At 46.4% G+C, this 71785-nt stretch overlaps 3 protein-coding genes across 3 annotated transcripts; 2 read left to right on the forward strand and 1 right to left on the reverse strand.

Moving 5' to 3' along the window:
- Positions 1–390: 390 nt before the first annotated feature.
- Positions 391–18051, forward strand: LOC149334192 (uncharacterized). The gene is made up of 6 exons (XM_089555064.1): positions 391–589; positions 2445–2580; positions 10177–10310; positions 13021–13132; positions 14173–14301; positions 17471–18051. Exons 1-6 carry the CDS (start codon positions 499–501, stop codon positions 17574–17576), a joined length of 708 nt encoding a protein of 235 aa, XP_089411190.1. The 5' UTR covers positions 391–498; the 3' UTR covers positions 17577–18051.
- Positions 18052–19681: 1630 nt separating this feature from the next.
- On the reverse strand, positions 19682–39218 carry LOC149334193 (uncharacterized). The gene is made up of 5 exons (XM_089555065.1): positions 39186–39218; positions 34482–34544; positions 32520–32594; positions 32086–32139; positions 19682–19759 (listed from the first exon to the last, which is right to left on the reverse strand). The coding sequence occupies exons 1-5, from the start codon at positions 39216–39218 to the stop codon at positions 19682–19684; spliced, it is 303 nt and encodes a 100-aa protein (XP_089411191.1).
- Positions 39219–51866: 12648 nt separating this feature from the next.
- Positions 51867–53576, forward strand: LOC149334194 (uncharacterized). The gene is made up of 2 exons (XM_089557884.1): positions 51867–52432; positions 53561–53576. The coding sequence occupies exons 1-2, from the start codon at positions 51867–51869 to the stop codon at positions 53574–53576; spliced, it is 582 nt and encodes a 193-aa protein (XP_089414010.1).
- The last annotated feature ends 18209 nt before the right edge of the window (positions 53577–71785 follow it).

The raw sequence follows: 71785 nt of genomic DNA on the forward strand, positions 1-71785 counted from the left end.
GGCCGAGATGGTAGCGTGTCTTGCATGTTAGCTGCTTGCATAGTAAGGCCACCTCTCGTTGTTTGCAGCTCATAGCAGTGTCTTCAACTATCTTTTACAACTTAATTTACGCCTTCCTTACAGTTGCTTGCATTCCTTCGCTCTTACTCTCGAACGCGAAATGTCCTTGAAAGCTCGGCAGGAAACGATTTTTTTTTTATTTCTAGCCAGTTCACTCCGTATCTGGGGATATGTTTTTGTGCCAACAATTTCCTTGATGGGCTCGTTTTAGGCCTACGGAGCAACGCACGTCCGCCCGGGTATAATTAGGAATTTCCTCCGGCGGATGGGGGCGGCAACCGGTATCAATCTGAAGCTCCGATTGAGACCTTTACCTTGGGCGCATACGGGCAGCTCGCCCAGACCACGTACATTTTCAGGCATTGTGCTGACTGGTTACATAGCTGCAGCTGCTGCTGAAAGAGGATAGCGCAGTGTTATTTCGCTCTGCAAGGCGACATGCCCGCACCAAGTGTTGTGAATCTGCGGGCAACATTTTGCGCTGCTGCATTCGTGCTAAGCTTCCATGCCATCGTCACTGCCGGGGAAGGTGAGTGCCTTGAAGAGACGCGCTAGGCGACTGTTTTTTTCTGGTATATTTTGTTACCTGAACAGGAGAAAACGTTCACAACAACTGACAGTTCATGTGGCGAGAAAACGCACAAATATGAGCACATAAGCAACTTGCGCAGAATAGATCTCTGCCAAGAAAGGCTAGCACAAATAGGGGAAAAGAAGATATTTGGTGCTTCTGCCACCCTAGCTCAGAGATCCTTTCATGCGCAAAGCATAGCACCTGCAAGAATAAGATCCAGAGTTTTGTTTACACAAAACCGCGCTTTGAAATACCAAACATGGATATTACTATTTGTTGCCTGTAAGAGCTTGTTTTCATGTAAAACTATGGATTTCCGTATAAAATCACCTGGTTCTAAGCTGAACGCTTCGGCCCTTCCGGCATAGATCTACTGAGGACCGACCTAAGCAGCGGTAAGAGAGGAATTGGATCTTGAGTAAATGAGATGCATTTACATTCAGTGCAGATGTTGTTGGAGGAGCTACTGGAAGTGAGACGCATCCTTTATCTATTGTTGAAATATATCGCGGCGGCGGTGCGAGCAGAAGTTGCCTACATAAAGATGTAAAAGTAACATTAAAAAAGAAGCTTAAAAAAACCAGCTGCACTAAAGACACAATCACCTTTCCTACAAAAGCAAACAAGAACAGACACACAGTGTTTTGGTGCTGTATGTTAAAACTGTAACCCTCATATGTTCAAAGTCAAAAATGAATGGTTGATCAAGCAAAAATTGGGAAACACTGAATGCTAAACTCCTGCGTCGCGAGAAATTTCAGTTAGCAGACAGGTATGCTGTTGCAATCAACGATCATCTTGAGGGGAAAAGGTCTTTCTGATGAGTGTTTTAAAAAGTGCGAGTTCAAAATATTACACTAGGTCTGAGTTACGATATATTAAGTACCAAGTGGACATATGTGCGGTCTGGGACCTCAGCTAATGTGAACTCCACTAATGGAGTTGCTTGTAGATCAACAGGTCCTCTGATTTTATTTTTGCGGCGCAATCATCGGCTACGAGTTGATTTTTTTTGACAGGTTTGTCCACAATAGCAAGAATTGTTAATACAAACACAAAAAAGCTGGAGCACGACCTCAGTACCATTCAGTACGCATGAATGGAGGGGGTCTCTTGGTGAGGGCGCCGAAAGTTATCATAAAAACCACATCTATTATATGATATAGTGAGTGGACGAACTGAGGGTGTGGAGGACTGGCAAATTCATGCATACCATGGGCTATACTCACAGTCAAGGGGAGAAAAACATATATAACTTCGCACAATATGCCGCTGTTATCGGAGGTAAAATTGCTTACAGTCCAAGGCACATTATTATTTCTTATCTTGAGCTATTATGAACTTCGGGCATTCTTTTTGTGTGCTGAAAAGAAGGTGTTCACATTGTACATAGTCGTTGCTTTCAAGCAACGATAATTTAGCCACATGCGCTGTGCTTCTGGTATCTAAAATTAGCACAGAGTAACGCCAGAATAAAATGGCACGCCTGTTGCAAGAATGAACAAAAGGAAATGGGGAATAAGGCTGCTCTTTTGCGGAAATTTCGGCACCATTCATATCACGTGAAGTTGCTCACATCAAGAAATAATTTAGTGTGCAGATGATTGGTTGCAACTTTTTTTTGTGCGCCCACATCAGTGCCCATCATAATCTATTCCATTTCTCTCCATTTCTCTCTAAATCGATGTCTCCTACTCTGCGTAAAACGGGATCAGTTATCTTAAATGGGGCAGCGATCGACCTGTTCATTAATGTCCCCGCGTGGTTCGCTGCACACTGCGTGTACATCTCTGTGATTAACTTGTTTCAGCTCCGGAGTTGACGGAATGCACGAAAGAAGGAATTTCTGACTGCTACACACGGTACGACAATGTATTTCAAAGGTCTGAGCTTCAGAGGAATGACGAAGGCCAGTTCGACGAGGAAGCCCTCAGAAAGGCCTGCAGGTAATCATTTCTATTATTTTTTCCCTTCCTGCACCCGGTGCATAGTTTCGCTGCCTTACACAGCGCCACGCAGCCTTCCAGTCCGCCGCCTATCCTTTCCCGCCACCCCCACCGTGGCCCATCTGGCTTGCCTCCCCGGACCTGAACCTGCAACGCGCCCTGGTCACCTAGTCCCAGGACCTATTGAACGCGTAACATAAAGGCTGTTAATGAAAAGTGTCACACCACCACCACCCCTCTTCCTGCACTGCCTACACCTACCCTGAAAAACGTGTGAAATCTTCTGACCCCTTTCCTTCTGCTTGCTTACTGGCTCTAGTCTAAAAAAAAAAAACGTTTTCCTTGAAAGTTGCGATAACCTGACAAAAGGATATACAGATGATGAAAAGAATGTTTATACAACAAAGCGTCTATACAGAGGATTTCCTGGTCCCTCGTACGAGCACCTACAGGGTTACTTACAAAACAATGCAACTCTTGCAATGTAGCACACTCGAAAGACTACAACAGGGGCGCTATGCTGGAAGGCCCGAGTTTGCTGAAACTCGGAATCTTCCCGAGCTCTGGCGACGCCCTCAGATGAGTGAACTAATGGTAGCAGGACAAAATCCCACCCTCGTCACGCCTCAAACTTCATTGGGTTATCTGGATATATTCCGTGCTTTATCATCACATCGGCGCCACCTCATCGGCTTCTTGGGCGGTCTACAAAGAACGGATCACGTGAGTCAACCGCCGGTGCACTTTTCATTTGTGTGTCGTACCACCAAGTGCACTGCGTGTGCAATTAGACAAACGAGGTTTGTTGAATTTTATAATGCACTTAATACACCTTTATAAGCATTTTATAGTGTGCAAGATTTTGATTTAAAGCGCTTTGGAGTGATTTATGCATTATTAAATTTTGCTTTGTACCGCGAGGGAACGCTACCAACGCCCGTCATCAGCTGACCGCCAATGGCGACGAGGTACGTGTGCAACGCTGTGAAGTCTACGGAAATAGTCCGCAGAAAAAAATAAAGAGAGGTGTATCACTCCGCGCTGTTCTGTGGCCGTGTGGTCTAACGCGTCGCTCCGGAGAGTCGACAGGCAATGGGAGCGCGTGGGTTCAAATCCCGCATGGTGATTATCTCACATTTTTTTTCATCGCAAGTTGAATTTCGCGTGACTTGAATGAGAAAACTCGTTTTTTTCAGAATCGCTTGAATATTATGCCGTGTTCTGAAATGAACTGCATGCATCTGTTCATTTCATGCATACCGCGTTAATGTGAGCTGTCCGAAATTCGTTGTCAATGAGCTCGCACCGGCTTTTGGTCAGCAGTGGCGGTTATTTATTTATTTATTTATTTATTACATACTGTTGGCCTCTCTTTGAGGCCGTAACAGGATTGGGTGCACATATGCATGAAAAAGTACACAATAAAAGACTGCAGAGAAGGAACTTTTCACTCTCATAGAAAGAAACATGGTAAATGACACATGGCGACAATGTTAACCGTTTTGAAAGTGGTTTGCTACCTTCGACACGAATGCTTCAGGAGTGAGCTGGCTTACAATTTCAGAAGGCAACATATTCCACTCCCGGATTACATGCGGGAAGTATGAAAATTTGAATGCATCACTGTGGTATCTATATTCAGATAGATGTTTTTCATGTTTTGTTCTTGTGACACGTGTATTAGGCGTAAGCAGGTATCTAGTTTTATCAAGTTTTGTGTCGTTATTCAAGAGGAGGAACAAGAACTTAAGCCGCAACAGTCTAGCTCGTGTGTGAATTGTAGATAGGCCGGCTTTTTGTAAAAGCAGTGAGGGAGAGTCATGGCGACTGTATTTGTTATAAATGAAGCGGACAGCTTTTCGCTGAACACTTTCTAATCTATCAATATATTGTTTAGTGTAGGGCAACCAGGCAATAATACTGTATTCTATAACTGAGCGGACAAGTGAAATGTAGGCTAACAGTTTTGTTTCAGGTGAAGCAAGTCGAAGGGAACGTCTTACGGTATAAAGCGCGGAATGTGCCTTTGTGGCAATGTGTGTCACGTGCTTGTTCAACGTAGATCGGAGCTAATAATCACACCAAGATACTTGAATTGCTCTACTTTTGTAAGGGACTTCTGTTCAATTCCATAAGTGAAGTTTAATGGTTGTTTCTTTCTTGTGACGGTCATGCAGACGGTTTTCTCCAGGTTGAGGGCCATCTGCCAGTTGTCGCACCATTCCGATATGTACAGCAGGGATTTGTTAAGCAGTATTTGGTCGGCAGAGCTATTGATTTCTTTGTACATCACACAATCATCCGCAAACATACGTACTGTTGCATCAATATTCTTGCACAGATCATTAATAAAGAGAAGGAAAAGAATTGGGGCGAGCACTGACCCTTGTGGTACGCCAGATAATACTGCTGCTAAATCCGACTGGCTGTTTTCAAAACAGACAAACTGTTGTCGATCAGTTAAGTAGGCTTTTATTCAATTAGTTATTGAGCCGCTTCCAAGAAAGTGAACTAGCTTGTAGTGAAGTTTAGAATGAGATACCCGGTCGAATGCTTTTGAGAAATCAAGGAATACCATATCTATTTGCCCCCCTTTGTCTATTGTCATATCTTCCCGATTCTGCAGCATTGTTACTAAACTTTTTAGATGCAAGTGAGAGGTTTGTGCGAAAGATGACATTCATTCGTCGGATTTAATTAATTAGCACAGTGGTGAGTGCTCTGCAGTGGCCCGATTAACAAGTGGCCATCTGCAACTTCCGATTTCGCCGTTGCCGAGGAGCCCACTTTTATGAGTTGCATATTGCAATCACTCAGTTCAGCCCTTGGGCGCGGCCGGCAGCCACCAAACCACGTGACGTGACGTCACGACAGCCGGAGGAAAATCTGGGCCCCAATTCGCGCGGTCGCGCGCGGCCGTAGCCACCACCTGACTCCCGCTCCTCCCGCTAGGGGCGCTGCGCAGGCGCGTGACGTCTTGCCAAGAAAATCGAGTGCCGCCAAGCAATACCTCGCCCTCAAAAAAAAAAAAAAACCTCGCAATATGCAACGCATTCTTGGCTTAACCAAGCTAAGCCTGGGCATCTTTTCTTTTTTTTTGTGGGCCTCTCTTAAGGTACCTGGCATGTTATGAATTGTTCTGTGGAACCGGTTAGCGGCTGATCCAGTCTTCGCCAAAAGAGTCTGGGACCGACTTTGGCACTGTGCTGTAGAGTAGCCCAAAGGGCTTGGCGAGAACAATTATTTTTTACTGATTGCAATGTTCAATGCATAATGTGCCTTCCTCGTGAAATAGTTGGCCTTCACCATGTCAGGGCTGGACTTCGAAGGGGCCTTTGCGCCAATGTAGGTCCCGTGGACGCATCCCACGACGTCTGTGATGCCGCCGCGCAGAAGGAAACGCTCCTCAACATACGCACGCTCGGCCGCAGTCGTGGGCAAAGCGAGCCACCGCTTCTGCACAGCCGCGTCGATAAGCGCGTCGGAGACGCCCCTCACACAGCGGCTCACAGTGCTTTACTGGCGTCCAATAAAGCGGTCTGCGCCGACGCTACCCTGGAAGCTCCCGGTCGCGAAGAACCGGAGGGCGCAGAGGACTTGCTCTTCGACCGAAAGCGAATGAAGCCCGGTACGCACTCTCCGCAGGCGTGGGTCGTCGCCTATTTACACAACCATCGTACCGATTTTTTGGAGAGGCGAAAATGTCACTGGAATTCGTCGTCGGCCAAGGCAGTAAACGGGTCCAGCCGGCCGTACTGACATCTGCCGTCAGAGGAAGCGATTACCCAGGTTGCTGCTGCTGCCGCCATGACAGTCCCGAGATGAATTCGGGGCACTTCACCGTTCACGAGTTTAGCTCCGAGTTCAACTGTCAATCAAAACCATTGGTCACGCCCCCGGCGTGCCGTACATAAATTATAGGCGTACGCGCTATGGATGGGCCACTCCCAACATCCCTGCCGGCTAGAGGTATATATGCTGCACGGCTGTGCTGATTGCTGACAGACATCGACGATGTTGACCATCGAAATATAACAGGCAAAACGGACGTCATCGCTGATAAATCTAAGCACCTCTGCGAAGGACACGCAACGTGGCGACCGCCGCCGATTTTTTCGCTCGTATACCAAGATTGCACAACACTATAGCCTGTTGCAACCACGTAAGACACAGCACAACGCTGAAGGCGCGTCACACCTGCTTGCAAGGCGTCAAAGACGGAGCACGACGACGAACCGGTGCTTGGAGCACGTCCTACTCCAACAACATCGCATCACAGGTGTTTGGCTTGGCCGTCCTATCATCTGTGATAAAGCTCAGCATCAATGTGTCAAACACATCTGGGATAGACAAACGATCGCTGCTCCAGACCCAGTGCAATAAAGTGTTTGTAATTTCCAGCACGCAAGCACTGCGTACTTCACAACCGTAACACCTTTCTCTGTTATAAGTCCGATTCCATTACTACAAACAGGATCCCTCACCTGCCCGAATGATATTAATGCGATGTCCCTGCGGTATACAACGGCGATCGACGTCAGTGACCAAACCAGTCCGCAAAACCTTGAAGTGCGCGACGTTAACAAATACTACGCAGATACGCGCGCCACCCCCTTCACAGCTTTTAGTCAGCGTCTGATGACAGGATGAGTTGTTTCGCTGGGTACACGCTCTTCGCATCCGCAGTGTACTAAAGAGGCGTCACAGCAACAGGCATACGTAATGAATCATTGAATACAGCCAAACAGCAATTTTTTTTCTCACACCGCATCACAGCCGCTCGCACGGCCAATTTCTACCGCTGAGATTTGCCAACAGCGTACTAAAAGCAATGGTTGGCCATAGCGGGGTGCGGCAGCGGCCGTAGCAGCGGAGAGCTCCACCTGAGGTCACTGCAGAGAGCAGCAGTGACCTCACGGGTGGTGGCAATTGCCACCACCCCGTTTCAAAGGGGGCGCTCCTATGCATCCATCCATCCATCCATCGTGACGCGGGGGTGCAGTGAAGTTCAGTTTTTTGCTTTTGTTTATTAAGCAAACAAGAAGATGCATGGCTGTTATATTTTGATATACGCCACAATAAGATATATTATCGCAATGGCCGAAAAATAAGACATATTCAGCGTGTAGTAGTTGCCCAGTCTTTCCAGTCGAAGGCAGCGCTACCGGCGGCGTGTCAGCGCAGGAGCTCTCACGTTTTCGGCACGGTCGGCTGCCGCTCTAGTTCGTATGCAAGCTACGTTGCAAGCTATGGCCTCACTATCGCAACTAGCGGCAGAATGTGTCAAATTTTTGTTAATTCCCTAAAGCTATGCTCTTCAAGAACGCTTCATTCGATTCACGTTTTAAAATACATTTGGAAATGAACAAAATGTTCATAATATCTTCTGTTGCTTTTTAACGTATTCGAAAGAAGAGAAAGGGTTGATACAAGAGTGCACCTAGTGCGCACTGTTCGTCTTCGGAAATGGAGAGACAGATAGAGCATGAAAAAGAAGACACGCCTTTGATGCGCCCGAAAAGGCGTGTCAAACAGCTAGCGGCGAGTGTGCAGGTAGATAGCAGAGAAGTCACGATTTCGCGATTGCTGATATGGTGCTGCTAACTTCAGGTAGCGCTGCGGCCTGGTATTGTGCAGTGTATTGTGTTTTAAGTGTGAAACAGGCGCGTAGGGTGCGCTTGTATCGCGTTTATGTGGCTTTATCTCTACATTTTATTGTCCGCTGCCTGCGCACGTTCCGCGCTATCTTCGTTCACTGACAGCCGTCATCGCAAACTCGGATGAAACTCGGGCGAGCGCCAAACTCGGGCCTTCCGGCATAGCGCCCCAGAACAGAAATATTGCGCCTACGGCGCAATAACACGACAGAGAAGCAAACAAAACAAAATTTGTTCACCGAGCACTGCGACAGTCCGACGACAGGAGAATGACAATCGTCCCGCATGCTGGCGCACGCTGCCTCGTTGGTCCGTGGCTGGGGCGAGTGGTGTTGTCCCTAGAGTCGAGCGGGCGCGCTTCTCTGAAGCTTAGAGGGCAGATTGGACTAGCTGACAGCGGTCAGCGCCCTTCATATATAGGCGTCCGTTCCTTCTTCGTGCCTAGGCAGGTCCGCTCATACACACAGTATTAACTGTACAATTTCCTTCTCATTGTCGTGCCGCGTGCGCGTCCCAATTAGTCAGGCATGGAGACCGGATTCCAGAAAATTCGAATTCTCTGCCGCCGCCGGAACGCGAGCGAAGTAGAGAGGGCAACACACAGCACCCTCAATTCTATCCCCTCTCCGTTAGCAATTAGTACAACGTACTCCAATCTTCTCGGTTCTCCGTCCGACGGAGAGCGCATGCATGTTTCCTTTGGCGTCGCGACGACGAGCGAGCTGTAGAGGGCAGCAACACCAACAACAACAGCAACACACAAAAGGTTAGGCGCTCTCTGGGGTTTCTTCTGCACTGTTCTAAAGGCGCGCGCAGGAGAGATTGTTTCCCCGCTCCGCGCCGGTTCTTGGAATATGCGGTGAATTTTATGGCACCTTATAAAAGTTGTCTAATAAATTTTAATTACAAATTTCTGGATCCTAGGTACTAAATAATGACGCCTAAGGTGTCCCAGCGCCACATCGGAAAAATTTTTCATGTGTATCTGGTAAGCAGCGAATTCTCGGGACTGGGAATTATGCGGAGATAAATTTTCCAATCACTTATCTTCGTAGGTTTCTGACTACAAAATCAAAGAGGACGTTATACCTTCAAAATTTTGCTTCTACTTGTCAGGTTCTCAAGTGAGAAGCTTCTCCGCGCCATTTCTATAGACTTCACGTTTGAGCAATGTGCGCATCGTCAGCCCCTAGACGCTATTTTTCTCACTGAAAAAATCTGAGCTTAATTTACTAACTACTGCTACGCACAAGCAATGAGAAAATTTGGTGACAGCAATTATTGCATCAGTTTGCTTCGCAGAAAATAGCCTTCGCAACTTTTTAGGTAATGCCTTCATACATAAGGCGCGGCTCACAGTGCTTACTAAAAAGCGTATATGTTCCACAGTAGGCTTAATTTGCGCGCTGAATTGATACTGTGCGCTGAAATAATAAATAATGCGCAGGAATGAAATAAAAATTATTGTGCGCTGAAATGATAAACAAAGGAAAAGAAGAGCGACGACCGGACGCATAAAAGATAATCTATCGACTAGCCGGTCAGAAAGTCGTAACTTAGCATGACAGAGTTAGCTAGTATATAGCAATACTTGAGAAACATTTTATATGAACCACCTTTATAATCACGGAAACGCAAGAAATACAATGGGAAAAATTCTGGCAAAAGTAATCTAGTCACTTTAAAATTTTCAGGGCCGCTCCTGTGCTTGTTATCAAGAAAACGGTAAAGCTCACGGCATATTCAAAATTATTTAGGGACCAAAAACTAGAAGGCACCTTTTCCTATTGCCTTGGGACGGTTACCAGTTTTTCAGCTGCATCCATGACGAAAAAAAACGTTAATTCGGTTGACATCACCTGAAGTAGTTCATTGTCTAGCATTGAATACTTTTCGTGAACAATGCGCGAAGCTTAAGCAATTTGTTATACTATTGCAGCGCCTTTAATGAGACGTCTTCCTGCTACGCCGGTTTCGCCCGCTGTCCCGAGTCGATGAGAAGCAACTTCACTCGAAGGGAGGAAGGTTACAGAGCGTTTCGCGCCTTTGTCTGTGATACTGAGGCCTTGAAAGGTAAGACACTGAGCTGAGATTGACGCTGCTGTTGATTGATTTGTGAGGTCTAGGCTGGGGCTCGTTGAAACCCGAACTATGAGTTGATATTTCTTAGTCCAGAACATCGATGATTAACTTAACTGATAATTCTTAGTCTGCGCAAAATTGGAGCTCTTGGTCGGGTACGCAAGTTGTAAAATTATTGAAATTCAAGCCGGTAAAAAATTTACATCAGCGAATTGGGTGCCAGAGGAGAAAGCCAAGCAGGAAATAAATTAGGAACACGGCTGAGCTTGAGTTGTGGCAACATATTGTTTCTTATGTTCCAGCGCTATAAGGTTTTGAAGTGCTAAATAAGAATAAGTTTCGTGCTCGTAGCGCTTCAAGTATTTAGTCTGTTTATGTGGAAAATGATAGATTTAAACGTAAGCGCATTCCACGGATGATGAAAACGCGGCTGCTTCATGTGCCGCCCCTAAAACAAAAAGCATACGCTTCTTTTCGAACACACCGAGGTAAGACAAACTCTCTTTATGCACTGCAGGCGTAGCCTGTGGGAGAGTTCATAGTTTCCTTTTGTTTGTGTGGTAGTGACAAGCAGTCAGGGAGCCTTAAGATGGTCACGTGATTTGACTGAACCTTCAGCAGGAACAGGATTATTAAATTTTTGAAGTTATTTTCAATTAGTGAAGTCGCTAATTATCTGCATTCGTACAGTGTTGCACAGACGGTGGCCAGATTTAAAAAAAAATTTCAACGCCTGATTACTGCTTTTTTTTCACATTGCCGCAATTTGAGCATCAAGGCAGGCAATGTGCCCGGATGGCAGTGCGGTATTCAGCAAAGCAATGGAATATGAAAGCCACCGGGAAAATAATTAATACCCTATATGAGCCGTCGTAATCGAATTGACTGTAAGACAATTAGATGATATTTGGTTGCTATTTATAGTGTCAATCTCCACTCAATATGGTTTACAGCCAAAATAATATTACATATTATTTGAGTAGACGTGGCTGAACCTCCTAGAGATCGTGATTTCAAGTTCAGAAGACTCGACCTTGGAGGCTACTTCTTTATTAGGCGTGTGAACTTGCAACCTAAATTTTACATCACGAGAAAGAGGGCACCGCACTAGACCAGGTTTTGCGATTTTTCAAGTATTATTATGAACCAAGAAGGACAAGTTACACGCCAAAGCAAACAAGAATATTCAACGCACTACGAAACGAAGGTTAGGACGGTAAAAGTTGCTGTCGTTTGCGTGCGAAAGAAAGCCCCCTCGCGGATTACACATTAAGGTGACGTTGCTGCTCACACCAATACCTTCTGATAGACATAACTGTGGTGCGCAGAGTAAAAACAAGTTATCCAGAGAGCACATGACTACTGAGACTATGCAGCGCTATGTTCTGAACAAGGCGGAAACTTGGGCTAGTTGGAAAGCATTTGGATTCATATTTGCTAGCGCTTAGTGAACACACGGGACAAGAACACAAATACACAAGACAGACGCTAGTCCTGTGTAGCGTCTGTCCTGTGTATTTGTGTTCTTGCCCCGTGTGTTCACTAAGCGCTAGCAAATATGAATTCTGAACAAGGGTTCCGCTGGTGTCTCGTGTCGTTGCCTTGTGTGTGTTGTTCCCTTGTCTAGAACCTAGCGCTCCCCAGTCTCAGTACGAACGACCAACCAACCGCCTACAGAGCACATGACAGGCAAAATATACCGGCACACTAGATGAAAGGCAGAAAGAGGCAGCATGCTTAAATTTTCCTAATTTTTTATCGTTCCTTTATACCTAGCGGGACTAAATTTATTGGTAAACAACTAAGTGTTCTCTGTTACTATTCAGCACTTCTACCAACTACCTTTTTAGCTTTTCAACCTTTCAAGATGTGAACGAAAAACTACTGCTGCCTTCAACCTCGCTTCTTTTACGCACAGCGATAATGACTGCATCATTACTGTGCAAATCCTGTCGTCCAGCCGCCGTTTTAGGGCAGAGAAGAGGCGAGATCAGTAATCTGCTCAATTCGGCATGCATGGCGCGTTGGGTAGCAGGCCAAAGCCATATTGATGAATCTGCACTAAGGCAGTGACGAATCGTCGCGCAATTCCAATAACAGCATTAACTAACTGCTCTGAGGAGAAGATTTCATGTGATTTGCCTCATTGAAATGACAACTGCCTACCTCTCATATGTCAAGGCAGCTACGGCACGTTGAAGGTTTCTTCTGTCAGTGTTTACACAACTGGGTTGTTAAAGCGTCATTGCTTCGCCTAGAATGTTTTCCTGGTTGGTACGCTTATAGCAACGACAAAGTCGAAAGATGCTGCAGAGATAGCTCTGACATACATGGAAATCAGTTTTTTTTTTCTCAAACACAAATCCTGCCCTGATCACGAAGCACTGCATTTTGGCTAAGCGACTTCCTCTCACCGGGTTTTGCGGGGTTTTTCACCTTGGAGGGGCCCGTTAATGGAGTCATTATTTTAAAATATGCGAACTGTAGTGTTAACACGTGCCCTTACGGTACCAAGTGCGCATGCTCGTGTTTGTACCTGTCCTTATATAAGCAGCCCCTTGTCTGATAATATACACACTTTGTTCCCGGGCTCGCGACTGATCACGTTAATGAGATTACCAGAGGTCGGCAGATCAGTCTAGACACGGAATGTTTTTAAAGTAAGTCAAAATAACATTAACTTCCGCAACTTCTGTCGCAGTTGCCATCTCAGCCAAGAATTGCACGAATCCGGATCAAATGCGGGCATGTATGGTGGAGCATCACGGCAACATAAGTCAAAGCCATGCTAGGTTCGAGGAAATATTGTGCAAGTGAGTATTGCAACAAAATGTTGTGCCAAGAGCGACATTTCAAGTGAAGTGCGTGCGTGCTCTTCACTTTATTCTGGCGTGCTTAGTGCAGCCTTCGGTTCCATCAGTCATACCGTGCCAGTGCAGATGATTTTGGCGGGCAAAGAAACAGCTTCATTTGGGACTGGATGCCATGCTTTCATGTACGAATCCCAAAGGAGACAGCAATCAGGTGTCGATGGATTGCTCATGGCGATCGGAGCCTTAATAAATCACCACCGAAAATATTAGAGATGCCTCTTCTAGGACGCTGCTCTACAAAACGGAATTTCACTGAAATGGAAGAGCTAGAGTTAAAACAGTAGCAAAGGATACAAGTCCACTGATAGGCTATAAGAGATGCTGCTGACTGTAGTTGACAGAAGGAATAGATTGGGGACTATTACTGACCAGCAATGGTCTCTGAAAAAAAAAGTGTGCAAACATAAATTAATGAGAACTGTATAAAACATTCTAGGAGAGCAGTGAAACGTTCTACATCTACTCTCTTTACCATGAAGCGCCAATAAAATATACAGCATGCCTGCCGGCGGTCGGTTGTTTTTACCTTTACGAAGACTCTCTAACCTAGGATAATGCACTGACATCGGCTTGGCACAGAAATAGTGTGCCGCCAATAAATAGAAAATGCACTCTATAGCACCAGGAGAGCGGCAGAAAAGTTTTAGAGCAATGTAAAATCTAATTTAAAAGATAATTTTTTCGTTTTGTCACAACTATTTTCCCTTCTTAATTTGAAAATTTCAGCAGCGAGCTCTAAATAATGAATTCATGCTGCATATATGTCATGGTTTTCACAATTCTCAACGGTGCCAGTCGTAACGGTTGAATTAATAAACTAAGTTCAATGTGCCAACTGTGACTATCCTTTCCCAGTACCATGATTGAGATCGGAGCGCACCTGTTTCATCAGTTTTTCTATACCTAAAGTACAAAGAAGACACTTTCTATTGTTTGTTCTCCTCATGCTACTTCAAGTGCCACGCTCTTCATTGCTTCAGGTGGATAAAGGCTGAGCGAGTTTGCTACGAAACCTCGTGGACTCCCGAGTGCCCTTGGTCTCTGGAATTTACCAAGAAATTCGTTACCAGGACTCTAGATTCTGCTGACTCGCTGCACGATTGCCAAAGGTATGCGCATTAGGCGTGGATTTTTTCACAGCTACCACAAGTTTTTACTATGGCCACCTCGCCTTGGATTGCAAGCTTGCTTGCTGAGAATCACTGAATATAACAAAAGAGGGCATGTATAAGCCTTAGCAAATAGTTTGTAAATTTCCTTGTTTTCTTGTGAAATGGGGAATGTGTGTAGAAGATTGATGCTAGCCTGTACGCCCAAGCTGTTTCTTATGAAATGTTATTAGCAGTTGCTCAAAGGAATGCTCTCATGCATATAAAATTTTAATTCAGTGCAGTTTTGGGAGTCAAAACATTGTGTACAAAAATGATACTTAACTCACAAAAACAACTTGAAGAGAGGGTAATATAGTACAATTCCTACGTATTTTCCGGCTGGTTTGTTGACTAGCCACAGATTGCATCGTTATTTGGCGCACTACTCACATTAAGGGCACTTGTGTCACTCATAGAGGCCGGGTATATAGAAAAGATTATTGCTAAGTATGTTTACCTACTGGTACTGCTACACTTCAGCCCTCAACCCTCTCCGTTCCCCCTCTCCGACAAAAGAGAAACATCCTAATGGGGAGCTCGGGAAAGTCAAAAATTTGGCTGAATAAATATTCTTTGTAACTAGTGAGGTGTGAATTAGAATGGGCCGCAAACTTTTCTATCTGCAATGGCAAAAAAAAGTCACGACTGGCGTTTCTTAGCTCGTAGCCCAGAGTAAGTGTGACAGTATCCAGAATATGTAGACTATGGCGTCCAAACTTCTAACGTTTTACTGCGCAACCTAAAGCAAGCGAGCATGTTGAAGTACCCGAAAGTATCCCAGTTTCAATTGCGGCCTAGAGCGGCTAAAGAGTGGTGCACCCAGAAGGTAAGGAAAGGCTGCGGCCACATGATAACGTATCAAGTAGCCAGGCGTAGGACAAACACTTTTGCAAGCCATCGCGGGAAACAATGTTATGCTCTTTGTAATTCAGCTATTTTTATTAGAGTGGCGCATCTCAATGCCAGCAAAGACATCGCAACCCCATACCTTGTTTCGGAATATGAGATACGACGCGCTTCATTTCGCATTCTGAGCAACCACTAGCAGCAGCCATGCTACTCGCTGAATGCGAAAATGGCAGTCTCACAAGGTGCCGTAACGTCAGTATTTTCTTCCTCGCTCATTCCTTGAAGCGGCTGTCGCTGTTTACATCTTTAAATGATGCTACGTAAATGGTCGCTGCAGGACCATTTGCCATGGTGGGTGTAGGGTTAAAAGACAGGAAGAGAGCAGATTTGATCTGGGAACAAACGGGAGTTAATTATATCCCATTTAGAATCTAGAAGAAATCGGCTTAACCAAGATATGTAATGCGAAGGCAAGATAACCGACGGTTGTTAAGGGTAGCGAAGTGGATTCTAACTGAAGGAAGGCTCTGCTGGGGGCGCTGAGAGACAGATTGGCAGATGACGTCAGGAAAAGCACGGAATTAAGGTGACTGATGCTGGCACACGACGATGTTAATTGGAGAGATATGGGAGAGGCATTTGTAAACAAAATTCGGCTGACGGTGATGATGCCGACATTACAATGACGAAGATATGACGGAGTTATGTCGCTGTTTTTATTGGTCGCAATTATTACCCAGGGAATGCTTAAGATGTGAAACAAAAACGCAGTATCAGGTAGTTTACAAGTGTTATTGAGTTGAGCAAACCAGTTGTTCATCATGTAAAATTTTACCGGAGGTCCACAAAGGTGAATAGTCTTATCAATTACCAGGAAGAAAGACTGCCACCGAGATCAAGTAGATATCAGCCGAAATGAAGCCAAAAAATAAAAGAGAAGGGCATACATTGCGCACAATTGTAAACAGGTTGTCTGTTAGAAGGACAGAAATCATACCAAGTTTTAAAGATAGAAGATGACATTTTGATGCCGAAAATGCGTTGAGAAATTTGCTGGTCAGAGTGTCCGCGCCTAGTTGAGGACAGCCGAACCAAAAAGGGCGCCTTCCACTCAAAATACCTTTTCTAAGTACAGCGCTGGAGGAAGGGCGCACAGCACTGGCAGCTTAAGTCTACCACGGCGATCGTCCGGCGCCGTAAGATTAGTCATGGCCCAGGCGTGGTGCTAAATAATTGGCTATTAAATCATTGCTGCTAAATAACGGTGAGTCTATTATGATGGGTCGGCAGACCTCTGTGCACGGCAATCTAAATTTGACACGACTGGATATCCTAAACATTTCTTCCGTGCTCTTATTGAGTTCACCCACTTAAAAAGCATATTCACCGGACACACGGACTTTTGCATGCCACCGAGAAAGTCTATCGCAGCTCGAAAACAGCCCAACTGCTTAAGCCAATTGTTTTCATTGTTGCTGCCAGTTCAGGCTTTATACCTCACCATCCTCAGGTTCACCTTCACATTAGGCCTCCAAGTTGTCATTCCTGTCTAATTCAGATGTGTCTTACGTTAACTTTGGTTGCCCTCGCTTCCAGGTGCACGTTTGTTTTAAACACGCTATAGTTCATGTGCGAATTGTAATTCTTTGTTTACTAGCCTAAACAGAGCAGATGTGCGAAAGCAGATTTTTTCAGAGCATTAACCAAAGCGTTGTTCTTTGATTTTTTCCCCCATTGTAACTAATGCAACGTATCCTCTATTGTGGCTTTGTTGGTATGTTGTCTGACTGCTGATTCCAAGGACAGTGTATCATATTCCGTCCGAAAATGCCCCTGCTTTATGCAAAGTTTGCGCATGGGAAAAAGACCCAGGTGGTCGAAATTAATCCCGATTCCTACACTGCGGCACCACTGTTAGCCCACGTGCAGCTTTGGAATTTTAAACACAACATAACCAAACTAATAGAAATGTTTCAAAGGAATGAGAAAAAAATTCAGGCAACTTGTGATCGCACACAGTGGATGCCAGAGTGCTACTGTAGCACAGAACTATGTGGGACGCCCACTCCTGCAATAGTCCAACAGGGCTGCAGTATGTATAAATAATAATAATAATAAATATTAAGGGCCGCAGCAGTTTTCCGACCGTCAATAATTCAAGCTACAATGAGCCCGCCCTTCAATTAAGCTTTTTGACCTTTAGTATGCGATCTAACAAAGATAAGAACCTGGGGAAATTGTATCACACTAAGCAGGTATTTACGATGGATTTCTGCAGCATGTACCCCCAGGACGCAGAGCCTAACAGCAGCGATGTCGCCACAGGAGGCAGAAGCGATGCACCAACCCATGGTGATATCAGTGGCAATGTTGCCGGGAAATAATGCTCCAGCAGGACATCCTCCCGACATCTCTTCTCACCAAGAATGTAAGCGTGTCGCAGCAGGGGAAGGATTACATGCTCAGCGAAACCGTCAAAATATTAAAGCAGCAATTGAAGTCGACTGAACAGCTTCTGGGAATTATGTACAGTGCAAAGAGGCTGTGCAAGCTCCGAACAGGAAGTCGCGTGGACATCCCAGAAGTGTCCATCATTGCGGGCGCCTGCCGGTATCTGCTCGTGTAGCCTAAGTCTATCGTAATCACAAAATGTTCTAGTATATAAATGGTATGAGGATAAATACGAGTGCGAAAGTGTTTGCCCTCATGCAACCCCACACAAACCCACTTGTGGTTTGGGCGCACCCGTTATTGCATTCTGCGATCACCAGTGCTGTTCAATAAAGAATTTCATGTAATAAAATATTGCTGGTTCAACATTATTAGAAACTTTTGCAACGGCTCTGAAGATTTAAAACAAATTAAAATTTATTTCACTGAAGAGACACTTTTTTCCGTTTTTTTTTCAGCGACTGTTTTGAAACTCGTGGTCGCTATAAACGCAGCACAGAATGCTACCAAGGTCTTCCTGCGCGGCAAGAAGACTTCACCGCCGCAACATGGGCAATACGTAGGCCAGAGTTGAGAATTGCCACATATTATCCGCAAGCTTGTGCGGCGGGTAGGGTTTAGCAAGACTTAGAAAACACAGCCGCGAAGCCCGATCATGGAGGTCTGGCTGGAAGCTCGTGCCAGTTTCATTTACCGAGCTGCGACCGTTGTTTATTCGCTGCCATTCTAAGTCCCCAATGATATTTTTTATGCGTCTATGACATCACCGCGTTGCAAACCTCAAAGCAATAAATCCATATCTTACTGCCCTATTCCCCCTTTTCGAACTCCCACTGCGAAGCTCGCCTTCATTTACAACGATCTTTGTTACATTAAGCGACCATCAATTTCTTAGTGCTACATTAACTGCCTGCCCGTGCTCCTTTATTTTTTTTTTAGAGAGCTCGTTGGCGCCCGTTCCTGCTTTTCGTGGCGTCGCCGTTGTCCCTCGTAACCAGCTCCGCAGCCGGGGCAGCGCGTTGCACTAGCTGAGCGAAGATAGCGCGAGGAGGAAAGCGGACGAGGAGGGTACGGTGGCAGCCTGAAGACGGAACCCGCGGCTGCGACCCGCCAAGAGATGGCGCCAGTGTACCGTGCACAAATCAACCCAGGTGTGAACAAATCAGCTTCGCTGGTCACTCTATTCGACCACCAGGAAATCACAGCAGCTTCACAACCCGTGTGTGAAGCTAGAGGTCTCTCGCATTGAGCTTTGCTTGTCGTCTTCTTCAACTTCCATCGGTGTGCAGGTCTGCCCGAAACCAAGAGCTCTTAGCTATCTGCGCGTGGAAGCCAAATTAGAACACGTGACTGATCTGCAAGGTAGTACATTAGTGAAGGGAAAATCAAGGCTCGGTGCCCCCAGCGTCAGTTGGCAGATGCTCCTGGTTGTCCTGTGCGTCAGGGAGCGCCAGTAACAGGCGTTTCGCAGTTGTATGAAAGCGTCCCCAGAGCAATAAATGTGGTGTGTACAGTATCAGCGACCTCAGCCGGTCCGCTCTCATCCCCTGGTTCAGCTTTGTGATCAAGGAGGATCGGCTGAGAGGCCAACGCCTGCGGGGCATTAGCAGCACAATTCCTGAAAGAACTGACACGTAGTACACATCATGACAACACCAGTGACGATTACATTACACTCTTAAGGTCCCTTAAGCGCCGCCATAGCTCTTCATAACGAGATAATGTCTGGAAAATGCATTTTCTTCTATTTTTATTCCTCTAAGTAATTGACTGCAAAGATACCAGCGCCTATACAGAAAATTGTTTTTCTTCTCTTAAGCACCGCTCCCTTTCTCCTTCGGGTCTTCGATGTAGGACTCAAACAAATGCTGAGTCATTGATTTGAAATATGAAAAGATCATACTGCTCATTTTGAGCGGAATCTTTGTGCATCACCCCCCCCCCCCCCCCCCCCCCCCGAGAAAAAAAAAGAATAAACAGTAAGGACGACCCAGCAAAAAGTGTGCAGGAAGATTTATTTAGAGTTGTGGTGCGCATCTCACCCGGTCATGAGGTCTCTGAAAAACTTGAGCCCGAAGAGTATGTACCTGACGTCCGGTGACCAACGGTAGCAGTTCTGCAGTGGGTGAGAAATGTAGTGTGCATCGAAAAAAAACACGGCGTCGTAACAAGAGAGATGATCTTAAAGAACCATAGCGATAGACATTTAACTTTATTGCGCATTTTCTTCTGTGAAACGATATGTTAGACATTAGAATACATGGATTACCGGGTGGTATCTGCCTAAAACCGCTAAATAATTCATAATTGAATTTCTTCTCTCAAGTTGCTTTGATTTCGGTTTCATCAACCGAACGATGACTGTGACGTCATGTTGATGTTTTGCTCACGTGATAAACTCGAAAAACTAATATATATAACCGCTAATATGCAGTTTGAATTCACTACGACATTTAATCGAGCCTCTTCCAAGGCCTGCAATGACAGAAAATTACCTTTCACCAATTATATAGCCGATTTTTTATGCCTTACGTGACCTAAACACCAGCTGCGCGTCACAACCATCGGTCGACTGCTGAAACCGAAACAGCTTCAAGAAGAAATTCAATTGTAAATTATTTAACGGTCGTACACGAATATCACAGTGTGCTCCATGTATACGAATGTCTAACGCGTCGTTTGAAAGAAGAAAACACGAAAAAAAAAATTGGCGTCTATAGACCTCTAAGAACCTATGTGCATTAATATGGCAGAGTATCTAAAGGGTGCAGTATGTTATGGTACGATTGCTCACTTCCGGAATCCTAATGACGAGTCTTGTTTCAGTCCTTTCAGTCGGCTTCTCAACGGTAAATTTTCTTTTCTTCAAATTTAAACAGCGCCAAATTTTCAGACGAATACACAGATAGACATGACAGGACGCGCACTGACTCCGACTATGTTAGGAGAAGGTAAGTGACGCCAACCAAGTAAAATACAGGAAAAACACGACGTTTCGGGACCGGCTCGGCCCCTTCTTCACGGTGTGACTACGGGCGAGCGCAGCTTGGCTTTTTAAGCCCCTGTGTGGAGGACCTGCGGGTCAATGGCCGCAGCCCATGGACGTAGGATGAGGGGAGAGTCCCCAGGGAACGATTAACATTCTCTCGTGTTTGCTGTATGTGCCACGACTCGAGTAGAAGCCTCCTGCGTGGGTTAGCTTCCGTTTCCAATACAATGGTGCTGTCGAAGTCAATTGGGTGGTCACACCCTTCACAGTGTTCGGCCACGGCGCTGCGTTGACGATTCATGTGACGGACGTCCGCTTTGTGTTGGTTCATCCTTTCCGCGAAGTTCTTCGTTTCCCCTATGTACGACGCCGGGCAGACGGAACACGGAATTTTGTACACGACGCCCTGGGCCTTTTCTCTGGGCTGCCGGTTTTTTGGGCGGGGGAGAAGGCGACCGATAGTGCTGGTCGGTTTGTGCGTTGTCAGCACCCCTTCTTTTCCGAGAATGCGACCGAGCGTCTCGCTCACGCCTCTCACGTAGGGGATGCAAACACGTTTCCGCTTCTGGCATGCGTCTGAGGAAATAATAGACCGGATTTTGTTTTGCCTTTCTCGTTTCCTGATAATGCGCCGGATGAATGAGCTTGGGTAGCCGTTCTTTTGGAGGTCATAAATGACTCGGTTCTTCTCCTTCCTTTTTTCTTCACTTGAGGAACATATGGAGTCGGCTCTCTTCAGTAATGACGTCACGACAGATGCTTTGTGCGGGATGGGATGGTTCGAATCGAAATGTAGGTACCGTCCTGTGTGGGTTGGCTTCCTGTGCACCGAGGACTGCAGGCCTTTGTCGTGCCTTGTAAGTAGGACATCCAGAAAAGGCAGGCTGCCCTGCTGTTCATGTTCAACAGTAAATTGTATGGCCGGTTCAACTGAATTTAGATGACTCTGGAGGTTTTCTATCTCTGAGGTTTTCACCACACAAAAGCAGTCGTCTACATAACGGAGGAATAACTTTGGCTTGGGATTAAAGGAGGAGAGGGCCCGGCTTTCGACATCTTCCATGGTTAGGTTAGCCACTGTGACTGAAATTGATGCCCCCATAGCAGTTCCGGTTGTTTGCTTGAAAAATTCTCCGTTGTAGGTGAAAAAGGTACTGCGCAGACAGAGGTCGAGAAGGCGACATACCTCATCGACGTTGAGTGGAGTTCTCTCGTGCAGCGTTTGGTCGTTTTCGAGTGCGCGGCGAGCAACGGACACAGCAAGGGGAACCGGTACGCAGGTAAATAGCGACACCACGTCAAATGAGACTAGGCTTTCGTCTTCCTCCACGGTAAGGTTCGAGACAAGTTGGACGAAATGCCGCGAATTCTGTACATACGTGGGTGTTCTGCCGGCGAGCGGCGCCAGTACCTTGTGCAGGTAGTCAGAGAGACGTCGCAGAGGAGACAGGGTGAAGTCTACAATTGGCCGAAGGGGGACGCCAGGTTTGTGAGTTTTAGGTAGCCCGTAAAAACCTGGAGCTGAGCCGTTTCTGGAGATGAGGCGGAGGTAAAGCCATTTGAAATCAGGATGCCGCTTGAACATCTCTGCCAGGGTTTTGTTGAGTGTTGCCTGAGTGTTTGAAGTCGGATCCTTGCGAACCTTCTCATACGCCCCACTGCTCAAAAGGGCTGACGCCTTCTCCTCGTAGTCGCGTCGGTCCATCACCACTGTAGAGTTGCCCTTGTCTGCTGGGAGTATGACGATGTCGGTGTCGTCCCTGAGACCGCGTAGGGCTTTTCGTTCCAGTTGAGACAGATTGCTCGGAAATTTGGGGGGTACCTTGGCGATGACACCAATCGCTTTCAGGCGGACCTCTTCCCTGACGTGCGGCTCCAGGTGCTGGATCGCATCTTCAACAGCCGCGACTAGTTTTGGGAGGGCGGGACCAGATGATATGTTGAATCCATGTCCTTTTGCGAGAACAGAGGATTCGGGCGGTGTTAAGCGACGGGATGAGAGGTTCTTTACAAAGCCAGAGTTATGGGGGTCAGGCTGTTTCTTCTGCCGCTGCTGTAGGGCAAACAACTTCTTGTTTTGACACTCACGATGTTTGTTGGCTGCAGTGGAGGCCGCTTCCATGGCAAAGGCGTCCACCCGCGGGAAGAGCTCAGGCATCCTGTGTTCTAGTTGGCGGCGCGCGAAGAACCGGTCCAGCTCCGACTATGTTTATTGGCACGCATTTTGGTTTAACATATAAGAAAGACAACCGTGAGCGCATGCGCATCTACGACTGACCACAGTAGGAAAGGTTAAGAAAACGGGAGTGCGCCCCCCCCCCCTCCCGTGGGGGGGGGGGGGGGGGCGGAAGAGTAAAGTGAGGTTGCTTTTTTTTTCCAATGCTGACAGCGAATAAAGCATAGTAGATAAAAGCGAGCACACTGCATTTCGTCTCCTATTTTTAAGCACCGTGAACTCGGTGGTATGCAAGGGAGACAGAGGTGGTGCTGACACACATGTGGCCTCTCGCCTTGATAAAAAAGGCTTCGGATATTTCCCTAGCTAATCTGTCCTTAGTCCTGGTCAGAATTTTGATCTTGTCAAGCCATGGCTCACAGTTCCGCTCGTTTAGATCCTTGCAGGAACGTCAATAGACGTGTAGATTCAAGCATTACTCTGATGCGTTTCCCAAGGTTCGTGCATGTTCCCTGGCACGTTCGTTAACACAACGCCCAGTCTGGCCAACGTACTCTTTGCCACAAGAAATGGGGATCTCAGAGACCACACCCGTGGCACACCGGACAAAGGGCTTAGCGTGTTTTTTTTTCCATAGCCGGATGTTGCAGGGCCACTGCTGCTGACCTAAGGGCACATCTTGGTCAGTTTACAAGGCGCAGAGAACTCCATTTGAACGCCGTACTTGTAGCCCACCCTTTTTAGGTTATGGGACACCTTGTGGATGTATGGCATAAGAACTGGTTTGGCATTTCCGGCTCTTTCTATTCTAAATGTCTCCTTTTGCCTTCTCTTGAATATCTGTATTAGTGCCTCGGTCACAGCTGTCAATACGTGGCCACGGAACCCTGCTTTTCGCAGTCTTGTTACCTAGCTGGAGTCAGCGCGCGTCCTGTCGTGTCTATCTGTGTATTCGACTGAAAATTTAGCGCTGTTTAAATCTGAAGAAAATAAAATGCTTCGCCAACTTGCCCTGCAACGTGTTTTACTTAACAATAAGTTTCGCATTAATTCGTGCTCATTTCTTGACCGTAGAAGTAAAAGCTTTTTTCCAGCAAAACCACTCCCTTAGAAAAACTCACCATTCTATGTTGCAAGTGCGCCACGGAAGGCACAGTTCCGGACAGAATAACATGGACCACGCTTCCGCGTTCCTGCGTTTCCGCTGTATTTCGTAATGAAAACTGAAATGTTTCCTGTCATTATATGCAAGGGCAAAGGTAAATATTACTGGCACATGCATCGAACATGCGCTGCTTTTCGCTAAGTAGCGCTTCAAAAGACTGATCGTCGAGGCGTGGTTCATATTCTTCTTTTCGCGTTCGTGCACATTGTTTTTAATGGTAAAAAGAAGTGTGCAGAGCTTTAGTCTGAATATCTGAAGACGGAAGTTGCATAAACGTTGTGGGGAAGCCGTTGAATGCATTGAACTCGAGAAATTGTCAACCGTTCCGTGGAATGATTTTGATATATCGTTGAATGTCATCACAGATAACTAAGGAACCTCTAGGCCTCAATATTGAAGAACATCTGCCTATGCCAAAGTTTAAGCCAACTGGGCGCGGAAATGTATGAAATCCTGCAACGAGCGACGACGGCTAGACAAGTTCAACTTGCAAACCACAGAGTAAGATAGAAATCAACGCCGACTCCGCTGATAAAAGGGGATCAGTTTTGCTACATCGGAGAAAACTTGGTGTGGCGTCTGGTAGCAGGCGCTCAGATCTGGCATTAGACCTAGCAAACAGTCCCACCACGCCGCTGCTCCGGGGTTCGAGGGGCCGGAAGCTTTCTTCCCTTCTTATGCAGGCGTGCGCATGCGCCGTAACATGCGTCCTGGTTGTCTGCTCCATGGCGTTGCACTCGCGCATCGCCTGCATCTGCTGCGTCACTGGTCGCGATAGATTCCGTTTCGCAGCCCTGTCAATGTCAGTTTACATAGGTCGCAAGGGCAGAGCTCCAGTGTGGTCCAGAACCAAGCGCCCGCGGCATCGGTTAGGCCTGCGGAACTGAAGCGCCAAAATTAAATGAGTGGGCATACAAATATTGCCGAAAACTAATTAGCTACATATCTGTAGTGAAAGCTTTTCTAGCTACTGGTGTTGAAAATGCATTTGTTGTGCACATTTGGTTCGGAAGTACATTTATTTTTAATAAAAACTTACTTGTTTTCGCTGTCATTTTCATCAACGGGTAGCCCTGTTATGCCCTCCACCTTGATTATTCTGCGTCTTGCTAACCGCTAACTGTCCGCTTGGCCGACGTATCTTGTTATCTCGTCACTTTGTTGCTTGGGGCTGCTCGTCTTTTATCGGCGTTAATTTCAAGTGCCCGGTTACTTTTGTCCTAATTCTACGTTCTAGTCGGATACATGTGCTCGCTTGCTTTTGTCATCGACCACAGTTCTAGTTGTACGGTTTTTAAGCTTCTGCCTTCAGAGGGATGATATGTAATTCGAGATAAAAAGCCTAGCTAAGGCGAAGAACTGTTACTCCCTACTAAGTGTTTATACGAGCATGAAAGGTATCTTATAACGTCGGTGTGGGAGGTGTCAGATGGGACTTTTGAATGATCGCTTGAAGTTGGTAAGAAAGCGCATGTTCCGTAATGAATTCTGTTCATTTTATGTCATATGCAGTAGGAGTAAATTACTGTTTATTGTGTTGAATGTACTGCCTGAAATAATACATGAGAGATATTTTTGTTCGTGATCCAGGAACACCATGATGAAAGGGCAGTTGCCAGTGATACTAAGCATAAGTATGCTTCTCATCGCTCTAAATGTTGGGCGCTGTTTTCACTATAGAGAAATCTATAGCCCTATCCCTTGCAAATACGAGGAGTATGCTGGCGTGACCGGTTGCGCTACTTAGGTCTTACTCAGTACCAAAACCAGCGAATACAAATTTTTTCCGACACATTGAGTTCTGTAGATGTTATGATGACGGGATACAAGATAATACAACACTCTTATTATTATAGATCAGAGAAGAGTATGATTTTCTATGCACAGCCTTCTTCCTTTGCAAAATCTCGCTAACTCAGATGCTTTTTCATTTGCTTGTTCGGTACAGAGCAGTCTTTATTAAGGTTAGTTCCATTATTGTAACCATCCTGGATGTTCCCCTGAATCAAGAGCTTGCTTGAATGTTTTCTACCACTGCAAGCTATCTATTCGTATTTGTTCCTTCTTCTGTATCTTCCCCTGCTTCTTCCTTCTCTGAGAGCGGGGATTGATGTCTCGCTTGCTCCGCGTAGATTTTAATTGTGTTGACGAAAATGTCTCCTCCATGTGTTCCAAAAAGCAACTCTGATTACAATGAGAAAATGCATCGCTGTTTCCAGCACTCTTAAGCCATTTATGCACAGCAGGCAACTAGCTCATTTTCTACCCCTGAAAATTTTAAACATATACCGTGGGTTATTTCAGCAAGGTTTTGTGGCACTATTCTGAGTCTTGTGTGCCGTGGGCTTCAATTAATAAATGAAAAAGGTACTATAAAATTTGCACTATCGTCTATTTTTATGCGAGCTAAAATCGATCGAGTGAATTGTAAGCCAATCGATTGCTCGAAAAGTCGGGTGCTCAAGAACATCTGCCAAAAAAAGGAAGCTATAACTGTGGCTATACAAGTTTCCCTCTCGGGGATTCAGGCAAATGATTTGCTCTGCAGGCATACTGACACCTTGAAATTCAATGCAACACAAGAGGCGAAGACAACGGAAGGAGACACGAGAGCTGACCATCTAAAAATTCTACCTGTAGTCTGCTATCGTCGCGCAGTCTGTGTTCGTCCTGGTCTTGTGCGTCGCGCTGAGCCTTGAAAGGCATGGGGATTTCTTTTTTCTGCCGGCAATCACGTGGACATGGCGTTACGTCTTTGCTTTTATTATGACGTCAATGTTTAGTTGCCCACTCATTTAGAAGAGGGCGCTAGCTGTGCTCCACAAGCAGCCATATTTTGAACGTACGGGCGTCTGTGCAAGCTACGCTGCCAGCCTATATCTACCTTGGCACTGTCAACAAGAGGTACCTCAATCAGGCTATCTCTGCGAGGATTGTGGCGAAAGAGAAAATCGTGCATTAAGCCCCGATGGCGAGCGAACTGTGGCATAGTGATAAAGTACAGCGCAAAGCAGACTGCCTGACGCGCAGTGGGCATTTATGTAGCAAATTCACGATTGCAAATTCCAATGCGGCGCACCAGAGCCCGCGATCCTTTCTATGTTACTCCGTGTGGTAGAAAAACGAAAGTGGTCATGCCACTTTTCTGCGACTAGCGGCTGTTGACGAAACGATGTAGCACTACTATAGTAACGAGGAAATAGCTCGCGCAGCCGCAGAAATAACTATCTCCATGAAGAAGGGAGTTCACAGCCCATAAGTATGAAAGATCATGGTCACGGCGTATTGCAGTTCGGAACCCGCAATAAACGCTGGCTGACCCAAAAATCAATCAATTATTTCAGGCTGTAACTGCGACTAGTGACCCTTACACAAACTCGTGAAACAAATTAAACACATAGCTGTGAAAAGGGCTCTTTACAAGTAAATTTATCTGCTTAGAGGGTGGGCAAGACAATCCGCATTCTGAAAAAATTCGAGTACAACGCCCCTACTCACCATATCTTGCGCGGCCTGAGCACTGCCTGCTTCAAAAACTTAAAAGACATTAAAGGGTTGCCTTGCGAGCACTCATAAGTTCCTGCCTAGCTCAAGCCCGCTATTCTGCACTAAGCAGAATTCTGTATTCTATTTCATACGCAGCAATTCTCGACAAAAGTATTTTTGAGCGGGAAACCGTTTATGACACGCAGTTTTTTTTATATAATGTAAGATTTCGCTATAACAATCAATATATTGCCGCGAATCTTTGTAGAGATATTTTTTTTTTCATTCTTCAAAGCTTCAGACCACCCGATGGCAGTCTTGTACTTTTTTTATTCCTGTTTTTGCTGTGGTCAAAAGCGTTCCCCATTGTTTTTCTATGGCTGTCTTAACTATCCGATGCGATCGGTGGAAGCACTATATAGAAAGGATTTTGCTACATATCAGAAGAATGGACCCTTACGTTCAATAGTTTCATAACAGTCTCTTAAATTCTCTAATTTTCAAAATTTATTTCAAGAGAATGCTGGTTATGAAAGGCGCACAACTTGCTACGTGGTGAGCCGATCTAGGAAGCTTCCGCGTAATTGTGTTGTTATGAATTCTCCAACGGCGGTAATTTATTTCGCCGCCAGAACCAGTGCTTTTTGCTACCCGTCAAATCTCTGCTTAACGTGATATTTTCATGACATGTGTCGCTGAGCGGGCACCACTGGCAGCTTGCTTTCACAGCCAGAATTTGTTGCAGTAAAGTTGAGTAGTTAGATGCCGTGGTTGCAGACTGCAACATGGGACGTAAGCAAGACATGGACAGACAGAGCGTGTTGCTGTCCTCATGTTGCTCCCTGTACCAACCGTAGCTTACAAATACATCTTGAAGTTAACAGCGCAAACTGAGACACACAGCGCTAATGGTCAACTGAATCATTTATTTCCGCGACATCAGTAACAAATACGCGGATGACGGGAAAGTCTCTCAGAGCGCCTATGTAAAGCAAAAATACAACAGCAACAAAAGCAAACGCTCAGGACAAATATTGAAATAGGTTTTTGGCGCAAAAAAACAGACAAGACACATAGGAAAGGTAACAGGACGAAGCGCCAACTTCCAACTGGCGCTTCGTCCTGTTACCTTTCATATGTGTCCTGTCTGTTTTTTGCGCCAAAAACCTATTTCAATATGAACCAAAACCAGCTAGCCCAGCAGCAAGTGCTCTTAGCTCAGGACAAAGCACCACACTCATTATGTTACCACAAAATTGACAGTTCCTTGTTCAGCGCTGTGATTGAAGGGGTGCTGCCAAACGAATTCCCCAGCCTTGTAATCTTTAGAGCCGCGATCATTTTTCGCGTCCATTTGTCACGATTTCTTGCAGTTGGTGCGGAATCACTGTACCATGGCACGCATGGTTCCTTTTTTTTTTCTTTGCTTCTTCACTATCTCAGAAGTGAATAGCGAGGTGACCAAATTTGGCTTGCCAAACTTGGTAACGTTGTTCCTTTAATCCTGCATTACGACACCGTACATTATATCCTACATATTGCGCACCACAGGACATACGTTATAAAGTTTACAAAACGAAATAAAAATGAAAGTGCCCTGCTTGCACCATCAGATGGCACAATTTGAATAAACAACATCCTGATTGCAAGCGACGAAGCGCTGCTGATGCTTCGTGGTGCACTTAGCTGGCTTCCCATTCCCGCTGTTTTTCGGCTCGGCACAAGTCTGCCAGACGATCAGGCACCGAGAAAACCGCATCGACGCCGACTCATCTCCGCCTTTAATCAGGCCATGAGCGACGCCATGCACATATAGAATCACCGAGGCACGTTTTGGACACGTGCCCGATTCCAGGCCTTCGAGTGTTCCTGTACCAGGTACGCTATTCCTTAGGGCAGACTCAGCCACAGAGAAGCTCAAGTGGACAACAAGTCCAAAGCAGCCCTTTTACGCATTCAGTGAAGCTGAAATGCTGACTATGAGTGTACGATTTAGATATGGAACTTTTGAAGCATGACAGTACGATGCCTCTTTTTACAAAATTTGAATGGCGTGATCAGTACGGGAGCAGCGGCTTACCACCGTGGGGATTGAAGGCCCAACAAACATGTGCACGGGTTATGTACAGGCCAAGGTTTAGAAGCCTGATGCGGTTATCAACAGGGATTTTGTGAGTGATTTCAAGTAGGGCGAGACAATCAGAAAAAGTTTAAAGAATAGGAAAAATTTAATCTCGAAGTTCGGTTCTAGCATGTTCAATAAAAACAAGGTAATCATCAAAAATCTAAATGTGTCCTCAACGACTGTCTTCAGGCAAAAAATGCTGTGAGAACATTTAAGCTTTATAAACAATTGGCTTGTTTTAATTGGATGTATAGAACGGAACTTCACCTGAAATTTCACTTAATTGGTCCATTTTTTTTCTGACTGCATCGGCACACTTGGAATCACTCACGAAATTTCTTTTGATAACCTCATCAAATTTCAACACCTTGGCCGGTACTTCGCCCTGCACATGTTTCTTGTGTCTTCCAACTCCATGGTAATAAGCCTCTGCTGCCGTACGGATCACGGAATTCAAAGCTTGTAAAAAGAGACATCATAGTGGCATGATTAAAAAGTTCCTTATCTAAATCCTGCTATCATAGACAGCATTTCAGCATCCGCCTCGCATTCGGGAGGTGCTGGGTTCGATCCCCAGTGCCGCCGGGTACCACCGGTACAAGATTTCCCCTGGCCTGGTGCTCGGCTCTTCTAGGGTGAGTGTGAGGAAGTAAGAGTGCAGGTCGAATTTACGCATTAAAATTCATGAGTTAAAGGAAAGAAATAAACGAGGCGGCATTTGCAGGAAAAGAAACTCTAATTTTAAGTATTGAAACGAAACGGGAAAAAGAAAACAAGAGACAAGAGAACAAGGAGGAAAAAGAAAAGGAAAACAAAACACTCGCGAGAAGAGAGTCAAAAAGGAGAGTCACACTTAAATTTCTTTGTATCCCAGTGATGAGCCTGGTGCGTCGAGCGAGGAGGCGTGGCTGGGCGTCGGGGCAGTCTTTAGGCACGTATCGGATTCCCTTCGTTGACACCCGGTTGGCGGCGTTCTCCACGGCGGCATCAACGCTGCCGTAGAAAATAATCAGCGTCTGTGTGCTCCGGCACGGCCCCCAGGTCAGGTAGCCCGGGTATGCAGCGGAGATGTCAGAGGCGGCCCGTGTCGAGAAGCTATCGGCTGGGCGGGGAGAGAGGCGCCTGGATCTGATGGCTGAGGCTCCTGACGACGGCTGTCCGGGTCTGGTCACCCGGACGTCTGCGGCTGAGGCCCAGGCCTGGGAACTCGGAGAGCCAGCAGAACACGACCGCGTCCGTCGCCGAACGCCCTCTTCCCCTCTTCTCTCCCCGCACGCTCTCTCTGCCACGTGTCCTAGCCTTTTCTTCTTCGTCCGCCTCCCGTGCTTCTTTTCTAGGCGCAGTGTGGCGCTGGCTACTTACAGTGAGATGCTTGGGAATAGGGTCTTAGACCAAACAGTTGTCTTCACTTCAGCTTCACTCAATAGGCAAAAAGGCTGACTTGGGCTAGTTACCCATTTCAGATTCTGATATCTGTGGCTGAGTCTTCCCTAAGGTAGAGCGTACCTAGTGCAAGGACACGTGAAGGCCTGCAATCGGGCACGTGTCACAAACGCGCCTCGGTGATTCTATATCAACTGGCATCTCTCACAGGCCGAAAAAAGTGGGGAAAAAAGTTGGCCTCGGTGTGGTGTTCTTGGTGCCTGATCGTCTGTCGTTTATTAAATTCCGCTGTCCTGCGGTGCGCAGTATGTAGGGCAGATTGGGCGGTGTCTCGGTGAAAGACTAGACGAACACCTCTAGAGAATTTCACAAGCTAAATCTGGTCACCTTGGCATTCACTGCCGAGAGTGGGAAGACGCGAAGATACAGGGAAAACAATGCGTGTCACCTTACAGTGATTTCGAAGTGGTGGCGAATGCACGGGAGTAACAATGGAAGCTCTAAAGATTAGAAGGCTGGGCAGTTCATCTGTCAGAATCTCTTCAATCTAACTTCTGGACACGAAAATGTCACTTCTAGGAGAAGGATAATCATTGGGTTGCTTTTGTCTGAGAATTTGGCTTTGTTGTATTTTCTCTCCTGACATAGGCGCTGTGAGTCATTTTCCCCTCATATGCGTATTTATGACTGTTGTCGCGGAAATAAATACTTCAGTTGACCATCAGCGCTATGTTCGTCCTCATTTTTCGTTCCGTGTGTGTGTCTCAGACTACGCTGTTAACTTCAAGACGCATCGTAACCATCTAGCCCACAAAAACATCTTTACAACTTTAGTTTATGTAGAGAAAAGAGCTAACCACATTTGCCCCTTCACGCAAGTCAACTTAATCCGGTTTTTCTAAAGTCGTTCTCTACAATGTTTAGCACATCACTAATACAGTCGCTACGTAGTTTTTCTCTCTTGTGTGTCAAATCAAAACTTCCATAAGGAACCTCCAGCGAGTCGTGGGCCAACTTGCCAAGTAAAATGTGTTTTGATTTCAGAAACATCCAAGCTCTTCAAGCTGTAAGTTGCATGTCGGCAAAACAAATATGACGAACAGGACAGAGTGACTTACGTTGAATCTGACCAATATGTCGCTGAATACAATGTTGTAGTGTTCCTTCCAGCGCTGAAAAAAAAAACCGTTTTGAATGAGGGCTCTGATATCTCGTATGAATGTCTGGATTTGAACATTCAGGCACTTTGGTGAGACAATACCTTGGCCTCATCTGAAAGTTATTTCATTCATGGAAAAAATATAGCGCACTCAGGACAACAGACAAAAAAGACAGAACAACACAGGCGCTTACTAACAACAGTTGCGAGTAAGCGCCTGTGTTGGTTTCGAGTAAGCGCCTGTGCTGTTCGCTCTTCCTTGTCATTTTTCCTGAGTGCGTTATATTTTTTCATGATGCTACACCAATTAGCTCAAATGTCTATTCTACTTCAGATATTTCAGTACCATTGTCGATTTATTAGTGAGTTGCTAAATATTTTGTCTTGACTCACCGTGCTCGAGGAGTCCGTGTACAAGCCGACCTTAAGCATACAGTCTCCCATTGCTCTATCAAAAGCAGTCCTGTTCTGTGGAGAGAACGAAATGCGAAATGAATATTACCCAGGAAGTGGAAATTGCTTCGTGCATAATAACACTATTCTGTCGATTTTGTAGCGACAATGCACAATACTGACTGCTACAAAAGGAGAACAAGAAAACACCACTTCCTAAGTATTCACTATCTGATTGCAGCCTACATGTACATCCACTGCGCGGGTAGAAGCAGGAGTAATTTCCGAAATGCCCCCGAAAAAGACCCATGTTTCACCAACAGACTTGATGTGCTTAAGACACAGCACGAATTTTTTCCTCTTTCCAAGATATTGTTAGATTCTGATGTTGACTTGAACTGGTAGAGGGCGGGCCTCGTGAGGAACCCTGCCGACGTACTTCGCTACTGGTGACTTCAGGTCGGTGTGCTGGTCTTTTGACGGTGAGACACTTGAAAAAATTTCCTTGAGTTATTTATTACAATATTTACAAAACTGCTATACATCTCATATCGGGAAAAAGCAGCGCACAAAAGACAGAGGACCAGACGACAGAAAGACACAGGATGAGCGCTGATTCACAACTAAGGCATTATTTTTAAAAGCAGGGGTATATAGCGGATGAAGGAAAAGCATAACATGGGATTTAATGTAAGACAAAAAGAAAACAAACTTGCCCGTGCCGCTCAAAAATAAAAAAAAATGAGAGCTCCTTGGTAGATAAAACAACACCAGGTTTACTAACGCAACCGTGTTGCACCGTTGCGATAAAATGTGCTTCTGCCACTTCCCGCCTGGTCTGGTCCCTGTGGGAGTGTAACACCTTAGCGCAACGTAACACTGCACAGCATTTCTTTTTTTACATTTCATCACTTCGTACCCTCGACAGTGTCCTACAAGACGCTCTGCTCCGTTACGTCACGCTCAGATGCTATACTCCCACAGGCGCCAGACCAAGCGGGAAGTGGCAGAAGCATATTTTGTCTCAACGAAACAACGCGGCTGATTTAGTAAACATAGTGTTTTATATAAAAAGGAGCTGCTATTTCTTGGCAATTCCGAACGGCGTGCGCACGTTTGTGTTATTTTCGGGGTCTGCCTTATTCACGTCTTAAGCCTTTCGGTTTGGTTTGGTTTGGTTTTATCGGGGCTTAACGTCCCAAAGCGACCCAGGCTATAAGAGATGCCGTAGTGGAGAACTCCGGAAATTTAAACCACCTGAGGTTGTTTAACGTGCACTCGCATCGCACACTACACTGGCCTGTAGAATTCCGGCGGCTTTGTTGTGCCTTTCCTTCATCCGTTATTTATAAAACCATAGTTGTGTGCCAACGCTCATCATGTGTCTTTTTTCGTCTGGCCCTCTGTCTTTCGTGCGCTGTTTTTTTTTTTTACAACATGAACTTCTACCACCTCGCTCAACTGAGCGCTTTAGACCTGCCGAAACATCTCGGACTCTTTGCTTGAACTCAAAAGACCTCAAACTTCTACGACTCCGGACCGGCGAAAATGCAGAAGTTTTGCTTCTGGAGCCTCGGATCGCTCGACCACGACCGCATATGTGTTCTCCACACAGAGCACTTTCTAACGAGTAAAAGGCTTTCGATGGCGTCGATCTTTATCTGTGTGTTCTGTGCGTTCGAATTATCGGCACCAGCAACCCAGCCACTCTGCTGCAAAATAGAAACTAAGCTGAGAGAGAGAAAGGCTAGACTGTGTAGCGATAGGCAGATTTGTTGTATTCTAGAAACACTGAGGTAAGAAAGCGGCCAAGGTGGCAGAAAGCGTCACTAACGCTGAAGCGCGTGCTACGGCTGAAGTGCGTCTAGAAGAGAATGTGTTAATTCAGAGTGGCCTGTCAGCTCGAAAGTGGGATGCGCCTAAGCGGAAAGGCATGTGTCCGTCTTCTGACACAGCACTCACCTTGCGGTTCGTATCGTTGTAAGCATGGCACACTCGTATGGCAGCGCATGTTCGCGATATCTCCTGTCGGAAGACAAACAGGGCAAATTATGGAAGGCGAAGATGGTGCTCTTAAAACTCCTCATAAATAGAATTCCCTTTCCGTGTCTACTTACCCGCCCTTGGTCGCTTATACATTCACGGCGATTAAGAGGCATTACCCCACATGACATGAGCGGGAGATCCCAACCGTAGTTGCCGAAAGAAAAGATAGCGTAAAATATTCTTTTTATCGGCCATATGGAAGCAGGGGCACTCAGTGCCCTGATAATTCAGTGGAGGTGAGCTAAACATAAATTTTGATACAATATATAGATCCAAAAAAACATGGGAAAAAATGCACTAAATTTTGACATGTTCTTAAGCGATTTCTTCCTGCTAGGAGCCCACCATAATGCCGGTAAAAAGAAAACTTCAAATAACGCCTAGCGCATTTTTTAGCTTACAAGTACTCCTTCTCAAACAGTTCGAAACTTCGTATCTGACATTTGCGAACATAGGTAGAGCCTTCGGGTTCTTGCGCACCTAATACTTTTTTTTTGAGGTAGTATATAGAGTAATTTTTAGCCATTTCCGATTTTTATTTTAAATCCTTTGAAAGGTGTCTCGGTGCGCTCGGTTGAGCTGTACTTGACAGCAAGGAGGGCATTGTATACCTGATATGGATTAATACTTAGACAATTGCTTAGCTGAAATTATGAAACATTTTATTTTTGATTCTTGTTGGCACGGTTATAATGCGAAATTCATGGCCGTCAGTATCGACGGTCAGCTGTGTTTCAAAATTTTTTTAACCGTAAATGTGCTTCAAAATATCCATCGTCAAATATACGCATTCGAAAACTTGTTGAGTTTGCTTTCCCGCATTCCATATTTACAAAATAGTGTCTCTAGCACTTTGCATGCATCAGATACAGGCGCAGATGGTGTATGGACGATATCGAAGTGTTTAACTTCATATCGGCAACTACCCTACGCGCAATGACTCCATTTTATAAATAGGTAATGCGAGAGAGGGACCTTGGAATGCATTCAAATCACTATTTTTTACGTTTTATATTTAGAGTTATAGTACCGATTAAATAGAAACAGCACAGTTTTTAGAGCTCGGCGAGCTTAAAGGGTTCCAATGTGCGAACCATGAAGGTGGAGCATGCGACGTCCTTTCGGGGTAGCGTTTGTAATGGTGATATAACCAGCAATTGAATCCAAGACGGTCATCAAACTCCTCCGCAGTGCATGGATCTATATGGGGGGTGCATCGTTATTTCATCGAAGGTACCAGTACAGTTCCGACGAATAAGCTCTTGCTTTCAAGGCAAAAAACCAACACCACCAAAGGATATGACCTCTGAGCGTTCTTTGGTAGCATCTAACTAGGCACGGCAAGGTGTGGTTGACGGCAGCGGGAACTTGACATCCTACCTTCCGTGACGTCACACCGAGCTTTTCTGCTCTCGTAAGATGGTGTGAGGCGAAGCCTAAAATTTAATTGCTGATTACGGTACCAGTTGAAATGATAGAACAAAATAATCGGCTTGTATTACCTGCAGCCTATATAGATTCACCTATACAGATTCTTTTCTTGGTCCCGTATACTGCGCTGTTTTTATTTTAAAAAAAGATTTGAATCCTTGAATAGTGCGGATTTCTTGAAAGGTGGTGCAGTTGCCCTTTGAGAAAATTTGAATACAGGGCACACTTTCGATGTACATTTAAACCATAAGCCCAGATACACTTATGTCAACACTACACGCCGCTCTCAAGAATCAAGCCATAAATACAAGAGCATACAAGGATCAGCCAACTCCTGTCATCCGCCTTCTGGAGTTATGGGCCCGTAGAAAACAAGCGTGGATACAGACTACTGAAGATAGCAGCCAACCGACTGACAGCTCGGGCATGCCGGCAGAAAAAGCAACTGGCCATAAGAGGTGGAAAGCCTAGTACAGCCGTTTGGGCACTACAAAGAACAACAGAGTCCTCCGGAGGACAGTCAGAGGCATGGAAAAGGGGCTGCAGATTAAAGATCATACTGAAACTATCTGGCTTGTCCTGCAGGTAACACCGCAGGGGTTTGCAGATCAGGCAGCAGCCTTTTCATTCCCAAATTAAGGGCAGTCTCCCATCCCACTGCCCAAGAAGGACTTGGTGGAGAATACGTGAATAACATCCCTGTTTAACACTTTGTAGCTCACGGCTCTCATTAAAGAAGCAAGCGAAAGAGCATCGCCGTAACATGACAAAATTCTGTACGATGTCTTCACGAACATAGATGTAAAAGCTATTGCGTGTGATAAGTGACGTCTGACAAAAAGCGGAAATTCGAAAAGTGTTAAAACATGCAGTCGTCGTCCCGATCCTCCCGTCGCGATCCGTCGTCCCGGAAACCTCCCGCCACCATACAATGTTCGCGCCCTAAACGATTAACGCACATAATTTGTAAAATTTGTGAGAAGACGGTAGCCACGAGCCTATCGTGGTGGCTTGAAGATGTGCAAAAATATCACCCGCGACAACTTGTCTTTTTTTTATACAGAAAATCCTGAAAACACATTGTCTTGGTATGGAGGGCAAAAAGCGAAAGTAGGATTCGCCTGACCGGGCCCTAATCACCACTCGAACATAGCCGCAAGAAGCACATCTAAATCCAAACCCACTTTATTTCTAACCTACAAGTTGGGGGTCCCGCAGGCAAAAAGCTGTCATAGACAGCGTGACTGGGCCCTGGGTGCCTACAGGCAGCATCATGCAGTCGACCTCACAGCACAATAAAAATTAATATGAACATGAAGCTTGTACCCAGATCAAATGCAGGGCTTACATTGCCTAAAGGATTACACACACAGCAGATATCAAAATGAATATGAACATGAAACTTATACAAACAGCAAATGTAGTGTTTACACTTCCTGAAGAGGTCCAAACACATAGAAAAAAAGAAAAAAACATTCCGATTACAGCAACCCGAATGTTCGCAGCGTTCAATTTTCACAATTAAACCTACGGCACGTTCTCATTATTGAGACATTGAGCGAGAGTTCACCGAAAAAAAAAGTACATTGCAACGAAACATACAAATCAAACCCATATACAGAACTAGTAATACATCGAATAAACAGAGGACCGACGTGTCGTACCAAATAAGCAGAGAGGTGTAGGTGTTACAGGCAACTGACAATATAATAAGTGCACTATTATGATACATTCCAGCGGCTAAAAAGACACGGACGAAGGTAGACGAGACAGGACGAACGCCGGACTTCAACTGAGGTTTATTTCACAAACAGCGATAATATACAAAAGGGGGCGCAAGGAAAAGTAATCCGTGACAAGATTAACCCATAATCAAAAAAGTGCAGAAGGCTCCTTTGCCATGCCACTCATGTTTTCCACATCGGCGCACCTGCTATCTATCGCCTACCTGGCTGAATCCACCCGTTTGCCTTCAGGTAATCTATTTCTTTTTTGTTTAGCGCCACAGAAGGGCTGCTGACGCAGTTTTCTTTGTCATTGAAAATACTGAACGCTTCAAAAATTTCTCGGCTCTTTTGAGTCTTAAATCTGCGCATCACACTTGTCCTTTCTAAAAACGCCTTACATGCTGGCTTGTGTGAGCAACGGCGAATGTGGTCGGCTAGGTGACCTCCGCCAGATAACGAATGGGCTGTCCGGCGATGCTCTAGCAAGCGTTCGTTGAGGCAAACGGGTGGATTCAGCCAGGTAGGCGATAGATAGCAGGTGCGCCGATGTGGAAAACATGAGTGGCATGGCAAAGGAGCCTTCTGCACTTTTTTGATTATGGGTTAATCTTGTCACGGATTACTTTTCCTTGCGCCCCCTTTTGTATATTATCGCTGTTTGTGAAATAAACCTCAGTTGAAGTCCGGCGTTCGTCCTGTCTCGTCTACCTTCGTCCGTGTCTTTTTAGCCGCTGGAATGTATCATAATAGTACTACCAACCAACTAGCCCAACTTTCTACGCTTAATAATAAGTGCATCAGGTTGTGGCTTCTCCAGAAAGTAAGCTTTCACAGACTTACGAAAAACAGAGAGGAAGATTTCTTCACTATGACAGAGATGACACTTCACAAGATTACGAATTTACCAATTCAGCGACTGCATACCATAGTTTGTCCTCTTTCTTGGTTTCTGCATTTACATGCACTTTACCCCTACCGTATTTCATTGCTCGTATAATTAGAAAACAAATGTTGCCAACCAAGAATGCAATATGCATCCATCCCTTATAATACAATGCTCGTAAAGGCAACATACAGTTCTTGCTGAAATAAGAGGATGTAAAGTCATATTTTGCCAAATTTTAAATAAACCAGGCAGACTTTCCTGCCAAGCAGTGGCAATGTTTGTCCGCAGGGAGTTTATTAATTTATTTAGAATACCCTCATGCCAAAAATGCGCCACGGGCTGACCATCCGGCAATGGCTGCGTTTAGCGGAGTATTATGGGCGTGCTGAAGTATAGCATTCCGCGGCTGCGCAAGCACTCGTCATGACATGGATGTTATATCTGGCGTTACACTCATTCGAATTACAAGGACATACACGTAGTTGCAGCTGTGTCCACTTTAAGGCTTTTGGGTTTGCCCCATTCTGCCCCTTGCACGATTCAGGCTAATCGACGGGAGAAATGTGTTCAACAAACCTTGATGAAGTCAGGACTAATATTCATGTCCATAATTGCCTTTTTACAGTGAAAGAATGTATCAGTGGCTTCCCTGCCAGCCTTGGCCACGTCTAAAGGATCTGCGAAAAAAACACACAGACGTTACAGACACAAGAAAGGAGAGGAGCGATACGGACGAAAGTCTGAATTGGGTCCGTATCGATATACTTGTCGCAACCTCACGCACAACACAAGAAAAACTATATGGTTTTGGTAAAGCCACCAGTCAGCAGTTCTCAGTTCGATAAAACAAGCTGTTCGTGAACCACAATTGCTTTAGCACTGATCTTCGACGGACAGTGTCTGTGAATGTGAGAATGATAATCGTAGTGATACGTCTACGCATGTAACAGCTGCCGAACGTGCATTCCTGAAAACGGCGCACCTTTCTCTTAGCTAACAAAATGAGCTCGTGATTCCGCAAGTTAAATTTGTTTTCTTTTTTCAAACATCCGAAGCCTAGTGAACAAACGTGGTGACCTGAGCTCCCTCATGGACGCTTCTAAAACCGATGTTTGCATACTAACTGAGTCGTGGCTCAACGCAAAGGTTTCTAAGAACGAACTTTTCAACTGCGAAAAGTCTTAACATATACCAATGCGATCGTGCTTATAGATACGGTGGAGGTCTCCTAATTGCCATTCCAGCCACATTCGCAGTTTCCATATTCCTCTTGTCTTCTCCTTATACATGGATGGTGTGTGCGTCTATACTCATTAACCACAGTTACGTGTTTTTCTGCACATGCTACCACCCCCCTACTGTCCCTTCATTTTGCACCAATCTTAATGATGTATTAAATATAGTCGTCAGATTCCCAAATTCACCTATTTTCCTGCTGGGTAATTTTAATTACCCTGAAATAAGTTGGTCCTTCCGTTCCGTTTGCCTCAGACTAGTATTCTGAAATCGCAGCATTTCTAAACGTGTGCGCTGATCTCAATTTCTCGCAAATCATAACGCAACCAACACGAGCCTCGCCTGCTAGTTCCAGTATCGGCCGCCGCGGTGGCTCCGTGGCTATGGTGCTCGGCTGCTGACCCAAAAGACGCGGGTTCGATCCCGGCCGCGGCGGCTGGAATTTCTTTGGAGGAGAAATTCTAGAGGCCCGTGTACTGTGCGATGTCGGTGCACGTTAAAGAACCCCAGGTGGTCGAAATTTCCGCAGCCCTCCACTACGGCGTCTCTCATAGCCTTAGTCGCTTTGGGACGTTAAACCCCATAAACGAACCAACCAGTTGCAGTATCCAAGATTTGATTTAACTACTTCCCCCGACGGTAATCGTTCACTCACTTTTTTACCAGATCCCAGTGACCATACCACAGTAGTAATCTATTCTTGTCAGCAAGAACCATCAGTCGCTCCGCTCCAGCGGCAAATTTCATAAGAAAGTACTAGAAGCCAGACTTGACTTTGTTTCGATAGATAGAGAACTCGGAAAAGTTTGGATGAATACCTACCAAATACTTCTGCACGTACTCTCGAAGAGAACTGGTCTTTATTAAAAAAAAAACCAATTCGCTAACAGATAGATACATACCCCTACGTGTCATATCGGGCAAGCAGCCATCCCCGTGGTTCAACATTTCCTTAAAACGGCGAATAAATAAAAAGAAAAGATTGTTTCGCAAGGCAAAGCTTACAGCATGCACAATGACTGGGTTGTCTACGTGATAGCTAACTCTCTATACAAAGGCGCATTGAAGAGCGCTAAATAAGAATTTTTTCAAAAGACCCTGTCTTCTTGCTGGTTACAGGTCCTAAAAAATTCAGCAACATTGTTAGTGGTTCAAAATCCAACATCATAAATTTATCCGGGGCCACGACGCTGCCACAATGTCTCGTCGTCATCACCAGGGACGATGAACCGTGCGTGAGCAAATGCCTTTCCCTGGACGAGCCGTGAATCTGCTGCGACTTATCTTCAAGTCTGCTGCTTCGCCCACCGCCGTTTCTGGACGCATTCAATTTGCTCGTCGGGCAACGTGGGACGATGCCACCTACTCCGCCTCTTCAAGAGCGCGCACATTTGGACGACACTCTGGGCCACGACGCTGCCACGATGTCTCGTCACTCGTCATCTGTATTTCTACAGGTTAGTTATCTTCAAACTCTGCGTTACCGAAGCAACGATGTTTGCCGTCTGGCAGTGTGGTGGCCGCCCAGCCCTTTCAAACGTGCTTGCGCTGCTCTTGTTTATGTTTTGCGCTTGTTGCTTCTCAGTGACGGCGTAGAAATAAACCCAGGGCCCATGAATAAGACGCAGAAAGAGAAATTAGACACACTGGCAGAGACCACAATTTGATTTGAAGCAAGCAACCCCACTCTTATTGAATCAGTAACAGAAGTGCTAAATATCCGCGCCGCACAAAAAACAGGCCTAGAAAATCTAACTAAACGTGTTGAAGAACTTGAAGCAAAGTTTGAATGGCTTCATCTGTAAGTACTTCGGCAAGTCTCGAAACTGGATTTTCTAACGTCGTTAATAAAATTGATAATCTAGAAAACCACTCGCGAGGTTCAAATGTTGTGTTCTATGGTATCGCCGATATTGACTCGTGTGAAAGTTGGGAAACCTCAGAGTAACTTGTCAACGACTTCTGCCGAGTTAAGCTCGGTGTCACTGTCACTTCAGTGGTTAGGGCCATCATGTGGGTCGTTCCTCTACCGAGAAGGCACGGCCAATTATAGCGAAGTTTATCAACGATAACGAAATTGAAGCCGTTCTAAGTAACGGCCGCAAGCTAAAGAAAACAGATTTTAGTATTGGACGTGATTATTCGCTTGGGGTCCGTAACTAACGCCGCCAGCTGCTTCAGTTCTCCACAACGATTAATAAAAAAGGTGACCGCGTGCGCTTGTCTTCCGACAATTTGCATATCAATAAGAATATTTATCTGTGGGATGTACGAGTGGCCGAGCGGTGCAAGTTAGACAATCCATGACCAACTTACTGGTTCCAATAGCCACCACATCCATTCCAGCGTCTTTGTCATCCGCGTTGAACACACGTCTTATTTCAGAGAAAAGTAATAATTTCCTTTTCACAAATACCCGAAGCCTCCTTTCAAAATCTGTTGCCCTTTCTTTACTCATCGATTCAACGTGCGCTTTTCTTCTTGTATTAACTGAAACTTGGTTGGATGATTCCATTCCGGATGTTAACATTCTTCTCAGTGGTTCCGAATTTTGCTTTTTTTTCGTTTTGATAGAAAAAACAGAAAACGAGGTGGGGTCCTTTTTACTTCAAAGAAACAAATATGTGCTGCTCCCATCACTTTCACTACTTTTCTTGAATGTGTTTGGATACGTTGCAAGGTCGGTGTTCCTGATGTTGTTATTGCTGCCTTCTACCGACCGCCAGATATGACTGCCACATTTTCTGGTGAATTTCAGAAATTACTTATATGTGCGTTTTTCAAACTTCATATTCCTTGTATTTGGTGATTTTAACTTCCCAAACATAGATTGGCCAAATCTTACGGTTAACCCCAGTGATCAGGAAGCCCACACGTTCCTTCATTCCTGCTTAGATTTTTCGCTTGTTCAACTTATCACTCATCCTACCCGGCGCTCCGCCACAACGGCAAATATTCTTGATCTCGTCCTAACAAATAACCCTGAGGTTTGTTCCGATATCTGGCATTGGCAAGGCCTATCCGATCATGACATCATCACCGGGTACATCACTCGTCCATTCATTAGAAAGAAAATTTCCATAAAGCGAATTCGTTGCTACAACCGCGCTAATTTCAATGGGATTAACTGTGGACTGCAATCATTTTCGAAGGACTTCCTAGCTCATTATACAACTTACTCAGTCAAAAGAAATTGGCAATCGCTTAAAGACATATTGGCTAATCTTGTCGACGAGTTTGTGCCAGTCATCACTATCAGATATCATAAAAATGCGCCGTGGTTCACAAATCGCCTTCATCGTCTTATTAATAAGAAAAAACGCTTGTACCGCCAAGCAGTGAAAACAGGTCTTCCATCGTCATGTCATTGCGACCACAAATATCAATCACTGCTTCAAACAACTCGTCATCATTTCGTGAGTCACGACCTGTCCACCATGCTAAATATAACTCTCATAGATTCTGGCTCGTCATCAACCCGAGTTCCCACCCCGAAATAGTACTAATTGAGTGGCGGTGAACCGGTCACTGAAACTTAGTGTGCGCAGCTTCTTAACGACGCTTTATTATCCGTGTTCCCCTACAAAGACACCACTTCCTCGCCCATGTTACAGACATCTTCCGTCACTTCCATGCCGGAAATCATCATTAGTAAATCAGACATTCTTGCCCTTTTCAATAACATCAACATTACTACTAGCTCGGATAACCTTGGTTTTAATAACAAAATACTAAAAAATGCCTCTATTAACCTCTATTAATTATTAACATCGCTTTTTTAACGATCATTATCATCTGGTACAATTCTTGACGACTGGCGTACAACCAAAGTAATACCCATTTTCAAATCCGGTGACCGCACTGTTGCACTTAACTGTCGCCCTATCTCATTAACCAGCAACATCTGCAAACTCCTCGAGCTCGTAATTCACACTGAAGTCATTAATTATGTAGATATCATTTTCAAATACCAGCACGGCTTTCGCAGAGGTCATTCATGCAGAACCGAGCTCGCTGGATTTACGACGACATATTTTCCACAGTAGAAGGAGGCTTGCGGGTTGACGCACTATTTTTAGACTTTTCTGAAGGTTTTGATCGCGTTCTCCACCACAGGCTCCTAACCAATTTTACAAATTTAGATCTTCACCCAAACGTTATTTCATGGCTAAAACAGTTCCTCTACCATAAAAACTAATGGATTTAACTCGTCTTCTGTCCCCGTAACATCTGGAGTCCCCCAGGGCAGTGTACTTGGTCCTCTGCTTTTTAAAATTTTTATTAACGATGTACCCAAGTGTGTATTTTTTCAAATTAGGTTATTCGCGGATAATTATGTTACATATCGTAATATTACTAATGAAACCGACCGCCATTCCATCTTGACGCTGTAACGGCTTGGTGTTCTCCCTGGCTAATGTCTCTAAATGCATCTAGAAACAAAGTTAATTTCGTTTAGCAACCGTTCCACTCGAATTCCTACAGCCTACTTCCTCAATAACGATAGCGTAGTACTTACAGGCACCCAGGAGTTCACTTTCAGTCTGACATTACGTGACATTACCATATTAACGCAATCTTAGCATCAACAAATAGTTCACTCGGCCTTCTGAGGCATAATCTGAAACACGCGCCTTCACACTTAAAAAAAGTTGCTTGTATCACGCTAACCCGCCCGAAAGTTGAGTACGCTTGTTCCAAGATGGGACCCTGAACAAGCTTACATCATACACAATGCAAGAGAGGGGGCTAGTTGGTGCTTCATACTGAACAATTCGCGCTAAAAGGCACAGACACACGAAAACACAAACGGACGAAGCGTCCGTTTGTGTTTTCGTGTGCCTGTGCCTTGTAGCGCGAATTGTTCAGTATCATACACAACATTGAATCCCTGCAAAACCGTGATGTCCGCTTCACCTTATTCACGCGTCACTAGTGTCACAGCTTTAAAACAACGTGCCGAGTTAGAACCACTATCATGTCGATGCCATTTCGCTCGCCTAACCTTACTTCACAAACGGTATCACCATCCCACCTTGCACGACGACTTTTTTTGCCATCCTGCAGTCTTTCCTCGCCATGACCACGATAACAAAATAAAATGCATAACATGCCGTTCATCGCTTTTCGCGAAACCGTTCATTCCTCGCACCATAATAGACTGGAATAACCTGGCATCACACATAGCTACTGAAGTTAACTTACAATCGTTTTAGCACTCGTTAAAGCAAATCATTGTCTAGCAGATTTTATATATTTGCTGAATTATGTGCATTTACTGAGTATTATATTCTGAGTTGTTTGTTGTCTTATTTGTGTACATTACTAGCTCTATTTCATACTTCGGTATTACATGTATTTTATTTCAACTGCCTATGCCGTATTTTCATGCTTCTATCGCCCCCCTCCCCCCCCCCCCCATGTAATACCCTCGCACAGGGGCCCCAAGTTGTATTCTAAATAAATAAATAAACACCTGCTGCTTTTATTCCTAGTGAAAAATGTTGTGATGCACTTGATGAAGTATTTTCAAATATCTTTTAACGACTGTAGTCTATGTACCTGCCTGTTATCGGTGCCATGAATTTTCTTCCTGTGAACACAGTACTTATTGACTCGGACGGTGTGCAGAACCTAATTAGGAATTTCAAACTCTCTTCGTACTCGGGCGTAGAGGGTATTGATTCGAAGTTTTTGACGACTGGCGATCTCTTCTCATTCATAATCCTTTCTACACTGTTTACCCAAGCTTTGCATTCTTCAGTGTTACCAAACGATTGGAAGATGGCCAACGTGGTGCCGTTATTCCAGTCCGGTGACTCCCTTTCACCCCTAACTACAGCCCAATTTCCTTAACTAGAGTTCCATGCAAAATCTCCGATCCTATAATCTATTCCAACCTGGTTAATTTTTTTGCAAATAACTTATTCTTTAGGCTACATCAGCATAGATTTCGCAAATCTTTTCCGTGTGAGTCACCGCTCATTTCTTTCACTGATGACCTTCTTGCTGCCATATACTCTCGATCCTACGTCGACTGCAGATTTCTAGGCTTCGCCAAAGTGTTTTATCTTTTTAACCATCAATTACTTTGTTTCAAGTTTAGCAGATTTAACAGTGATCCCAGCCTTTAAGCGTGGATTGAAAATTTTCTTCTCAACAGAGCACAGCTTGTATATGGTAATAACTCTTATTTTTCTCCCTCTCTACTTCACTTCAGTGTACCCCAGTATTCTGTGCTGGGACCATTACTTTCCCTCATCTACATTAATGACTTATCTGACCACATTAACTCTTCTATTAGATTGTTCGCCGATGACTGCGTAGTTTGCAGAACGATTTGTTCTATCTCTGACACCGCCCAACTTCAGTCTCGCATTAACAGCGCATCCGACTGGCATAACACCTGTAATATGCGCGTCAGCCGTAACAAGTGCAAAGCCATGGGAATTTCCCGGGACACAGCTCCTGTTTCCATTGACGTTTTTGAATGAAAGATCGAAGGTCTTTCCCAAGAACACGTGACATCTCACAAATACCTATGTTTGGTTTATTGGTTTATTAGGGTTTAAGGTCCCAAAAGCGACTCAGGCTGTAAGGGACGCCGTAGTGAAAGGCTCCGGAAACGGCTACCTGGGGTTCTTTAACGTGCAATGACATCGCAGAGTACAAGGGCCTCTAGAATTTCGCGTCCATCGAAATTCAGCCGCCGCGGCCGGGATCTAACCCGCCTCTTTCGGGCCAGCATCCGAGCGCCATAACCACTGAGCCACCGCGGCGGTGCACAAATACCTATGTGTTTACATGACCAACAATCTATCTTGGCAAACACATGTAAACTTCATTTGCAGCCATGCCAATCTCATGCTCGGATATTTCAGGGGAATTTACACTTAGGCACGGTCCTCCTTAAAACTTTTACTCTATAAATCACTGGTACGCCCAAAAGAGGAATATGCATCCTCGGTCCTGGTATGAAACCCTGGTCTTGAATATCACACTCAAACGTTGAAGTCTGTGCAAACATGCTGTGCAAGATTTGTACTTCACAACTACTCTCGTTTATCAAGTGTATCAAATATGAAAGCTACTTTTGAACCTTCCAATTGTCTTCTTACAAAGAAAGGTCCCTCGCTTATCTCTCTTTCACAAAATTTATCGTCGCAATCGCCATTTTAAAGAAGCGCTTCTATCTGAATCTGAATGCATTTCATCCCGTAGAGACCACCATCATAAAGTAGGCATCCCCTTTTGTCTCATGAGCACATATTTTCACTCATTTATTCCCAAGACAAGCAATGAATGGAACCACCTGGCCTCCACAAGTGCCACAATTAGCGATCCTGTTTTGTTCAGATCTGCTCGTGAAGAACATGTTTATCCATGTAACCTGCAGTTTGCCGCGTTATTGTTTTGTTCCTATTTTTTTCTTTCTTTTCTCTGAATTATTCTGTATTACAGGAATTCCTGCGTTATAATTATATATTTTTCTTCTTATGCATTCCATTACCTTATGTAATGCTCCCAGGGGCCCTGAGGGGCCCTGAAAATAAATAAACATTACATTGTAGCTGCATGGATCGCCTTCCTCACATCTGCACTTCTTGTCGGAAAAGATGCACTCGCAGGTTCAAAGCCATGCGTGGTAATCAATGTACAATCCGCAATCGTGCAATCTGCAGGCCGTATTTTCTTCCAACGTTGTAGACCTTCCTCGCTGGTCAAATACAGTCTTTGTCAAAAGTAACCAGGCTGCATGATTTCCTTCTAGATCGTACAGTGGAGCCCTTACAGCTTCGCTGAAGCTGAAATGGTCGTTAAAGGTAAGGACTGGGGGTCTTCTTACCTTCCAACACCTTTCGATTTTTAGAAAAGCCACAAGGGCTCCACTATACAAGCTAGAAGCAAACCATGCAGCCTGATTACCTTTGAGATAGACGGTACATCGCATTTGTGATAGAACTTGCCCCTCGTTATGCCTTCCGCAATATTCAAAGCGGTGAAAAGTTTATAGACCGCTACATTGCCAAAAAAAAATTATTTCGTCTTGTTGCCCTGCTTCTAAGCGAACATATTCGTAGCCGAATTTTTGTTGTGCAGACTCTACGCTGTGACATTAAATATTTGGAGATACGCATCACTTGCAAAGAAATTATATTGCGTCCTCAGAGTCACCGTCTGAAAATTTTGACGGCTGGCGTACATTATAGCTAGCCAAGCACCGAGTACTACATTTCCGCAGTTCATTGCAATTTTCATTTTTTGGCTTCGAGGGCAGGCGTGAAGTTCTCTATAGTGGGCCCATGTCGAATTCAATAATACCCCCCACCCCACATACATGTAGCACTGTCAAATCAGAACTATTTTGCCAGCCATTCCATATATTCTTTATGGACTGTCCAAGTGAACTATGGGGGACTTCAGGTGAACCTCGTATCTTGACAAGTACAGAGCTTCGTGTAGACATCCGGGTGTCAAAACAATCTGAGCTGTGTTGTGCAAACCAATGAATCACTTCGCTTTATGTATACTTTATTTTTACGAAATGGTGAACTCCATCGCTGCAGCTCTTTTGAGCGGCGCATTCTGACCCTATTCCGGCTGTCCAAAATGGGAACTTGTCAAGTAAAACTGCGTCGTCAACGTACTGTTCGCATACTGCTGCGCTGTACGGATCAGGTACCCTACGACACTCTCTTGAGGGGTCCTCAGCAGTTTCAGTTGAGCCCGCAGATAATTACAGCGAGTGCCTGTACTTGTTATTTCTCAGGTCACATGCAAACGGAGAAAGCCAACCAGACGGACCTCCGTCGAAGATGTTTTCGTTCAATGAATGGCCGTACCAAAAAAAGGACGTTTTCAAGAAATAGAAATCTCTTATTTGCAGAAAGAAGCCATTCATAGCGGGAGTCGCAGTAATCATCAAAGAGCAAATGGGGCGAGAACAGCACCACTTTCTGATATTCGGAAGTGGTGTGTATCCCATGTAAACATTAGTGCAGAAACGCAATATCTGGAAGACAAGAACAAATCAAATAATTTCCTAATTTATCGTCGAAAGTTAATCTTATATTATCTTTATCTTTGCTGAGATAATTTGAGAATTTTTGTATTCTTTTTCTCTGCCTCAAGGAGTAACCGCTAACCACTAGCCAGTCAATGTACCGCGACTATAGGTTGCCCGTAAAATGGATGAATCAGTTGATCTGCGGAAATTAGGATTTTTAATGCCTATCAGTATTGTTGCATTATTGTTTCATTTTTGTGATATTTTTGTGATATACGGTTATCATATATATTCAGTGGAATTAATTAATGTATATTGGTTCATAATTTCCACAGCCCTTTGTTTGACATGCAGTGGGGTTTCCAGTCTTTATTTACATTCTGTACTCAATTTGAGCGAACATGCTAACTACGGTACTGCCCAATTCGGCGCTGTAGTTATCTGAATAAATAAATAAATAAATAACCTTGCAAATGGTATTATCGAATTATGGGCATGCGTAACACCAATATTATAAAGAACTTGCGCATAATGGTGGAACAACGACTGCAGTCTTAGAAATTACAAAATCCTCACGCGTCGTGCTATATTTGCAGTGTTTTAAAATGTTCTTCATTTTCCATCGTATAGGATTAATTAATATAAATACAACGCCGTAATCCCCTTGCCAGCTTAGAACCGCTTGGCGCCAGAAAAATTATATTAGGAAATGTGTCCTAAAAAACGAATGATTCAATTAAGGATGCACTTCTGCAAGGATGAAATGAGAGTCCTTACTCATTTTATATGCACACGGATCCAAGACTGGAGCCGCCGCTGTCAGTGATACAATCAGTAGACGCAATCTTATCGACATTTCCATTATTGAAGAAAAAAACGGCATTGGTAGGCCTGGATGTATCCAGAGACTTTAGCTGCACACTTTTTGGGGAGCTCGCAAGAAACGCGCAGTTTGCGTCGCCTGAAAGGATTTCGCATTCCGATATTGCATGGCGACACCTGCCATCACTCTCCGGCTGCTGTTGTCGCAGGCTTATTTATTTTGCAGCAGGCCTTGTCACAGAGACATTCGATTACGGATGACTGTCACGTTCGCGTTTCGCGATCTCGACTGGGGAGTTTGCCATCTGTTTGTGAAAAAGAAAGAAATCTGTGATTGATCACGAAGCCTAGCGAGATCGATGACTTGAGGGGGCCTGCCCGAGCGTAGTTACGCAGTGCCTATGTATACTTTCGGGCTTGTGTATCGCGCGCAGGTTCGGGCATACAAAGTACGCACAAAGGTGACCACGAACTAAAATTTGTTTCCATAAATGCCCCGAAATAGTAGTATTTCGTAGACAGAAACACCGGTGTTTCGGGAATGTCTGTTGCGCCGTCAGTTGTGTTAGCTGGGCGCAGTCCATGTGCATTGGGGAGTGCGCTATTCGTGTAAAGGAAAAGGATGCGGCGATGCAGTAGTTGCCGCTATTTTATGCCTTGCAGGAAAAAAAAGTCCCGTAGTTGTTGAAAGCTTATGCACGACATAGTGAACATAGTGACATAGTGACATAGATGACATAGTGAACCTATTAGCCACTTCTTATTGAATATGCTACAATAAATCGTATACGCTCATATAGGAAAATGAGGATGCATTGAAAATTCGCTCACATCCATTCCCCCCCCCCCCCTTTCCCCGACGAGGTAAAACCCAGTGTTAATGTACTACTTCGGACTTAAACAAAAAGCTTCCAGCGCAACCACATGACTGGTGCTTGAAAAGATCAGGTTATCCGGTCCTTCCGGTTATCGGCACCTTCGTCGCAAAGGGGTTGAGAAAACAAGTTCTGGACCTCAAAAAGCTTGTTACGGGCTTCATCTGCATGTACATTCGATAAAAATGTGTACAAAGGCTGTATCTTCACGATTTAGGCTATCTGAAGACGCATGGACAAACAATGCACTCTGGCATCACCCACGTAGACGCCGTTAGTCTCTTTCAGAAAACTTACACTCTTTTTCACTCTGTTAAGACCAACTCAGTTTGCCCTGCGTCAAGATGCTGTAGAGGAAAGTATGTAGCCCGCATCTCTCATATTTCTGCTCCATTTCAACTAAAACGAGCCATACTTGCTGATAAATGCGTCGTCTTCGCAGCTAATACTAACAATGCTGAAGGAATAATTCAGCAGCGGAAATGATTTTGAACGTGGACTGAGCGTTCCATATATATACGTAGATTTTTGTTTATAGCAGTTTTAGTAAAACACGAGCCAGGCCTCGGAGACGCAGTTTTGCGGATCTACTGTGAGATCACCAGCATTTGTACATCTACTCAGAAGCTCCTCAACACAGCGCAAAATACATTTCTACATTTCGCCGCCGTGGTGGCTCAGTGGCTATGGTGCTCGGCTGCTGACCCGAAAGACGCGGGTTCGATCCCGGCTGCTGCGGTTGTATTTCTTTGGAGGAAAAATTCGAGGCCCGTTTACTGTGCGATGTCTGTGCACGTTAAAGAACCCCAGGTGGTCGAAATTTCCGGAGCCCTTCACTACGGCGTCTCTCATAGCTTCAGTCGCTTTGGGACGTTAAACCCCATAAACCAAACCAAACCATTTCTACATTTCCTTTCCAACAAGCTGATGGATTCTTTTTCTCAACACGAGATAGCAATGCCCACAATAATCAGTTTTCGAGACAGCTGCATTTCCTGATCATATTTTGGCATGTACAAGTGTTTCACATAGAAGCAGTTGGATTTTAGATTATTTTAACTTGATAAACAGGGAGCGAGGTGACCAACGCAGTTTTAGACTATAATGACGAGGATGGAATCCGTCGGGACTGGCCTGCCAAGCGTGTCTAGGCAAGATAGGACGACGCACATCGGAAGCCACTAACGCCGACTGCAAGTGGCTGGCGGCCAGGGGCAAGCAGCTGACAACGGATCCTACGCACCAAGCAAGACATCGGCACGATAAGTAACTGCACCGAAGCGTTGTTACGTTTACGTTTACATTGTTACAGAAGCGATGTCGCGTCTTGGCAGAATCGATGAGTACGACCCCAAGGTCCAGAACTTTGATTCCTACTTGAAACGGTTTGAACATTTCGTCAGCGCCAATGAGGTCTCGGAAGCAAAGAAACTGTCAGTTTTTCTAACAGTACTTGGCGCAGAGGCGTATGAAGTCCTCAAGAACCTGGTAGTTCCAGCGCTTCCCGGTGAAAAGACTTTCGCGGAAATCAAGATTCTGCTGAAGAATCACTACAGCCCGCAAACTTCAGTCATTGCTGAAAGGTGCAGGTTTAACCGCCGAGTTCAGCTGGAGCAAGAGAGCGTAGAAGATTTCGTTCTGGAGTTAAAACACCTTGCTCGGAAGTGCAATTTCGGAGACTTTCTGCAGGATGCCTTGCGAGACAGACTGGTAGCAGGCATTCGCAATGAGGAAACTCAAAGAGCTCTGTTCACCACGGAAGGCTTAACATTTCAAGGCGCATGCAAAATTGTGCTGGATAGGGAGTTGGCCCCACAGCAGGCCGCGCTATTGCAACAAAGAGGTCGCAGTGAGGCACTCAACGCGGTGGGAACGCACGAGAGGTGCGACCGAAAGACAAAAGACTCAACGCGAGGAAAATATCAAAAACAGAAGAGAAACAGAAGCAGAAAAACAGAAAAGAAAAAACAGAAATACAGAATCCCGTTCCGATCATATATTTAAAGTAGGTGTTCCATTTTCGAGAACAAAATTGTGTCATGATTCTTTTATTCCTAAAACCAGCGTTGACTGGAACGACCTTCCTCCCTCCATCGCTGCCATTACCGATGTTGAGAATTTCAAGAAAACTGTGTTTTCTGCCATCATATAACTTGTTTTGTATAACTATGCACTGTATTTTTTTTTGTTGTACCACTCCTTTCTGAAATGCCTTCGGGCCCCGAAAGTATGTGAAATAAATAAATAAAATAAATAGCCGCTGTGGCAAGGCGCATACTTCAGACAGCTGTTGGTACAAGAGGTACAAGTGCAGACGGTGCTCGAAAGTGGGTCATCTTAAAAATATATGCCAGGCAAGCCGTGAAGAACTAAAAGCGCATCTAGTATACGAGTCATCGGAAGACGAGCCCACGTTATACAGTTGCGACGCTACGCCTTCTAAGAAGAGCTATGTTGTATCTGTGAACGTTGAAGGCCACGACCTGCCAATGCAGGTTCAATTCAATTCAAATTCAATTCAATTCAATTTTATTCAACATCTTTAGGATGTTGGGTGCGCCGACAAAAAGCCAGAGAGAAGGCTTGACAGAGGTCGACGCACCCTACAATAACTTGAAAGCAGCATCAGAATGTTGTACAGTCCACGGCAAGTGAGCACACAGGAAAAAAAAATAATAAAGTACAAATCATGAGCAAAAAATCTCCGTGACACGAAGTGCTGACGGTACCTAGGGTTACAGCAATTTAGATGCCTTCGGTCAATGCAATGTGACTGCTCGCTAAGAAGGTTGACACCGGTGCTGCTGTGACTGTTGTGCCGGAAAGCGTGTACGTCGCTAAGTTGTCGCATGTCAAGTGTGAGCCAACAAAATTGGTGCTCAAAACTTATACAGGCGAAAAAATGCATGTGATCGGTCAATGCAATGTGACTGCTCGCTATGAAGGTCAGTGCGCTGTGTTACCTATTGTTGTTGTGCTTGAGGGTGAGCGCAATCTGCCTATACTTTTAGGCAGGAGCTGGCTTGAGAAGTTGCAGCTTATCTGGAAATCTCTTTTCGCCTTGAGCATTGACGACAGGGTGTTGAAGTTGCATTCCAAGTTCCCTCGTCTATTTTCTTCCACTTTGGGAGTGATTAGGAACTATGAGGCAAAATTGGTTCTGCAGCCAAAGTGCACTCCTGTGTTTTGTAAGTCCCGGCCAGTACCCTTTGCGTTGCGAGAAGCTGTAAAAAAAGAACTGTTTCACCTTGAAAAGAAGGGCGTAATCGAGCGAGTAACGCAGAGTGAGTGGGCAACTCCCCTCGTAGTGGTTCCAAAGAAGGAAGGTGACAAACTAAGGTTGTGTGGCGACTTCAAAATCACGCTCAATCCGGTCCTAAAAACGGATCACTATCCATTAAGATTTGTTCACAGCCGTTTGTGAGGGAAAAGTGTTTTGTGTACTTGACTTATCATCACCATACCAGCAGGTGATGCTAAGCCCGGAATCCAAAGCAATTGTTACAGTAAACACGCACCGGGGGCTCTATCGGTACAACAGACTCCCCTATGGTATAGCGAGTGCCCCGGCTTTGTTCCAATCCTTAATGGATAAAGTCTTGATGGGCATTAAGAATGTATGTTGCTACATTGATGATGTCATTGTAGCTGGCCAGGGCATAGATGACTGCGAAAAAACACTTGAGCTAGTTTTGCAACGATTAAACGAATACAACATTAATGTCAAGGCAGAGAAATGCAGGTTCTTTCTAAGCTCAGTGTGTTACCTCGGGCACAAGATAAGCTCTGAGGGGATACATCCCACCGAAGGCAAAGTGAAAGCAATCGCCCATGCTCCTGAGCCTGCGAATGTCACTGAGCTGAAAGCTTATCTAGGGCTACTGAACTACTATGGCAAATTTTTAAACAACCTAGCGTCTGTAGCAGAGCCATTGTACAAGCTACTTCGAAAGGGAGAGCGTTGGGTTTGGGCGAAGAAATGTAGCGATGCGTTTGAGGCCACGAAACAGCTCCTTATCAACAGCCGAGCGCTCACGTACTACGATGCGCGCAAACCGCTGGGGTTGCAATGTGATGCATCAGCGTATGGTGTTGGAGCGGTCATTTTTCATGTGTTTCCCAACGGCGAAGAGCGTCCAATTGCATTCACTTCGCGTACCTTGGCACCTGCAGAAAAGAACTATGCGCAGTGTGAAAGACAGGCTCTAGCTCTTATTTTTTGGTTTGCAGAAATTCCACAAGTTCTTGTATGGCAGGAAATTTGACTTGTACACGGACCATCAGCCACTATTGGGAATTTTGGGTGACAACAAAGCCACGCCAGCATTAGCAGCTGCCAGACTACAAAGGTGGCCTTTAATTATGTCTGCTTACGAGTTCACTCTGAAATACCGCCAGGGAACTGAAATTGAGGTGGCTGATGCTCTGTCAAGATTACCTACTTGTGGTTCTGCTAAAGCAGAAGCTGCGGAATGTCTGTCTGTTTTCAAATGCACCCCGCTCACAGCGCGAGACGTGTCAAAGGAGGCTGCACGAGACGGCACCCGTAGCAAAGTAATCGAGTATGTTCGGTCGGGTTGGCCAGCAAATGTCGTGGACGAATTGCAACCTTATTACGTCCGTCGCCTGGAACTCTACGTCGAACAAAATTGTCTCACATGGGGGACGAGAGTAGTTATACCTGAGAATCTGAGGCCCGCAGTCCTATCCTTGCTTCATGAAGACCACCCTGGCTCTAGTCGAATGAAAATGTTAGCAAGAAGTTTTGTGTGGTGGCCCAACATGGACAAGGCTATTGAGGAGTACATAAGGAAGTGCAGAGTGTGTCAACTCGTACTACCGGCAGCTCAGCCAGTACCTCTCCAGCTGTGGCCGTACCCATCAAGGTGTTGGCAAAGAGTACATGCTGACTATGCGCAACAAGGTAACCACAACTTTCTTGTCTTGGTGGACGCCTACTCCAAATGGGTTGAAGTTTGGCCTATGACATCAACTACCACCTCTCAGACTATTAGTAAGCATCGAAGCCTCTTCGCAGCGTATGGTTTTCCAGAGGAGATTGTCAGTGATAACGGCCCACAGTTTGTGTCGCAGGTGTTCGCAGCATTCTTGTCTTGTAACAGTATCAGACATACTAAGACTCCAACAAATCACGCAATCTCCAACGGAGCAGCCGAGCGGCTAGTCCAGACAACCAAGAAGGCGCTTTTAAAGCAAGTGTTGTCCCTAGCTGAACACGGAAAGCAACAACCCTGGCAGGAAGGATTAGACAGTTTTTTGACGTCGTACAGGAATACCCCTCATTCTCTAACTGGGAGGACCCCAGCCGAGCTGTTTCTGATTCGACAGCCGCGAGTTAAATTGTCGTTCCTCAAACCGAGTTTTGTGCAAGACATGACTGATAAGCAACGATGCATTAAGCAGCAAAGAGACAAGGACAGGGGCTGTGAACGTGTTTCCGCCGTGGGGGAAAGGGTGTTTCTTAAGTGCGTGCGTGGTGAGGACACCTCTTGGGACGATGGCACAGTAGTACAAATTGTGAGCCCAGTGACTTATCTCGTGCGCGTGTCGGGTCAAGTTCGATTTGTGCACGCCGATCACCTCCTCCCTTCTTTTGCACGACCAGCCTCGCTATCGCAGCAGGCATCCCTACCAAGTGAGCAGCCTCGGGAGTCGTCGGCAGGGCCCACAGTTGAGACCACGTGCGCCGAGCAGACATCGTCGGCCGGCACCAATGTGCCCGCCTCGCCACCTTCTCCGGCAGCCGACTCGACTGTGCCACCGGACGCTTCAGGTGATTCGCGAGAGTCTTCGCTGCCAGCCAACGACGACGCTGTGGTGCCTCCACCATAGAGTAACATAAAAGTAAAGAGCGGACACTCGGGCCCTTTCGCGGTCGAGTTCGGCGCTTGCCCGTTTCCGCCAGATGGCACTGAACGTGCAAATAAAACAAAGGAAAAAGAGTATGGTCTTGGCATGTCTTGGCTTGCAGTGACGTGCGCTGCGCGCCTACGGCTGCCGTTACGTCTGCAACAGCGGCGTTTTTTAAGTGCGTCAAGTCAACGGGCAAGCACGTCCAGGCGGCAGTGAGCGATGGACCGACGGTGTGAGCGGCTGTATTTTTTTTGCGGCGTCTGCAAGCTTCGTGGGCACGTCTGTTTTGTGTACTGCTGTGGTGCTGCGACGGTTGTTTCTTGGTAAGACCGCAGTTCGCTATTCTTGCTGTACTGTCTGCACGTAAATATTCCTCTATGTGTCTCGCTGGGGGCCATAGCCCTAAATACGCATATTTCGAACAAGAAATAGCGCATAAACTATTTGTGTTCAATTTAATGTCAGCAAAGTGTGCTTGAAAGCTGTACTTCATAACTTGTATAAAAGCAGGTACACAAAGTGCAAATAGAGTTTAGTGATAGATATGCTTGGACACTGACTATCGCTGATAATTTCTTGAATGCAGTCGGCACTAAACCTTCTTGACCTCTTCATCGTTATGTCATGCACACACACAGGCACACACGCACACAGACACACACAAAAGCAAAAAAACATGACTGCATAGCAGACAAACGCAGAAACTGCACCAGTTTGGTCTGCAGTTGCAGCTGTGATTTAGCATGTCAAGGATGGCATTTTAGTTTATTCATTAAAAAAGTATTCAATCAAAATGGTTTACATGATTCTTACCAACCCAATTAACTGATTGTAGAGGGTACATGCGACTGCATAGTGTATCTCATACAAATGGCATTTTCTGCTCTTGAGATTACATCTATGCACTTTTAAGGCAAACCTTTGTTTCCCAGCCATTCCTGTTATACCGTACGTAATTTTTTCACAAGAGAAACGAAAGCTGTGAAGATTTAAGAAACTTTCATCCAGTACTGAATTGTGTGGCTATTCGTTATTTTCTTTCTCCGACTACAGGTTCTGCAAGCATCTCTGCTGCACTTCCTGCAAAATGCAGGCCTCGGCAAGAAAACGTCATCAGGCGCCTTCAAGGACAGGTCTCAAAATACAGGAAGACCATTGCGAGACTGCGGAAACAAAAGGTTAAAGCCGTGCACACGATTTCCGAACTGCTTGCCTCCATTCGTCCCCATGTGTCAGACGAAGTGTTTGAGCTTCTGCAAGACCATGTTGGTATGAGAGGAAAAGACAAGAGAAGGCGCTTTACTCAGCGGTTGAAGAAAATTGCATTGCACTTGCATTTTCGTGGCCCAAAAGCGTACCGATATTTGTCCTCTTTTCTCACCTTGCCCACAGAACGTTCCATCCGGAGGTGGCTGTCTGACATAAGAATGTCACCTGGTATAATTCCAGGCATATTGACATCTATTTCGTCATCAACTAGATCATGGTGTGAGCGTGGCCGTGTGTATTCGCTGATATTCGATGAAATGATGCTTAAAAAAAACCCTGTCCTATGAAGCAAACCAAGACCTTGTACAGGGGTTTACTGACAATGGTGTTGAACGAACATCAACCATTGCAGACAGAGCCTTGGTAGTCCTGTTGTCTGGCATATCTAAACGATGGGTTCAGCCAATCGCCTATACACTTGGCCATGCATCAACACCGCCATCAGAATTGTGTTCCTTATTATTGTCTCTCATCAAAAAGCTGATTGAGATTGGCATCATTGTGAAATGCATTATATGTGACCAGAGAGCCTCCAATGTGAGCTTAGCCAGGCAGCTGGGTGTATCGGTTGTGCAGCCTTTTTTCACTGTCGATGATAATCGAATCTTCTTCATTTTCGATGTTCCGCACCTTGTGAAAACTACGCGAAACAACCTGCAAATGCACAAGCTGCATATTGGAAGCGAGGTCGTCGACTGGGTACATATCACTAAATTGTACCATTCAACACACGAGCTCCGGCTTAGAATGGCACCAAAGTTGACGGAAAGGCATATTTTTCAAAAACCATTCAGCAATATGAAGGTTAAACGAGCAACCCAAGTCTTTAGCGCATCTGTTTCCATTGCTATTACGGCACTTGTCTATGTCAAGGAGTTGCCAGACGCTGCGCTTAGCACAGCAAACATTTGCGACCGGATGGATAAGTGTTTCAATGCTCTGAACAGTTCCAGCCCCAGGAGAAATGCTCAAAAAGTGCGGTATGCAATTCAAGAAGGACGTTCTGAGGTGACAGACTTCCTCGAGGCTGCCATACCTTGGGTTGCTGCGTGGAGGTTTGGAGGCAGGCGCCAGCCACATACGGTTACTGGGTGGCAAGTGACAATAAGGGCAATTCTTTTGATGTGGGATGAGCTTGCAAATAAGTATGGCTTTACCTTCCTCCTTACAAGGCGCCTACAGCAGGATCCATTTGAAAATATGTTCGGCTGCATTAGACAAAGGCAGGGATGTAACTCAAACCCCATTGTCCCCCATTTCATATGTGGCCTAAAACACATCATGCTTAACAAGATCATGAAACTTTCAGACAAAGGAAATGTTGAGGAAGATCACACCGTGCTTCTTCGTGAACTGTCTTCAACTTCATTGCAAAGGCCATCTCTTGGTGATCATGTTGAGCAGTCTTGTTCGGATAACTTTCCAGCACTTCAGGATATACAGACACTTTCTTCACTGAAGGAATCTCATATTGTTGACGATTCAGTATCGTATTATTTTTCTGGGTATCTCATCAAAATGTTTCTCGATAAGTACTCCAAGGGCTGTAGTTGTTCGGATACTCTCAGAGAATAGCATGGCACGGTACAGGCACACAAGTACTTTATGCTACTCAAATCCTATCATGTTCCTGGAAAGTAGTATGGCAATTTGACTCCCCCATCTGACAAAGCCTTCGAAATGTTCCAGGAAATGGAGTCCATCTTTCTTTCGATCGTTGAAAGCATCTCTCACAAGCGTAATGTTTGCTTAGCCCTGTATAACAAACTGTCTGGAATAATTTTTCCATTCTGTTCAATGGTGTGCAGAGAACAATTTTTAAAGATGTACTGTCGTATACGCTTGTGCTGGAATACTCGTTTCGTTAATCGCAACCTGAACAAAGTTCGATTTTAGACCTCTGTTTCTGGTTTGCAGCTTGACAAGTTTAAGGCCTAATTCTTTATTTGAGGCATCTCTTGAAAGAGCGCAAGCACATTGTATTACTGAAAGCCACTTATGCTCTTGGTAAATTGTATGGCGATTCGACTGTCCCACCCGACAGAGCCTTCAAAACGTTCCAGGATTTAGTCCTCCTTTCTGTCCAGTGTTTAAAGCGTCTCACACCAGCGCAATGTTTCCTCGGTTCGCTGTGGCAAACTGGCATACATTTCCAGTTCTGTTTGGCACTTCACAGGGAACATTTTTCAAAGATGTAAGCACATACTGTCACATACTTAGTAGAACGTTAAGTTGGGCGAGTTGGCATAGGTTCATGGTTGAAAAAACAGCGCACAAAAGACTAGACACAAGAGTAAAGGAGACGACAGGACAAGCGCTGAACTCACAACTAAGGCTTTATTGCGAAAAACCTGGGTATATAAGGAAAGCATAATCATGAAAACAAAATTGAACAAATAAAACTATGACAGTGATAAAACTAGCGTGCGCCCGAAGCCCACAATCTGCCAAGAAACGTGATCTCGTTATCACCTCAGTTGTGCCATATTTGCACCAGGTCTCCCACGGACTGAAAAATGTAGGAAGAAGGTTCAACGTTGATGTATTGCTGTCTGCTCCTGTCAAGCTTAAACAAGTGTGTGCTGCGATAGAAAGGAAGAAAGTGTCGAAAAAGGAAAAAGATTGCGGTGTCGCGCACACGGATCCGTTTGTCAACTGCCGCACGTGTGTCGTCTACAGCTTTCCCCTTTCCTGCGGAGCCCGCTACATCGGACAGACCGGCCGTTGCTTGAACAAGCGCTTGCAAGAACACAACAACAATTTAGATAAAGGCAATGACCAATCTTATCTTGTTACTCATTGTAAGGGGTGCGCAGTGATGAAAAACAAGAAGAAAAAGTGCACTGCTTTGTTAAGCCAAGCAAAGGTGTTGTATTCTCATAGGGATCAAACCACGCGGGAAATAGCAGAAGCATACTTCATCGCAACGGAGCAACTGGGCTGCGTTAGCAAACCTTCGGTTGCTTTAAGTGATAACGAGATCACGTTTCTTGGCAGATTGTGGGCTTCGGGCGCACGCTAGTTTTATCACTCTCATAGTTTTATATGTTCAATTTTGTTTTCATGATCATGCCTTCCTTATATACCCAGGTTTTTCGCAATAAAGCCTTAGTTGTGAGTTCAGCGCTTGTCCTGTCGTCTCCTTTACTCTTGTGTCTAGTCTTTTGTGCGCTGTTTTTTCAACCATGTCACATACTGTTGTGCTGGCATATACCCGTTTTGTTGATTGCAGCTTGAACCAAGTTCGATTTCTGTCCTTTGTTTCTGCTTTGCAGCCTGAGAAGTTTAAGGCATAACTGTTCAAATAGGAAAATCTTTTGAAAGAGCACAGTTACAAAGGTTTTTTAACATTAGTCAAAGCTTATTTCAATATTAGTTAATTGTTCGCCACCTTGTCTGTCCTATCTGACAGGATTGAAATGCTCCAGCAGATAGTCCATCTTATTTTTAAATTAAGATGCGGTACTAGGCTCAAGTAGGTTATTTTTCTATCTAAGGACCAGTTATATTTGCCAGGTACAGTACAGAATTGTTGCGTTCGCTATCCATAATGTCCACTGTGCATCATTTCCGGGCACCATTTCTGCCTGAAATGAAAGTGCAAACACTATATTTCCTTTGAAGTTCCTTCTTTTAAAATGATACATAAATTGTTACTATGCATGGTTTTTCATGCTATTTTAACCACACCCACAAAATAATTTAGAATAACATATTTTTCCTCACCACACCTCGTTTCACAGTTCACCAGTAACTAATGTCAAAACTCAGTTTAGGGTTATGTAGTCGATTGAAAAAACTGGGATATAACTGGTGCTTTTTCCCTGCCTATGATTTCTGCCAAGGAATGCTCATTTAGCGTGGCAGTAATTAACGACTGAGTAGCGATTTTCTTCCTGTGTTTTGCGTTCTTCACGTTACCTACGCTGAACTTTGATGTTGTAGTCCTCGCTCGGCTGTTTAATACAAAACAGGGGAGAGAAGATAATCGGTATTGAATTATTTAGCTGTCTTATGTAAATCTTCTTCCCCACTGTCGTTGGTAAAGCTGATAAGGCTGAATTCAAAGCAGTTGCTTTAAATAACCTGCTAATTACATGACATAACCTCATGAGGGTGTTGCCTGCCTTTTCTTCGTTTCATTTTTTACTGCAGGAACATTTTGTAATGCGTGCTCTTTGTATTATATCTTTGCCTCGACTGTCGGTTTTCTTGTGCATTTGTTTGGAATAGTTACTTATGCCTACCTGCTTTTTATGTTTGCTTGTTCTGTGAGACATTTTTTGTTACCTATCTTTAGTGCATTTATGCAACCTGTTTCACAGACATCAACAATTTCAGTTGTATATATATATATATTCACTGCACTGTCTTTTTTGTGCCAACTTTTTCTAATGCACCCGCACTCTTTTCAGCTATGCCCGCTGGCCTTGAAGGCAAATAAATGAAAAAAAAATGTCTCCTGCTCATCAATGTGTAACATTCTGATAAGCATCATTGCAAGCTATAAATCACAGATCAAAGAACGGTGTTATTCCTTTAAGCACGTGAGAACTTGTAGATTAATTTATCAAGGTGGTGTTCCTCACTTTTCGTAATGGTCATAACTGGACATTTTTTGGCAGATATATATATATATATATATATATATATATATATATATATATATATATATGTGTGTGTGTGTGTGTGTGTGTGCGTGCGCGTGCGTGCGTGTGCGTGCGTGTGTGCGTGCGTGTGTGCGTGCGTGTGTGCGTGTGTGTGTGTGTTTGTGTGTGTGTGCGTGCGTGCGCGCGCGCGCACACCTCTTGTCATGAATTGTAAAATATGGCTTGGTTATGCCATCCTGCGTGAGCAAGAGCTTCATGCCAATAAGTTTTCTCAAGTATGTTTTTCAAGCATGTTTTGCATTATAAAAACACACCTCAGTCAAGATCATCTTGTGTGGTTGTGTCGTTGCATTTACGTTCTTTTGCGTGACTCCAAGTGGTAGGGTAATAGCATGTAATAGCAATGCAAAGTTCCGTGCACTTGACACCTGGGCAAACCTGCACGAACCGACGCTATGCATGCAAGAACGAAACCGAAAATGAAAGTAGAGCCTTCAAGATTCCTGTGAAACCTATCATCTCTGAGGCCAGTGCGTTTCCCTGGGTCCGCTAGGTGCGCTGTGCACAAAAGTCGGCCGCTGGGGCCTACGGGAGTGTCCGCTCTTTACTTCTATATTACTCTATGCATCCCCGCCGTATCCAGCGTATGCGCCGGCCCCCGGATTGGTTCAGACCATCAGACTTCAAAAAATGACTTAGTGTTGTCTAAGGGGGGAGGAGATGTGATAGCGTGAGCGCCTAGTGAGCCGCTGACGTGTCATTCCGTGCTGCTGATAAGCTACGCACGGCACGCTATCGGGGCACTATAAGAACACCATGCTCTTGGCAATAAACGCTTTTTTCTGCTGGACCTTCGTCGATGCTGGTCGTAGTTATTTCACTGTGAACATGTTATTTCTCTTGAGCTTTAACCGCAGCAGCAGCTGTTTCTTTAGGTAAAAAAGGAAAATAGGTTGGGTTAGTGCTAGGTTTAAAGGCCAACATTTTGATCTCTATATAAGCTGCGAGCCATGTACTCTCGGCTAGCGCATGTGTTACCGCTGTGTTCTTTCGCAAAAATATCTGCATGAGGCGCACTTTTTTGTCCACTTTGAGTGGTATATCTGGCGCTCGTAAGTGCTGTCGCGAGCAAAAAAAATATTAGCACAGATCACTGGCGATCAGAATTGCGATATCTCGCCACGCGGCGCTGCGGTTCGCAGACCTGCCTATCAGGCCGTTTCCATGTTTGCAGCATGGGGGGACGCCAGGAAGTAAGTTTTATCATGCGTGCCACCACCCGAGCGCCGAAGTGCCCACCCTACGTGAGTGTGCCTGCGGCATTAATTTTGGCTCGGTTATGATGAGCAAAGATGGCTTCTTTCTATTACTGTTTTTTTTATGTCCGCGATGGTTTGTCAAAAGGAACTCGCGGGAACAATAGATGATAACGCTGCTTTCAGCCAGCAATTTTGCTGGTCCATGACAGTCCGCTCAATCCCCCTAATACTGTAGAATGAGAATTCAAATTCAAATTTATTTTTTCAAATTCAAATTTATTTAGCATCAACCATGATGTTACAGAACTCGTGATGCAACGGGGTGCTAGCAAAAAGCCTGTAACGGCTTGACAAAGGCTAGCACCCCGTTCACAAAGCAATACAGCAGTGGACAAAAAGTGATAGCGATATAAACAAAAGCAATATATATATATATGACGACGGCTATACATAATCATAAAAACACGTCAAGTGATAGGGCTAACATTGCGGGTTCATAATTGTAAGTGTTAATGTCTTGAGTAATTACACGTACACTGATTGATAGATCACTTGGAGGTGTTATCAGAAGAGTTAAGAGCATGTGGTAGTGTGTACATCAGCATTTGGCGGCCATGGCCCGGAACTCTCGCTGTCAGCCTCTTCGCCACCCGCAGCGCCCGTCATGTGTGCTAATATTTTGTACTCGCGACTGTACATGGTGCGACGCCTTTTTTTGTAACTTTTTGAAAATCATCTAATCTGTCAACAGCATTGAATATCTACAATTATCTTGCCATTCGCTGCAATGCGGAATAAAAAATGCGCCTCTCCCGTAACCGAGAGTAGAGTAAGCATGAAATGTTTACGGGCCTAACACAGGCTCCATTGCTCGGCTTAAGAAGCTGTGACGGTGGAGGCATTGAAATCCAGGACGATGCAGAAGCGTACGCGGACACGACGAGACGCAGGCCTGAGAAGAATGTATATGCAGCGCGTTCGAATACTCCGCGAGCGTGTATACATCTGCCTGCCAGAGGGGGAAAGGGCATGAAGGCCCTGCGGCCGGTCTTTTACATGCGTGAGTGTAGGACCGCAGCGCCATCCTTGGGGAGCGCGCGAAAGTTCAGCCGAAAGCCCTTCTCCCCCTGGAGCTCCCCTCTTTCTCTAAGCGGCCTTCTCTTAAAGCCCCTAACAGATCACGTATGACAACGAAGTGTATTGTGGCATGGATGTGCTTTTTGCACGCGTTATTAGAAATCGGAAATTATAATTCCGCGCATTATCAAATGCACAGTTCGACTGATATCTTGATACACATTGAGAAGACACTGGCAGCAGTTATTTTTTGTGACTCGTTTGAAAAGCAACCGGCGCTTGTATGCCGGTCCCGTAGGAGGGCTTAGATAGTCTCGTCGAAACTCGTTAAGTCTTGTACGGTGCCCGGATGTTCTCGTTTGGGACCGTTGCGTAGTTTCTGCCGGTCTTGCGAGGAGCGAGGCCCTACCCGAAGCGGAGCGGACGCCTGGACCCCGCCCTCAGCAGCAGGCGCCGCCCCCCTGGAGGATCGCCGTCCCGGCGCCGCGCTGCCCGCCGGCTGCCCGGGAGCCCCTTCCTGGACTGGCCCTGCTGTTCCAGGCCCCCCTGCTGCCACCATGCTAGTTTCCGGTCCTGCTGGTCCGGAGTTCCGGGCGCCTCCACCCAAGGCGTACTGCTTCACGTTCACGATGAACGTGGACGCCACGGCCGACGACATTGCCGACGGTATAGAAAGCATCGTCGGCCCGAAAGGGCCTCCAACATCAAGGAGGGTTCAAGTTTTGTATCGCCGTAACCTCGGCTGCGGCGGCACAAAAGCTCCTAGCGGAGGGATCGTTCCCAGTGAACGGGACCTCTGTCCCAGTCTCTTGCGTGGGCCCCTCCGTGGTCCACGTAACGGCATTCCGGGTGCCGCTGTTCGTCGGGGACGCGGCGCTGGCCTCGGCACTGAGCCCCTACGGCAAGGTGCTCGAGATCTCTCATCCGACGTTGAAGGGGCGACGCCACGTGAGCAACGGCCAGCGACTCGTCAGGATGGAGATGAAGCAGGCGGTAGCTAACTTCATGTCCATGCAGGGTCACCGCGTCATGTTCGACTACAGGGGCGTCCGAAAGGTCTGCTCACGCTGTGGCCAGGACGGACATGTCGGCGCGGCCTGCCGCACGCCGCGGTGCGCCCGCTGCGACGAGTTCGGGCACGAAACGGCCGGATGAGAGGCGGCGTGCCGACGCTGCTCCGGAGCCCACGCCACGGCCGACTGCCTGCGGCCGCGCCCCTACGCGGCCACGGCCGCTTCCGGCGGCCCTCAGAAGAAGCCGGCATCGGCAGAGGCGCAACCGCCGCAGGACACGGTTCCTGCCCCAGCGACGGCGCCCCCTGCGGAGACCGCGCCACGCCAGGACGACGACACGCCCGCCACTCACGTGTCGGAAACCCCGGCCGGCCCAGAGCCTGCACCCTCATCGCAGGAGCAGCCGGAGAACACCACGCACACGGCGCCGACGGACTCGCTCACGTTCCCGTACATCGGCGACCTCCCGCCGATGCTCCCTCCGACCTCCCTGACGAGCTCGTCAGACTCGTCCTCCTCTGGCGAGGACGACTCTTCCACCACAGCGGACGAGAGCGACGGAGCGCCCTCAAGTGGCGCGACGCTCCGCCTCACCGGGGACGTCCCCTGCGAACAGCCCGGAGCGACCGACCTGCCGAGCACCGCCGGCCCGCCTCGAGGTTCACGGCGCCGACCACCCCCAGAGGCCGCGGAGGGGAAGGCCCAGGCCTCCACCGACCGCAAACCGTGCACGACACCTTTTGACCATGCCTCGCAGGGTGCGGTGAGAGAGGCCACCGACTCTCTACTCTCCTCAGAACCCATGGACTTGAGTAGGGTCTCGGGGAAGCACGCATTGTCGCAGTCCGCGGACTCAGACGGCTCAGCTGATCCGTCCGTCCCCAAAAAGCTGGCGCGCGCGAGCGACTCCGCCAATGGCGGGGCCCCCTAAACTTTGCGGCGGAATGTCGGCGCCCTGCTTTTTCATCATGGCGACGGTGCATCTCCTCTCCCTGAACGTTCAGGGATTTCGGTCGCTGGATAAGCAGAGGGAGGTGATGCACTTCGCTCGCGCGCAGGGCGTAGACATTCTCTTCCTTCAGGAGTGCGACTTCCGCACCGCGCTTGATGTTACCAGCTTTAAGTATCGTTTCCTCGTGCCAGCATTGTTTTCGGTTACCGACGCAATGTCATGCGGTGTCGGTGTCGTATTTATCAATAGTTCTTTCCGTTCAGGCGCACATTGCACGCACGGCGTCGACGGTCGCACTTTGGCCGTCGATTTTTCCTTTAACGGCAGACTGGTGAGGGCATTGGTTGTGTACGCGCCGGCCCAACGAGGCGATTCTTCGTCGTTTTTCGAGTCGCTCGATTGCTTTATGCTAGACTCCTACCCCACTTTCATAGTGGGTGACTTTAATTGTGTGCTGGACCCCTCACGTGATGTACGCGGCCCAGGTGAGGGTTGGCCTTACGCCGGCGCGCGCTCCCTGCATGACCTATGCGTGCACTTCCGTCTTTCCGACGCGTGGGTCTCGTCGCATGGCGACAACTTCGGAGCCACATGGGAGAGAGGGAGGTCGGCCAGTCGGCTAGACAAGGTTTTGGTCCCGCCCGTTCTCGCGCCATATGTAGCTTCATGCGAGGTGCTCGCGTTTCCCGCGGGCACTCCGCGCATCACCGACCATCGACCGCTGTCAGTAGTGCTGGATTTCGGAGGGTGCGCCCCACGAGCAGACTTGTGGCGAATGGACGCCAGCCTACTGATAGATTGGTCGAGTCTCACATCGTTGCAGCGTGCGCTCGGTGCCCCGGGCGCGCGCGCTAACTGATCAGTGCCGTGGGACGAGCGGAAGGGCGGGTGTCGCGCACTCCTTATCGCGGAAGGCCGCCAGCGAAGAGCACGCATCACCCGCGAACTTAACGAGGCGCTGGCTCGCATCCGCATAGTCAAGAGAGGCGCGCCGCTTACATTCGCTATGCGAGATTATTACAATTTATTGAAGGGTCGCTACGAGACGCTGCTGAGGCAATCGTCGCGCGCTGCCAGCCGAGCCCTCGTTCAGGGTAGGCCCGTAGCCGATCCATCGGTCCTGCGGCAGGTTCGCGCAGGCGCCCTCGATGAGGATGCGCCCGCATTCATTGCGGAGATCGCGCTGCCCAACGGGGCCACGAGCAGCAGCGCCACGGAGGTACGCGAAATCTTCACACGTCACGTGTCCCAGCTTTTCGCATCCAGTGTTGAGCAGACGGGCGACCCCGCGTTCCGCGACGCACTCCGCGATTTTTGCCAGGGTCCCCCCGCAGTCGAGGACGAGCTCTCGCAGCAGCTCTGCGCGCCGGCGACGCCAGACGAGTTCCGCGCCACAGTAGCTACAATGAATGCTGCCTGAGCCCCCGGACCTGACGGTGTCCCCGTCAGTTTCTACGCGAAGCTGTACGACGTTTTAGAGGGTCCTCTGCTCGATATGGTCAACAGCTTTCTGACGGACGGAGCTCGACCAGAGTCTTTCAGAGAGAGCCGAGTCGCGCTCATTCTGAAGCCGGGCGGGTGCCCATCTGACCCGCAGGCGTGGCGTCCGATCACTCTGCTTAACGCAGACTACAAGATCGTGGCTTCACTGCTGGCGAACAGGTTGAGCGCGATTCTGCCCTCGGTGGTCAGCCCAGCGCAAACGTGTAGCGTGCCCGGCCGTTCGGTGTTTTCCGCTCTCGCACTTACTCGCGACTTGTTCACATTCACCTCGAGAGCGGGGATCCCGAGCTGCTTTGTCTCGCTTGACCAGTCCAAAGCTTTTGACCGTATCGAGCACCGGTACCTGCTGGGTGTGCTCGAGGCTTTTGGCTTTCCATCAGCCTTCGTAGCCAGAGTCGGGCTCCTCTACTCGGGGCTTACGGCGCGCCTGACCGTCAACGGAGCGATTAGCGCTCCTTTTTGTATTTCCAGAGGCATTAGGCAGGGCTGCCCCTTGTCGTCCATGTTTTTTGTTCCTTGTCTTGACCCACTGCTGCGTCGCATCGCCACGAGTCCGTCCATGCGCGGTTTCCCGCTGCCAGTCCACGGCCAGGTGAAAGCCTCGGCATACGCCGACGATGTGTCCCTGTTCTTGCATGACGAGGACAGCTACGTAGCGTTTTTGCGGCTGTTTGAAGTGTACTGTGAGCTGACCGGCGCCCTGCTGAACAGGGGCAAGAGTAGAGCGCTCCGCTTTGGCGCGTTCTCCTCAGACCTGTTGCGCGACGTGCAGTGGGTCTCGGCTGTGAAGGTTTTAGGGGTTTATTTCCTCGCGTCCGGTGAGCCAGCTCGCGAGACGTGGACCCGGCTTAGAGAGACCGCCGAGAAACGGTTGTCAGTGGCGGCACGATTCCTCTCTCCCTCACGGAGCGCGCGTTTATCATCCGCGCGTCGGTGTGCGCCCCACTGTACTATGTCGCTCGTGTTGCCCACCCACCCCGCACCTTCACGCGACGTCTGGCCACTTTATGTGGCTCGTTCTTTCGGGCAGGCAAGACGGAGTCTGTAGCGCGCGCGCTCCTCCGGCTTCCTACTAACATGGGGGGATTCAGCATTCCCCACCTGCCCACATTCTGCAACGTGCTCGCTTTGCGGGCGACCAGCGACCTGGCTAACCAGGCCGGCTACCCGGGCAGGGCGCTCCTGACATACCTACTCGGTACGTCGCGCTCCCTTTTTTTCCCCGAGCAGAGTGTCGGCCCGACAGCCTTCCAGCAGCCTCGGTTTTTCCAGCGAGTCTGTCAGACGCTCAGGTCCCTCACCGCAGCGCTGCCAGAGGTGGAGCTTTTTTCAACTGCCGCCTCTCGGGTATGTGACCTCCTTGCCATAAAAGAAGCCCCACAGGAGAAATTGGCGCTTAGCAGAGAGGTGCGATGGCGGGACCTGACGTCGTCATCCCTTCCCGCAGACGTGCGAGACTTTGGCTGGCTGCGGGGCTGGCGGGCCCTGCCTACGGCAGATCGCCTGGCGGCTTGGGGCGTGGCCCCCTACGACCGATGTCCGCAGTGTGGCCTTGTTGAAACCTTGCTGCACGCACTCTTTGAGTGTTCTGTCGCCAGGACATTTTGGGTTCTCATGTCTAGAATGTTTGGAGCGACCCTGGGCCACAACTCCAGGTTTCGCGACCCTTTGATACGCATGCTTCTTTGCGTCGGGCATTCGTGCTGTGGCGCCAGAGAGGTGTGCCGGGTCTGCAGGGACGACCACAGAGGGCCATGTACCCTATGTTACAGCGGGTACGTGCACGCATGTTGGCCCAAGCGTGCATGGACCTCGTGTCGCTGGAGGAGCACCAGTTCCTTCGGCGCTGGTCCACCCGCTTCATCGTCGCGGGCAGGGGCCGTGTGTCGGTGCGGCTCCTGCCATATTAAGTGTGGCGCGCCTGTGTGGTGCGCGTGTTTCGTACACGATGTTCGCTCGTTATGTTCGCGCCCGGAGCTTGTGCGCGAGGTTTGTGTGCGTTGTTTGCGCGTTATGTTTGTGAGCGGGTATTTGTGCGCGGTATTTCCATCCGGCGTGCTTCCCCCGCGCGTATGGACCCCTGAACTTTCTTGGACATCTCGTGGTTTTGGACTCTAAGTTCCCTGCGCGTGTGTGTGTGCACAGGGCGACATCAGTTGCCGCAAGGTATGTTTGTTTTTGTAGAGGGACCGATGTCCCTTTTTGGTCCTGGGTTCAATAAACTTCTCTTAAAGCCCGGATGAGTAGAATTCAGTGCCCGGATGAGTGGATTTCAGTGCCCGGATGATGGCTCTCGGTCTCGGCGTGACGTCACCGCAATGCCGACAACGGGAGCTAAAAGCATTTCATGCTTAAAAACTCTTTTTATGTGCGTGCGCCATGGGAACAACTAGCGACATCGACAGTGGTGGCCTCCCTCGGACGTGAGCGGATGACACGATCACAGTTACCAGAATGCTGTCAGCTATCACTTCACTTTCCAAAACCATGCATTACTTATTCACAGCAATGTCGCTGCATAACACAGATTTTTGTCACGCAAAGCTAAGAACAACAGGATGAAGACGCTGCATTAGCTACAACACCTCCCCATTTATCGGCTGGAGAGAACGAGGGCCGCGCAGCTGTACGAAGGCAGTGAGTTTATGGAGACACGTATTCCGCATTAGTAGGTACAGAAAGGAGAGAACAGAGGCGATCACACAATCTGCCCCAAAATTAAAAAAGAAGCGCCAAAAACTGCACAATAATGAGAGGTTGAAGGACGAAGAGAACGGTGCGAGTAAGTTTTTTACTAAATCAATGTCCCTGTGCTGGCGCGTTTGCTACTTCGGTTGTGCACAGATGGAGCCCGCGCGAAAAGACATCTTCATGTCGTGATACGTTTCATAACGCCTTAAGACGTTAGGCACGGTGTGTAGCGCAGCTTCGTGGAATGTTCACGGGAGCAGAGCGGCTCGGGACATGTCAGCACGCTGTTTTTCTTAACCTGTACGGTTAAGTGGAGCGAAGTCCTACTGTATTATAATCGTTTCACTCCAGTCCCCGGTGCTACCAGCGCTTTCAGCCGATGTTCATTTCGTCGACCATGGAAGCGCCACTTTATCTCGCCATTGTCGACGCGGCGGGTCGATATTTTAGCAGCCTACACCATATTGCGCTCTTTAAAATTGAATTATTTGAAACGGTATAGCTCTACGGCCAAGTGCTATATTGTGCAGCCCTTGGGATGGGTACGCTTGAAATTCAAAAATTTGCTCTCCTTAAACATTTCAAGCAGCACTTCCCGCAAGGAACGTGAAAACAATTCACAGAAAATTCGTTTCCTGGATTAATATCAAGGGGCGCGTGCCCATCAAGCGCCCATTGCGCATTGCCAAGTTTGGCATAATTTATAACAGCTCTGTTATGCGCGCTGATGCAACGTCTTTCTCACATCTGCAGAGTCAAGCCTCTTTCGCAGAGAGATGTTCAGCAGCGATGGACTGTTTACGAGGTAAAAATCATCAGTTGAGTTATGCGCAGCAAGGAATAATTCGGTTTTAACCTTGTTGTATTCCAAATTACTCGTTATTCTTATTTTTCATAGTGGAATTACAACTTTGTCATTTATAGTATTATTTACAGTATTATTGGTTATAGTATGCTTTTTTCAACATTTATTCCTACTTTTGTTACA

The sequence above is a fragment of the Amblyomma mixtum genome, chromosome 8 (assembly GCF_055824585.1).
Source record: "Amblyomma mixtum isolate Tamu chromosome 8, ASM5582458v1, whole genome shotgun sequence".
NCBI lineage: Eukaryota > Metazoa > Arthropoda > Arachnida > Ixodida > Ixodidae > Amblyomma > Amblyomma mixtum.

Coding starts and splice junctions, on each gene's coding strand:
- LOC149334192 (XM_089555064.1), top strand. CDS start 499: ATGCCCGCACCAAGTGTTGTGAATCTGCGGGCAACATTTTGCGCTGCT. Junction 590..2,444: donor CATCGTCACTGCCGGGGAAG/GTGAGTGCCTTG, acceptor AACTTGTTTCAG/CTCCGGAGTTGACGGAATGC. Junction 14,302..17,470: donor TCGCTGCACGATTGCCAAAG/GTATGCGCATTA, acceptor GGATTTCTGCAG/CATGTACCCCCAGGACGCAG.
- LOC149334193 (XM_089555065.1), bottom strand. CDS start 39,218: ATGGACATGAATATTAGTCCTGACTTCATCAAG. Junction 32,140..32,519: donor ACACGGACTCCTCGAGCACG/GTGAGTCAAGAC, acceptor TTTTTTTTTCAG/CGCTGGAAGGAACACTACAA. Junction 19,760..32,085: donor ACATATTGGTCAGATTCAAC/GTAAGTCACTCT, acceptor CACCCACTGCAG/AACTGCTACCGTTGGTCACC.
- LOC149334194 (XM_089557884.1), top strand. CDS start 51,867: ATGTCGCGTCTTGGCAGAATCGATGAGTACGACCCCAAGGTCCAGAAC.